The 72,089-nt window shown below is 35.4% G+C and overlaps 2 protein-coding genes and 1 long non-coding RNA gene across 4 annotated transcripts in view; all 3 read left to right on the plus strand.

The window, feature by feature from the left end:
• The first annotated feature begins 4,372 nt into the window (after positions 1-4,372).
• Positions 4,373-35,523, plus strand: LOC127834208 (E3 ubiquitin-protein ligase RNF13-like). 2 transcript variants are annotated; one of them, XM_052359860.1, is made up of 11 exons: positions 4,373-4,516; positions 11,096-11,171; positions 12,102-12,182; positions 14,301-14,429; positions 16,605-16,698; positions 25,476-25,569; positions 28,202-28,310; positions 29,734-29,827; positions 30,708-30,788; positions 32,249-32,461; positions 32,748-35,523. In XM_052359860.1, coding segments are annotated over exons 1-11 (1,431 nt in total). In that variant the 5' UTR covers positions 4,373-4,514; the 3' UTR covers positions 33,206-35,523. The 2 variants fall into 2 exon arrangements, with proteins under 2 accessions (XP_052215820.1, XP_052215823.1); XM_052359863.1 differs by lacking the exon at positions 16,605-16,698 and adding an exon at positions 23,690-23,771.
• A 6,781-nt stretch (positions 35,524-42,304) lies between these two features.
• On the plus strand, positions 42,305-54,562 carry LOC127836233 (uncharacterized). The gene is made up of 10 exons (XM_052362708.1): positions 42,305-42,327; positions 42,592-42,667; positions 44,137-44,274; positions 45,089-45,209; positions 47,975-48,197; positions 48,555-48,705; positions 49,086-49,152; positions 52,227-52,376; positions 53,151-53,302; positions 54,240-54,562. Exons 3-10 carry the CDS (start codon positions 44,176-44,178, stop codon positions 54,348-54,350), a joined length of 1,074 nt encoding a protein of 357 aa, XP_052218668.1. The 5' UTR covers positions 42,305-42,327; positions 42,592-42,667; positions 44,137-44,175; the 3' UTR covers positions 54,351-54,562.
• Positions 54,563-70,357: 15,795 nt separating this feature from the next.
• LOC127835381 (uncharacterized) overlaps positions 70,358-72,089 on the plus strand; it is a 3,351-nt gene continuing 1,619 nt past the window's right edge. Inside the window, exons 1-3 of the long non-coding RNA XR_008028503.1 lie at positions 70,358-70,534; positions 70,890-71,032; positions 71,947-72,013. This is a non-coding gene — a long non-coding RNA (uncharacterized LOC127835381). The remainder of the gene's footprint in view (positions 70,535-70,889; positions 71,033-71,946; positions 72,014-72,089) is intronic.

The following is a 72,089-nucleotide window of genomic DNA, read 5'->3' on the forward strand; positions in this document are numbered from 1 at the left end:
CACCATATCAGACAGGTGGGAATGCCACTGATGAAATATGGATTTCTCCCACATTACAAGACCACATCACAATTTAAAATCTTTAAGTAAGAACTTAAAAGCTGGAAATAGTAGCTAAAATTCAAAGTTCGCCCAAACTTTTGTGAGTTTATTAATAGTATTAGGTGGGAGTGCTGGGGCACATTCTGGGTCCACACATAATGAAGCCTCAGGGGGGGGGGGTGACCTCATAAACTTCGAAAAACATTCTGTTGTAGGCCCTCACGAGGGGGGAGCAATATTGCGATAAGTCGACCTCCAATCAGGCCCTGACTTTTGTGCGGATCAGCTACGTGGACAGCGTCGTCATCGCCACCATCAATACCATATAGGGCATGCTCTGGGAAAACCGGACTTTATGCATCTATACGTAAAGTGTCCTCACATACTTGCCTGCGAATTATACACGGGCTAATAAGGGACAAAACTTGACGCTGTCGTGGACTTTCGTTTAATGGAAGCCTCTTCTAAGCAAAAATCTGTCTGAGCGGAAAGTACACAGGCTAATCTGGGACTACACTTAATACTGATGCTTTGAGTCCCGTTTTCAGAGCTCAACTCAAATACTAAGGAAAGGGGTCACGTGTTCTGATAATTGTTTAAAACCTCTTGTACATGGATGGAGGGGACTGTTAAGAAGATTCAATTAAGAATCAGTGTCAATAACGGGCGGAGGTGGGGAGATTGTATTTCCTCCAAGTTCGTACTCTTCCATTACTTCTTGCAATTCGTAGTATGAATCGTTAATAATTACCGGTTCTTGTTTTAAATTACTATCGTAAACAAAGGATCGTATGTTATCATATTGTGCTAATTGTTCATTATGATTGTATATCAATTCATCAAGCAAGTAGGGACTGTTTAACTCTTGGACTGCTAAAAGTCCAAATAAATATTTGTGTGTTTTCATCAAACTCTCATAAGTGTTAATATTTCCTTAAAATTGTTCATTGTTCTCAACAATCCTGATATAACATTTAAATATTACCTTACAAATTCCATTATTAATTGAGACCCTTTTCACTTTCCTTTTACATCCACCTTATATATGGCATCAAAAAATATGTCTCAACATATGGTGTGTCAATCTAATGAAAAAACACAATATTATTACCGGTATATATTTCAATAAATTTTAGTAAGCACATATGACATATCATACTATAACATACAGTTATCAACATAGTCAATCATTACAATTTCAAAGTTCATAACATCATTCAATTAAAACATGGAAGCTGTTTGTTTTTTACAGTAATAGAACACTATTTACATAGAACATTTTTAACAAAATAGATTAAGGCATACTACATGATATTTCATTCACCACTTAGATTGCGAATAAATCCTGCTATGTTCTTAGAACAACATCAAAACAGCATAATTTTGCACTGCTTTTTACAAGTCGACAGTATCTAGATATATTTATATTTAAGTTAACAATTGAGAATTGACATGACGCCTTATCAGTGATCGCTCCGCCCACTTAATCACGTGGCTCAGCGGGAAGAAAACCTAGACAAGCTAACACCAAAATGGCTTCTTTGCCTATAGACTGCATATAGATTTACGCGATATTCCGGATGATTTTATGGACTTGTTTAACACCATATTACACTTGTAAAGGGGTTGATGACATTTAGTTATTCTGTAAATGCAAAAAATATACGATTAAAGAGAACATCAGCTATTTATAACGGGTAAATCGATACATTCAACACGCTCTGAAACGCTTGCGCGCTTACCGAAATCGAACCCGTTATTACGTGTAATGGTGGTATTTGCAATAAATTAATACTTCACCAGTATTTACACGTGTTATTAACAAAATTATTACCGAAACATTCCCCCTACCCGTGTATTTGACACGAAATAGCGCTTTATTACTGGGAATTCGGTGAAGTTTTATGCGCTTTCTGACGCCGGTTGGGTACCTCAATCCCACATGTTATTGCGTATAAAAGTGATATTAATCATATTAAACATTGCTTATGGGACATTTATCAATCACTATAATTTAAAGCGCAAAAACAACACAGTAAATTTGGACATTGTCTGATATGAAATTAGCGTTGTACGAAATGGAATACGGTCAGGCTATTATAAATTAATAAGGCTACCAATATCAGACGCTCGCGCAGGTACCGACTTCCCCGAAGTTACCGCATTTATGGGTTAACTAATATCAGTAATAATAACTCTATTACAATAGCATTTATCGATACGTCTTTATTAAAATAATAACAAAATGGTTTTCACTTGTTTTTGACACACACATAAACGCAATTTTTAACGGGGATTTCGTAAAGTTACACGAATTGGGTACCAAAATTCTCAATTATTTAACATGCACAAGTAACATAATACATACTTAATAATGCTTAGTTATTGCTTATATGATATTTCAAGTTTGTGAAAAAAATTAAGTGAATTACTATCAGAGTAATAAAACACAGCATGAATTAGGCTTCATGCTGGGTTTTATTTCTCTTCAAGTAATTCAGATGAACCTCGCTTCTGACCTAGTAACTGATAAAACTATTTTTTTTAAGTGAAATATTATGTGATAATCAGATCGATAACATAAACTATTTAAAACTGCTAGTATATCCGATAAAAATATATTATTATTGTCTTTGACAGTGTTGACGTTCAGTTGTTCGTGGTGACGACCGCATGTATTTATACATCTCTTACACCTCTCAAGATCTCTTTTCGGCTTTGGAAACGATATAAATTAAATGTCACCAACTAATCTTTTAGGATATCGATTGTCCGAGTAACATAATCCCCATTGACACCGTTTAACCATTTTAATCGTTTTTTAAAGAGGAAAACAAAAGAAACTCGTTGGAATAAAAGTGAACCTAAACATGTAGCTTGTCCAGAAAATGGCGGACAGGTCGTTGCTAACGAGTGCGCCCGATTAATCGATCCCTGATTGGTGGATCAATTCTAGTGGGCGGAGCGATCATAGATAAGGCGTCATTTCAATACCCGTAGAATTTCCCCAGTTTAACATTCATACAATATCTCAAATCAGTTTTGATAACATTTTGTGAAAAAATTATTGATTAAATTTTAAACTTATTAAGAAACGCACCAAAAAGAAATCTAGAAATTCTCCAGTGCACCATTCAAGACGTTTGCATACAAATGCAGCTGACACTTTCCACAACTTATGCCTGAAACAATTTATATCACTGATTTATCTGTATATGTCCGAAAGGTTTGCAATGTCAGATTGCACTTGTGTCTGCATTTTTGTTTCAACCAAATGGGCCGTGCTTTGTGAAAAGAGGGTTTAATGCATGTTCTTAAAGTGTCGTCCCAGAGTAGCCTGTGTAGTCTGCACTGGCTAATCAGGGACGACAATTTCCGCCCAAACTAGATTTTTGCTAAGAAGAGACTTTATTTAAACAAAAAAAATCATTAAAGCGGAAAGTGTCGTCCCTGATTAGCCTGTGCGGACTGCCATTTTCACTTTGTTTCTAAGTGGGAAAGGTTTAAATGTAATTAATGTAATCAACCCAAAGAATAAGAATACATCTTGGAATACGTCAGAAATCGGTGACAAAATTTCAAGTTGCCTGATGTATAGCCGTGTAAATGAATGCATTTAAAATAAATTTTTGAACAAGAACACATGCGTATAAGATACAGTAATTCTGGTGTATTTTATATTGTCATAAGCAGATTCTGCACCCTGCAGAGAGGATCACTAGTCGACATCTAATGACGTGGCTAGGTCCCCCCCCCCCACACACACACTTTCTCCAGCGTAGGACTGTACAGAAAGAGCAACTCCCATTGTCCTTTCTCGTGGAGGAATTCAAGACAGCCAATGTGCGACTGGTTAAAATCGAAACGATGTTCATTATTTTCGCATTGTTATATACATTTATGCAGTACAGTACACAAAACCTATCAGATAGCCGTCTATCAAACTAAGAGTCAGAATCAGTACATGTTTATATTCAGATACCTAGGTCCCTGATATAATAGATAGCCGTCTATCAAACTAAGAGTCAGAATCAGTACATGTATATATTCAGATACCTAGGTCCCTGATATAATGTAAACTTATGCTCGCCTTCCAGAAAAACAGGGACTTATACAAACAAACTTGTTTTTATATATATGAGATAAATTATTTGTTTTATTATGATATTATTGTGTCCGTTTAAATCGTTATGGCCGTTTAAATTGCGCAAATGGATTCGTTATTATCAAAAAACGTTATTATCGAAAGTTAGGATATTTACTCCATTCAAAAAACGTGGGACCGTTTTAACGAATTTCATGGCCGTTTTAACCATTTCTGTTAGTAATTTTAACCGATATAATATTTTGTTGTCAGAACAGCAAATATGTCACAAGACGGCCATTTATGCAATATTTGTTGACAAACAAACACAAGTTTCTAAATATTTTATTACAAAATGTTGTGAGTACCGTCTCGGTACCATACTTTAATGTAAGTGTTTATCATTTATGTTGTTAAATTGTTGAGAAACGCTGTTAAAATGAAACGTTTTTGATAACAAGGTTTGCAGGTCAGAACGTCAGGGTGTTCCGATTTCAGTTGTGTGACCTACTTTCTATTATGTTGTTATTATTGGTGTTCTTATTCAATACGGATTATATTAACTCCTTACCTCAATTCCTTTTTATGCCGTTAAATTTCCACTTGAACTTACATTCTTTCTTGATTTAGCCCATTTGGGACATCAATAAAATGATCTCCTGCATTATATAAATTTTCAATATCTGTTTTCCATACATTGAGAACTGACGTATTAATTGTTCGTATTTACATCACCGTTTTTTGTAACTGTAAGAAAATTTAATTAACACTACATGTAATGATTTTGATGACATAGCGCGTGTTGGTTTGTAATTAAATATGTTAAATAATTAGCTCTTAATTAAAACTCGCTTAAACGTTTGCGGTGCCATTGTTTATAATGTAAATTATAAGTTCGACTGTAAGACTTCTAATATAAATTTTAGATTGAGCAAATACAAAACTAACTGATCATAATTTCGGCACTTATTGGCTCTTGCTTTCTTGGTTCGAAAAAGTTAGCGATCAACTGATATTTTGGGGCAACAATCAGAATGTCTTTCGACCACTCTTAGACAAGATACAAGAATCTTTAGATACAAGAATCTTTATTTAACGTCGGATGTGAATAACAATAAACATTAGCTCATAGCTTATTTCCAGACAAAACAATTGTATATATATAACAAGTGTATATTGAGCTGAAAGAAAGATTAAGCATATTATATAAGCATTTATACTACAAGGACATATTTAGAGCATATAAAACACTAAATTTAGTAAAAATGTTCATTAAAAGCATAATATATTGTCAGTTACACATAGATATGACAAAGGAAAATATACCTAAGAACTATATTGGGGCTGTTTTTATATAGTTCATAATTAAAAAATATGTTATCAGGGCTTTTCTTAGACCTCAAATCTCCCAATCAGCATCTGAAAAAATCCCAATCAGCGTCCAAATTTTTTCTCAAAACGATCGAAAGTTTCGTAACAAAACCCAACTTTCGGCGAGCGAACAAAGAAAATCGTATAAATGTGTGTAACCACGCGCTCGATTAATATCGGGTTTTATTATTCAGCGCGTTCAATCAATAGAGTCGTTACTGTTTGCGGTTCTTTTGACAGGCAGCCAGCGTACTGTTTGACGTCGGTTTGAAACCTTATCGTAGTTTGAAATCATGAAATGCCCTCCAGCACTGCCTCTGTGGAAAGGTTGTTCAGTCTAATGAACAATCTTTGCACGACCAATCGGAACCGTCTATCACAGGACACATTAACAGCTCTAATGATGCTGTGCAGAGAGGGATGCCAGCAACTGAGTGATGATCAAACATCAAAGATTGTTGAAATTTTCAAAAAAAAGAAAGAGAGAGACATTGCTTTATAAGAGATTAAAACAACTAGTAAATGATTTTGTGTCTTCTATATAATATTTTGTTATTTATATCAACTTTATTACTTTAAGTAATGGTCATTAAGGCATGCCTGCAAATGGTTATTTTAATGGGTATGTTCAATTAAGTTTGAACTGTATGATGTTTTCAATAAGACCCAAACTTCATGACGTGTTTTTCCCAATTTAAGGATTTCAAGACTCTATTTTTCCCAATTTTGAGGTTTTCGCGACTCAATTTTTCCCAATTGGACCGGTACGGGTACTTTTCCCAATTGGACAAGGAAAATCGCTGTACACATATATGCAAGTTTATTTTTATTAACCAGGTTTTCCGAAGGAAAAAACTGGTTATTAGATTGGCAAATGCGGGCTGGCTGGCTGGCGGGCGGGCGGAACAAGCTTGTCCGGGCCATAACTATGTCGTTCATTGTCAGATTTTAAAATCATTTGGCACATTTGTTCACCATCCAGGGTCTTCCCCAGGCCATTTAAGCGCCCCTTGCCGGGGCGCTTGAATTTCGAAATCAGAGTCCCCGGGGCGCTTGAAATTTTCCGATCAGTGTATTCTTCAGTAAAAGAAAGTGGAGATTGTCCAAAAAAAATCAAGGTTTCCCTATCAGTGTATCAATATTCCCTGTTTTAAAAGAGCACTCGGTACCTACTTTCACAAGTAATCGCCATAAACACCACATGTGGTAATGGATAATCCACTGATAAGAGAATAGCATGACGCGCGTATCGATTATTCTAGCCACATTACACGGTCATTTAAATGCTGACAAGGATGTATCTGTTAACTTTCCAGTCGTCAAACTGTGAAGTTCATCGTCCAATCGGTTACACGAATGCTTATGAGGGCGGGGTTAACTATCGACCATTATTTTTGATTGACGTCGGGCATGAAGTAAGAGTTTATCGCAGCTTGATTAGCAAGTAGTTGTACCATTTGAGTAATATAAAACCGGTAATTAGTACAGTACAGAACATTAAAGACGGTTTCGGGCATCATCATCACACCTTTTTACTGTAAACAAGTGTTACCTATGACTCATAATTAATACGAGAAATTAATTGCAAGTGGTAAACAATTAATTATTATAGCGGTTGCAATTATGTGATAACAATTTATTTAATTCCAGTACATGTATATTTCAACATGTCCATTTATAGAACTGATTCACCTCGTTTTTCTGACATTTATTCGACACGTAAAGCGCTTTAACAAATTTTCGTTGAATTAATTACGCACACTTGTAAATGTTTCGTCCGATAATCGATAGTTAGAAGACTGATGATGGCAACCGACCGTGATCCTCGTGGACAACGTGAATTTCATGCATAATTCCGTCAAAACATTTATTCGAGTCGTAAAGTGTGTTAACAAATTATCGTTGAATTTATAACGCAACGGTTAATATTTGTTGAAATGTCAAATGGGAATAATTAAATTTGTAATCCGAAACCCATTACCGTAAGTCGATGTTAACGTGTTTTTAATCCAAAACACACTTCAGAATGTAAATGATACCGCAACGTTAAATATTTTTGCTTCAAATTAGCAGTGCAAATTTATTTTGTGTCGAATCTTTTTCTCAATTAAAAAGAGCGCGAAAATTATGCAGCATGTACAACGTCGCGTCTATTGCATACAAATGGCGTGTATTGAGCGTTTTAACAAGCACACAACAGGTCAGGGGATTGACGCATATTCAGAGGCAATATTTCATCAAATCTATAAATAGTCACTTAAAAAATGGCAAGGTTTGTGTTAAAGAAATAACTGAAAGCTTTTATCGTAAATATTAACCAGAAAGAGATTGATAAAAACGGAATAAACGGGATTATCGGGTTATAAATAGAAACTTGAAAAATAGTAAGTATACAGTAATAGAGTCGGGTTGAAACGGATGTATTGGGGAATCGTTCGAGTCGGGATTTTACTATCTGTGCGGAAAAGTTTTAAAACAATTAAACAATATAAAAAAATATATTTTTAAATGACTGGGGGATTTTTTTGAAGAGTCATAGCGCACCAAATGACGTCTTTTGACGCTGTTTTTCTTTGAGTTATAACGCACCACAGAACGTGAATTGACACGTTAAATTAAAAAAAAATCAACGTAGGGAGGGGACACCCCTCCCGAACCCACCCCGGGGCGCCTGAACAAATTCCTGGGGAAGGCACTGCCATCATTGGACGGTGTGTCGCGCGAAGTTCAAGGTCACACTTTGAGTTCAAAGGTCAAAAATTGCCATAAATGAGCTTGTCCTGGCCATAACTATGTCATTCATTGTGAGATTTTAAAATCATTTGGCATATTTGTTCACCATCATGGGACGGTGTGTTGCACGAAAGAATAACGTCAATATCTCCAATATCAAGGTCGCCACGACTATAAATAGATTTTTTTAAAACAAACTTACAAAGGGGGTTAATTTTGTTTGTTCATTTCAAAAGTTCAGTTTGAGTTTTCTCCCTTTATCAGATTTTTTTTCACAATGAAAACCTGGTTTTGTGACAATTTTGTCCCTTGTTTATTTTTATTTTTATTTTTTTTAAACACACAAGAAACTCATATACACTGTATACAAGGATAATAAACAAGGGGTTAACTGACAGATAAATAAATAATATAAGCAGGACAGCAAAAAAAACAAGCAAGCAACCAAAAAATGTGAGAATCAGGTTACTCACACATGGCGCATTTACATTTTGAACCTGTCCAGGTGCGGATCAGCCGTACAAAGTCTTTTGTATTTGTGGACTGTGCGAATATCCACCTTAGACATTTTTATTTCACATCGTAATATAATCTGAAAGTACAGACGATTTGCACATGCATGGGCAGTGAAGGACGAATTAAGTCAGATTGAAAACGCATGTTTGAAAAATTTGGTCAGACGCTTTATTTAACTGTGAAATCTAGTCCGCACAGCGTTTAAATAGCTTTGACTGTTTTCCTGCTCCGTCATCCAGGCGCTTTCTGAATAAAAGCGTCGCCGCATTACGCTTATAATTCTAAAGAGAAAAAGCATTCTTGATCGAATTTGACAAATTTGCGTATAAAGTCGATTTGGTTGAGTTACCAATTTGCATGATATTGTAAACAATTTAATACTAGGGTGAATGACAAAGATACCCAGCTTATCTGGGGCACTGTGAATTCATTAAAAAGTTTCATGTTATTCTTTAATTGAAAATTTAACTGGTCATCTGATTATTGCAGTACTTACATTTTACAGTTCTTTTTTGATAATGACACTGCGCTTTCAGTACGTGGTTTTTGGCTTTTCTATGTTTTACTACGTACCGTAATTTAGCTCCTAGTTTTAGTTTTTTTTAGACATTTGTTGGTCTTTTCGACACAATTCTATAGCAACCACAGGAAACAATATATATTTGTCTCAAAATTTATTACAAAAGAAGCTTAATTGAATTAGTTTAAAATGGTGTAGATTTGGAGATATTTCGGGAGATTAACTAGTAAGTGGTGTGTAACATTTATTTTATTTAAAGAATTTTTATTGGGAAATTACCTATTGTCACGAGTATAATAATTTGAAACATTAAAAACAAAACAATAGTGCCCAAAAAATGCCCATCACACAAACGTGATGTAAAATTATTTTTATGTAGATTTGGGTTATTCGTGCCGCCACCTATTTTTGGGATTATGAACATCAAACATGTTTTGACTATTGTGTCTATTAATCAATTATCCCTTACTTTCATAGTATTGGCCCTCCCCATAGTATCGTCCCTTTAACAAACAACCTTCAAGAAGTGCTGAAAAGTTAATGTTTTTTCAATTTGTTGAAGTTGTATTTTATTTGACTATTACGACAATCATCCTCATGATTTCGGGTGTTTGTTGGTAAGTAGGTTATGTTTATTCCATGGTCATGTTTATTGCTATGATTTTTTATTACTTATCACAATTATGTTAGTTTGTTAATAGATTATTAGTAGCTTCATCAAATGTTTTATATTCCGCATATTTTTGAATAAAATGTATAAATATTTTAAGAACAACATGAGTAAGAGTTTCATTTTTCCATTCAGTTACTTTTTTTAGAACAAGCACATGCGCAAAGTAACAAATCTTAGCAACTATTCAGAAAGGCCAATACTATGAGAAAATTGTACATGAAACAGTATTTTGTCAAAACATTGCCGATTTAAAGGCAGTTTTCGTTGTTATGTCCAAGAATACACATTTAAATATAGATTAACATATAACACATGCATGTTTTTGTATTTGTTAACTTAACTGAACATTGATGATGTAAGTTTGTTATATATTTTTTGGGTATAATCTAATTATTTGATTGAGAAGTGAAAGTTAACATCCTTGAATGAATGCATAAACTTACTGACAAATGTTTCAGATTGGCCACTGTTTTTTTTTAAACAGTATTTAATTTAAAAAACATTCAATATAACTGTAGTTAAATATTTAATGAAATTGTCAAGGTTATTACTTGAAAACATGTGTATTTTTATCAGTTTACTTTGGCATTCATACCCACATCTGTTCAACCATAAAGGCTTTTGAATTTTTAACAACCTCCTAAGGTGGCATTTAGCAGTCTAACTGTCCGTCTGTACAATGTACGTCCATCTGGCATTCCATTTTCTGGACTTTTTACGTAAGGCTTTAAGATTTTGTTATTATATTTGGTGGGTTAGTCTACCTACATGACTTACAGATGAATTGTGAGTTTTGTTCCAGTCCATTGATTTTTGCAAAGTTTTCGGCATTGGACTTGATACTTTCTATACTAACTGTTTTCCTGATTTTTTTTACGAAAGGCTTTTAGATATTCAGCTGATTTTGGGTTTGTGATTCTATCTGCATGACTTGCACATGAATCGTGAGTTTTTTTCTGGTCCATTGATTTGTGGCGCAATTTTGGGCCATGGACTGTCAACTGTCTCTAAAATAGCTGCTGTGCGGATTCAAAGGTCAGTAAGGGGCATCGGGTTTCACAAATACAGGTCTTGTGTTGTACTAACTTTAAATAATTGAACCATAATAGCTGTCTTGTTTCGCCTTTTTTCTCAATTCCAAAATCTTCTTTTTCAGGACAGGCAAAATGGATTATTACCAGATTGGGGTTCTGTTAAATCTGGTGTTGCTGATCAATGCAGATATCTTCGTAGTAAGTTGTATTATCGCTCTTACCTTTAACCCTTTCAGCGCTGGAACCGAATTTTAAAGGCCTTTGCAAACAGTTTGGATCAAGATGAGATGCCACGTTTTGTGGCGTCTCATCAGGATCCAAACTGTTTGCTATCCTGATAGTATTCTTTGAAAAAAAAATGAAGAAAATGCTAATTTTAGAAATTCAGCAGACAACATTTTAGCAGACGACAAATTTCCCAGCATGCAAGAGGTTAAGCTATCTTTTTACATATTGGCATAATGACTCCTTAATTTTTTAGCAATTCTGTAAAGAAAGTACACATAATTTTTTAACAGACAAATAAAACATTTGGTTCAGAAAAATATAGATTATCCTTTCATTGACCAATCATCAAACAAAATGTGTGTGTATAACGAAATGTAACATAGCAATATACTTAATTTATGCCCGATTGTGGAGGCATGTTAGATTTTGAGCTGGACTCTTTCAAGAATAACACAGGTTGACAGTTTAGAACTTTTGATAAATATACATTGTACATTTAATAAAGTATCATTTGTGTAACTATCAAAATAATATAATTGAACATTTTTCATTTGCCATTGAGTCCACTCCAATTTTTTTTCAGCTACTTAAAAAAGTCAGTAAAGTCCAAAGCAATCAGACCTGATCCCAAACTGAAAAATAAAAAAATCCCAATTTCATTTTATTTTTTTTAGAAAGAAGTGTCTTTTGATTATTATATCTCAATTTTATTTCATTAACATCAAACAAACCATATAACTGTAATTTATATGATTTAGTTCTCCTTATTTGAATTATTGGCCTGATGTGTCAATACTTGATGATAAAGAATCCTAATTTGGTCCATTTTTTCAAGAGAAAAATCCAGAAATTGGCCACTTTATTAATTTAATCACATTTTTATCCCCTCTTTTTTTCTAGAGAAGAGGAAATGACACCATGGAGTCCTATTTCGACATGATGTCTTCCTTTGGACCTGAGATTGGAAGAGAAGGAGTTAAGGTATAGTAGCCATTATTGATGTAATAGTTTCTCAAGAAATGGTATAATTGTTCCACAAGAAATTGTGCATGGCTGTATCATCAATTTTAAAGGTAAGTTATATTTTTTTACTATGCTTGGTGGTAGTTGGCCAAACCATCAAATAGTGAAAGAAATAACTTTGAAAACTAAATTTTGGGATAACGCTAACATGGTGAAACTAATAAAGGGCAATTAACTTTCTTGGGGTGAGTTTCATTTTGAATGAAAACTGCATGAATTCAAAGAAAGTTCAGGAATGGATGTAGAGAGGAATATATTTTACTACTGCTTAACCCTTACAATGCGGGAACCAAATTTTTAAGGCCTTTGCAAACAGTTTGGATCCAGATGAGACGCCACAGAACGTGGCGTCTCATCAGGATCCAAACTGTTTGCTATTCTGATAGTATTCTTTGAAAAAAATCAAAGAAAATGCGAATTTTATAAATTCAGCAGACAACATTTTAGCAGACGACAAATTTCCCAGCATGCAAAGGGTTAAGAATAAAAAAGCCCTGTGTTAAAAACTCTGCTTGATTGTGTCATAAACTAAAGCATACACAGTGATTATCATACTGTCAGTGATTTCAATTGAAGCAGAATCCTGCATTTTGATGCAAGCAAGTTGCAATTTTTTCATTTTTGCCTCCTGCAATAAAGTAGCAGACGCATTTGTTTTCCACAATCCAACTTGAAAAAGGACCACAAATGAACATTTATGGAAATAATAAAGCTTTTGTGAAGATGTTTTATTCATTATTATGATAAATAAGTTATTAAAAAGCCTTAAACATGCAGCAAGGAACATTAAAAGTTTCTTCAGTATTTTGACGATTATCATTTTTAGTTTGACCCCTCATTATTTTGAGACGTTGGGTAATTTTGAATCCTGGCTTTCTTAAGAAAGTTCTTGAGTCAAAACTTTACAGTTGGATACAGTTAGAGGATCTAACCTGGGACTTCCTATTTCCAGATTGGAAAAAAAAATTGTTGTTTTTTTGCTTTAGTTTTTGGAACCAATTTTTTTACTTTGTTTTTAAAATAAAAGCTATTGCTTATATTACAATTAAGTAATTTCAAAAGTTGTCTTTTTATATTCATTAAAATGGCTTTTCCAAAGTCATGGTAGTTGTTAAAACTGCCAATTAATTAACATCTGTCACCAAAATTAGCTGGTAGAACAAGCAAGCCCAAGTTATTATTTCATTATTAACGATCAATATAAATTTACAGCCCCAAATCAATCCAGCCGAAAGTGGGTGTCCGCAAGTTTCAAAATTGACTAGTGCAGTGTTCAGGAGTGTGATTTCTCCTCATTTACTCTTTTTTTTTTCCTACTTTTTAATGTCAAAATAAATCTTTGCTGGAATTATGTACAAATGAAGAGTTTAATTGAAACCTGTAAGGGGATGAGGGCCTTTTCCTCTTCTGAGGTGGTTCTTAACCCTATAGCACTTAGATATGTATTTTCAGGCATTTGTAGTCCCTTAAAAAGTTATATTTAATTGAAGATCTTTCTTACTAGATTCAAGATTTTAAGGCTTCATTTCCAACTCGTAGATATTGATAAGCAGCAAACAGCATAAAACCTGAACAGACTGCGAGTTACTCCCAGGCTGTTCTGGTTTTATGCTGTTTGCACATAGCCATTTTCACTTTGCTGCTATATATGTATGTGGGAAAGGGTTAAACCACACCCCAGAGGGTTTTAGGGATTCTGCTCACAGTGGTTTTTTAAATTTTAAATCAAGTCTGTTATTCAGCCACAATCCCAATTGAAAAAAATTATATATTTTTCTCAAATGGGAACTTAAAATTCTCAATTTAAGGTTTCTATAAAAATATTTTGTTTATCTCACTATTTTGTTCATTTCCCATTCAGCTATAAATTATAAGTTCATCCTTAGTAGATACAATACTGAAAACACTTTAATTCTCAATTTGGAATACTTTTTGCAGAAACAACAACACTTATCAACCAAATTTAGTCAAAATGACGTGCATTTTCCAAATCCAAAGGGACCGGACCCATTCCCAAAATGGCGCAAAAACAACCACTGGCTCATTTAAATCCTTGGACATTTGCTTTCCTTGCAGGGCTATGTTTATGTAGTGAGTCCAGCGGATGCCTGCTCGCCTGTACAGCCACCCCCACCCCTCCCCAACAATCAAACGATGAACTGGATAGCCCTCATCATGAGGGACAACTGCACTTTCGTTGAAAAGGTAAGGACTTTCTAAAGCTGAAGTTACTGTTGACATTATGTTACCACTGCAGTGGTTTTCCTAAGTATGGGAAAGTCTTGTGGCAAAAATGTTGGCTCACATTTTTGAGAATGAGTAAAAAAATTGTTTTACATTTGTGGCTACTTAAAATTGTATTCATAAATTGTAAAACTGAAGAATGAAATAACAGGGGAGAATCAAGTACCGTAAGTTTGTTATGCCCCCTTCAAAGAAGAGGGGGTATATTGCTTTGCTCATGTCGGTCTGTCTGTCGGTCAGTCCGTCCACCAGGTGGTTGTCAGACGATAACTCAAGAACGCTTGGGCCTAGGATCATGAAACTTCATAGGTACATTGATCATGACTCGCAGATGACCCCTATTGATTTTGAGGTCACTAGGTCAAAGGTCAAGGTCACGGTGACCCGAAATAGTAAAATGTTTTTTGAATGATAACTCAAGAACGCATATGCCTAGGATCAAGAAACTTCATGGGTAGATTGATCATGACTTGCAGATGACCCCTATTGATTTTGAGGTCACTAGGTCAAAGGTCAAGTTCACGGTGACCTGAAATAGTAAAATGGTTTCCGGATGATAACTCAAGAACACATACGCCTAGGATCATGAAACTTCATGGGTAGATTGATCATGACTCGCAGATGACCCCTATGGATTTTGAGGTCACTAGGTCAAAGGTCAAGGTCACGGTGACCCGAAATAGTAAAATGATTTTCCGATGATAACTCAAGAACGCTTTTGCCTAGGATCATGACACTTCATAGGTACATTGATCGTGACACGCAGATGACCCCTATTGATTTTCAGGTCACTAGGTCAAAGTTCAAGGTCACAGTGACAAAAATCGTATTCACACAATGGCTGCCACTACAACGGACAGCCCATATGGGGGGCATGCATGTTTTACAAACAGCCCTTGTTATTATTAATATTGATAAGAATGAGCCACTTGCTGACCAATGTGTATGTATTTAAGAAGGAAGTTTAAGGCCTTTTCATTTATGAGGCTTTATTGTGTGATGCCTGGTAGTTTGCTTTTCCTCTGAACTAGATTGCTGGAGATTCAGGGACATATTTATGCCCCCCTTCGAAGAAGAGGGGGTATATTGCTTTGCTCATGTTGGTCTGTCGGTCGGTCTGTCGGTCCGTCCACCAGGTGGTTTTCAGATGATAACTCAAGAACGCTTGGGGTAGGATCATGAAACTTTATAGGTACATTGATCATGACTCGCAGATGACCCCAGATGAGGTCACTAGGTCAAAGGTCCAGGTCACGGTGACCCGAAATAGTAAAATGGTGTCCGGATGATAACTCAAGAACGCTTATGCCTAGGATCAAGAAACTTCATGGGTAGATTGATCATGACTCACAGATGACCCCTATTGATTTTCAGGTCACTAGGTCAAAGGTCAAGGTCACAGTGACCTGAAATAGTAAAATGGTTTCCGGATGATAACTCAAGAACGCTTAGGCCTAGGATCATGAAACTTGATTGGTAGATTGATCATGACTCGCAGATGACCCCTATTGATTTTCAGGTCACTAGGTCAAAGGTCAAGGTCACGGTGACCCGAAATAGTAAAATGGTGTCCGGATGATAACTCAAGAACGCTTATGGCTAGGATCATGAAATTTCATAGGTACATTGATCATGACTGGCAGATGACCCCTATTGATTTTTCAGGTCACTAGGTCAAAGGTCAAGGTCACAGTGACAAAAAACATATTCACACAATGGCTGTCACTACAACGTAGAGCCCATATGGGGGGCATGCATGTTTTACAAACAGCCCTTGTTTTAGATAATGCATGAAATTAAATATTTATTGACAAATTTTCACGTGGTATTCTTCTGCAGGTGAAAATGCATAGTCATAACATTTGTTATTGTAAAGTTTAACTTTTTTGTATCAGTAGTCTCCATTGAAAAGTTGTTTACATGGGAGGGAGGGGGTAGCCGCTAGTTTGCTTATACTTATGAATGGAAAACATCTCAGTAACAGAATAGTTTTAAAGTTTTATTTTTATTTTGCTGCATCTCTTTAACATTAAAGATAATTAGTGAGCCCAGTAAAGTGGTCAGGTTTTTGCCTTCCCTGAAGTAGTTTCACAACCCTGGATAATGATGACCCTAAGAAGGTAGCGGCTTTTGCAGGTGGCGAATGTCCAGAGAGTCGGCTATAGGGTGGCGATTGTCTATAACAACGGGCACGATGCCAACAGGAATGGATTAATATCGATGGGCGGGGGTAGGCGATGCAACGCCCCTCACTTGCCCTTCACCTTCCACACAATTAACCTTGCTCTGGGATAACTTGGTTTAATGCATGTGTGTAAAGTGTCGTCCCAGATTAGCCTGTGCCATTCACACAGGCTTACCACAGATGACACTTTCATCTTTTTTTTTTAAATGTATGTATTTTTTTATACGAAAATCAAGTTTTGTCACTGATTACACTTTTAGTCTGTGATAACACTTCAAGCACATGCATTAAGGCCAGTTTTCTTGGAACATGGCTCACAATACAATTTGAGTGAAACAAATATCTGTCATCCATATTTTGAAAACACAAATAAAGGGAGCTCGAGAGAAGATTTTCAGTCTGTTGTTAGTTTGCTGAACACTAAAAAAATTGTCTATTTGTGTGTTAAATGCAACATTTCATGCAACATTCCAGCATAGTTTTAATACACCAATCACAGGTTTAACTTAGAAGTATTAATATGAAATGAATTTTAATTTATATTTTAGATAATAATTTGTAATACAATGTCACACAAAAAGCATTTTAATACATGTAGTTTTTGTTACTCATTAATCTTAAAACTGTTTATCTTAAATTTACCTAGTGCAATAAAAAACTTCATGGTCAAAAGTAAAAAATGCAATCCAAGGGAAGTAATAAACTTTAAAAGAGAGATAATTTAAACCTGCCGAATGATATATTGAAATTTTATTTCAAAGTGGCGCAATAGGGGGCATTGTGTTTCCGACAAACACATCTCTTGTTTGTATTGTATTTTATTGTTTGTTCTGATTTGAAGTATGAATGACTAAGGCATAACAATCAAAGATATTTACTTTTAGATAATTCAATAGGGACTTGGTATTGGTTCTTGCTTTGTAAAGTGGTCAGTAAACTTTGTCTCAAGTGCTAATTGTTGGCTTGGGTACTATGGAAATGTACCCCAGGTACTCTTATGTATACTTAAATGTACCCCGGGTAAGGTCAAAATACTTAAACGTACGCGACCAACTTAGACTGTACCCGAGTTTTTTTCCTGCCAAAAAAATGTCGTTTAACTCGCCACAGTATACGAGACATAATTCTTTTTTAACAAAACCTGCCTCAACATTCTTTTTTTAGAATGAGTTTCAATTAAACATAAAGGCCATTTTACAAAATATTGACATAAATATGGACATTATACATTAGGGAAAAAGCCGACAACGACAAATTTATCCCTAGAATTCCCAGGTACTTTCTAGTATATTAACCTAACAGGTAAGTATACTTCAGAGTACCCGGGTAAATCTAAGTACATGGTGTACCCGAGCAGATAATTATGGAACGCCATTACTGCCTTCATATGACTGTTGTCGTTGTTTGCAGTACATTTATGATTATTTTCAGTGAAATATACAGTATGCTTTGTGCAATTTTCTTTACGTTCGGTACATTCGTCACTATATCCAGTAGTTAAAGCATTACGTAGAGTAGAAGCAACATTATGTTCTGTCCAAACTTCTTGACATTCTGTACATTCGACATTATGTGAAGAAGTTTTATCATTATGCGCTGTGCAAACGTCTTGACGTTCGGTACTTTCGTCATTACATGCAGCAGTTACATCATTATGTGTAGTAGTTTTATCATTATGCGCTGTGCAAACGTCTTTACGTTTGGTACATTCGTCTTTACATGCAGCAGTTACATCATTATGTGTAGTAGTAACAAAATTACGTGCTGTGCAAACTTCTTTACGTTCGAAACATTTATCATTATGTGCTGTAGTTAAATCATAACGCGTTGTGGTTTTAAAATTTTGTACTGTGCAAATTCCATTGTATTCAGTACTTTCGCCGCTAAGCGTACTGGTTATATCGTTACGTTTGATAGAAACGACTTTATGCTTGGTTGTTACGCCTTTTCGTTCGGTGGATAGGTCTTTCTAGGAACATTTATACGTGTCAACGGATGACGCAATTTTCCCGCAAGTGTGAAACAGAATCTTGGACTATTCACCCTAAGACAATTCACCCCCTGGACAATTCAACCTCAGAATTTGATTTCCTTGGACAATTCACCCCCAATTCATATTTTTATATGAGATTTTAGTGCCATTTGCTTTTGTTATATTTGAAAATTAGTTGTGAGCAGATGTTTTGGGGTTATAATTTTGTCTTTGCAGCACAAGTTTTACGTGAAAATAATAAAATGTTACAGTAGTATGTCAATGAAAGATGACATTGTGATTTTTGTCAAATCCCAACCATGTATTTTTATGCCCCCCTTCGAAGAAGAGGGGGTATATTGCTTTGCTCATGTCTGTCGGTCTGTCGGTCCGTCCACCAGGTGGTTGTCAGACGATAACTCAAGAACGCTTGGGCCTAGGATCATGAAACTTCATTGGTACATTGATCATGACTCGCAGATGACCCCTCTTGATTTTGAGGTCACTAGGTCCAAGGTCAAGGTCACGGTGACCAGAAATAGTAAAATGGTTTCCGGATTATAACTCAAAAACGCATACGCCTAGGATCATGAAACTTTATGGGTAGATTGATCATGACTCGCAGATGACCCCTATTGATTTTGAGGTCACTAGGTCAAAGGTCAAGGTCACGGTGACCCGAAATAGTAAAATGGTTTTCGGATGATAACTCAAGAACGCATACGCCTAGGATCATGAAACTTCATAGGTAGATTGATCATGACTTGCAGATGACCCCTATTGATTTTGAGGTCACAAGGTCAAAGGTCAAGGTCACGGTGACCCGAAATAGTAAAATGATTTTCCGATGATAACTCAAGAACGCTTTTGCCTAGGATCATGACACTTCATTGATCGTGACCCGCAGATGACCCCTATTGATTTTCAGGTCACTTGGTCAAAGGTCAAGGTCACAGTGACAAAAATCGTATTCTCACAATGGCTGCCACTACAACGGACAGCCCATATGGGGGGCATGCATGTTTTACAAACAGCCCTTGTTCTATAAACTGTGTTACAACATATATAATTGAAATAAATAAAGTATTTTTTATAATATTTGTGCATTTGTTTTAAATAATATTATTAGGTTACTATTTTATTATGAGTACATTGTCAAATATTGAAGTCGATTTATTAATTTCATTGAATTGTTATAATTTTACATTATCCCCATTACTTATATGTTCATGTTAGATGGGATAATTAATTTAATAAAATACAATGGTTTAATTGAGAAGGAAACTTTAATTAAAGAAAGGAAATATAATCTGGTTTGATGCGTGCCATTAATGGGTATTACAATCAAGCATTTACACCCCGGATGAGGCTTAATCAAAGTGTCAAAACAGATAAACAAACACTTCAGTTACACACATTGACTAATAATTATGTTGTACTGGGCAATTCTTAAGGTCAAACATGTCAAAGTATTAATATAATATAAAACAAACAACTTTATAAACATTAAATATGACTTTTATTGCAAATGTCTATAATGTCTACGTAATGCTATAACTAAGAACACATAATTATGCTTAATGAATTAAAGAGAGTCACATACAGTACAGGCAACGTGTACTTTGACAAACGCCACTCGTCGCGGTGTTCATTTTACGGTGTTCGCTTACCAAACGACCCCCGCGATGGGTGTTCAGATCAAATATTCGCGGGGGCCGTTTTCAATAAGGTGGACACCGAGAATCACCGCGGACCCATTATATCTACCGCGGTGTTCATCGTGTTCGCTAAAAATAAAATAATTAAATATAAACGTAAATTATTGATCCCTTTCATATAAATTAAAATAAAAGTTAAGAAGAACGTGTCGAAAAATGCGAAATAAGCCAGATATTTAATTCTGAATTTTAAAACGGCTGTACAGCCGAATTCGCTAGCATGTAAACCATACATGTACGATGTGAATCTAAACTTAGTTTAACGGTTTATTTCAATTCCTGCAACGATATCTATTCATACGACACACGAACACTAACTTCGATCCTAATGCAAAGACGAATGCTTCGGTTATTGTAGGAAAATATGTACGTCACAATCGACTCGGGGCGCTAATTTGTGCGATATATTTACTAATTTTGAACTTCTTTCAAAGATCTTAAAGAACGTTATTTCAACAAACGAGTCCAGTGCTGAAATGGAAGAAACCTGAAAGACACAAAATATAATCTGTTAAAATACATGTGTATAATATGAATAGAAAAAACCAACAGTTTACGATTGCAGTCGTTGCAATCGACAGTTGACAATTTCTAAATTTCGTAGCATACTGATGCAGTACGTTATTTCAGACAGTACAGGCAGACGCAAATAAATAAATTATTTAATACTCACTTTCTTTATAACTCGATATGTGTTGTTAAAAAACGGCGATTGAATTGCTTAACACCATACCAGTTAATAGACTTGATGATCTAAGCGCTTTATTTACGTTTCCGACTTTACGTGCTGTCCGAATTTAAAGTGATGGGCATTTTGTTACTGTTGAATTGAGCTGAAAAGAAACGGGTGAAAACAATAAGTTATAATGAATGTGGTATCTGAAATTATCTACAACTCATCTTGTTACCGGTTGTTTATAAAAAATATATATTATTTTCGATATGTTACATGACTCACCCATCCTTCTAAGCTGAAATGATCCGTAAAACCAAATTGTGTCATTGTGTCGTATGAAAGAATCTGCTAGAAACCTACATTTAGACTCGCATCGTACATCAATTCATTTCTGTCGTAAGTTGTCAAAACGAAAGTACGGTTGATATTCAAATGGATTATTTTTCTTTTCGGGATATTGTTTAATTATGTTGATGCTGCATTAACAAATACAAGTGTATATCGAGCGAAAACACAAAAAATAAACAACGGTTACGATACACACCTACATTGTATATTGCAAATACTGTTAGTTGCCCATAATATCACTTTAAGTACGCATAAATTTGCACATACATGAAGTTTATTATGTTCATTTGTACATTGTACATGTACATGTAAATTTAAAACTCTTGAATGACCATCGCAGACAGGTATAACATGTATCAATGGCCGCGCGGCATTGCGGTGATCACGGGTGTTCCAGTTAATGATAGCGTGCAATTGCGGCGATTTCAGGTGTTCGCTGAACACCGTGGTCAGTAGCGTGTCCGCCCCCCGCGAAATGTCACCCATCGGGAAAATTGAACACCGCGGACACGCGTTTTTGTCAAAGTACACGTTGCCTGTACTGTAGCTGTAATGTTTTTATAAAAGCACGCATTGATGTAACTATTGCACATAATGACGAATGTATCGAACGTAAAGAAGTTTGAACAGCACGTAATGTTGTTACTACTGCACATTATGATGTAACTGCTGCACGTAATTACGAATGTACCGAACGTAAAGACGTTTGCACAGCGCATAATGATAAAACTACTACAAATTATGAATGTACCGAACGGAAAGAAGTTTGCACAGCATGTTATGTTGTTACTTCTGCACATAATGATGTAACTGCTTCACATAATGGCGAATGTACCGAACGTAAAGACGTTTGCACAGCGCATAATGATAAAACTACTACACATAATGTCGAATGTACAGAGCGTCAAGAAGTTTGGACAGAACATAATGTTGTTGCTACTTTGCATATATACTTTAACTACTGCATATATTGACGAATGTACCGAACGTAAAGAAAACTGCGCAAAGTATACTGTATATTCCACTGAAAATAATGATTTATGGACTGCAAACAACCACAACAGTCATATGAAGTCAGTAATGGCGTTCCATAGATAATGACCATTCGAGCTGAACTTTGCCCTGAATTTTTTTACTTTTATTTTATGTTATCACTATCTTTGGTTGTTGTTTACAGTTAGAAACAGAAAAAAATGTCTCGACTAAAATGTATTATTTCCTTTTAAGGAAAACATTGGTTTAAATGACATTCATCAGTCACTGTGTTTGTTTCACTTCATTTGTATTGTAGTATTAATACCAATGCATGAATGCAAGTATACATACACAACTTTTGCAGTGGAAGACAGCATATATTTAGTGTATGTTAACCTGTTTAACTGATCTTTCAGTGCTGGAACCGAATTTTTAATGCTTTTGCAAACAGTTTGGATCCAGATGAGACGCCACAGAACGTGGCTTCTCATTAGGATCCAAACTGTTTGCTATTCTGATAGTATTCTTTGAAAAAAATCGAAAAAAATGCTAATTTAAGAAAATCAGCAGACGACATTTTAGCAGACGAAAAATTTCCCAGCATGCAAAGGGTTAAGTGTATGTTAACCTGTTTAACATTTGCAGGATACATGTAAAATCATTCTGCTATATTTCAGGTTAGTTTTTGTCAGCAGATATGGAGCAAAACAAACATTTAGTGCAACAAGAAGGACAAAGTTGGCATTTTATTTTTTGTGTTGTACAATCTTTAAATAGAACGTACCACGAAAATCTTAAATTAGTCTTCAAAATGGATAAATACATTAATACTTAATAAACAACATGTTAACATTTCATAACAAAAGGTCTGGTTTTTAAAGTTCATACAAAAAGTTATTCTGTATAATAATTCATACTAAGTTTGAAGAAAAACGGGGAAAAAAATCTTGCAAAACCACCTGCTCAATTTTTTAAGTGCCAAGGTTGAATAAAGAAATTCGGCCAAGGATTGTTTAAACATTCGCAAATATGGCAGCTGCTTTTGTAGTGTTTTGTTAATTGTAATGAAGAAAGAGGATATTTTGGGCTATATCAGATATTGAACATATATCTTATCCACAAGTTGTTCACAAATTCATTTAAGTCATTCAATATTCTTAAATATTGTTGTGTTGTTCCATGTCTTCTTCCCACCTATACATCCACACCAGGCACAAGATCATGAGCCGAATACCATAAAATCTTATAAGGAAATGTACAGCAGATACAGTAGGCCAGATACTATAGTCTAGCTGGACTCTCAAAATCCTCCCATATATTCTACAACTGCACCATCCCCATTTTCAGGTACGCAATGTCCAGGCCTGGAGTATAGCGGCCATTGTGTCCAACAACCGCAACCATAATCATCTTGAACATATGAGTGGAGGTACAGCTAGTCTGGTTGCTAAGCAGTATTTTACCAACATGTATCTGATTTATTAGCTCGGCTGTTTTCGGAGGTATTGTCATAGCCAGCTCCTTGTGTCGTCTGCTGTCCGCCAGCGTCGTGCTAAAACCTTGACATTTTGCTCTAAAATCTAAATGCTTCCACCTACAACTTTGAAACTTCATATGTAGATGTATATTTTCATTTATTCAAAACTGCATCCGTAGCTGAGCGTTGGCACTCGTTATGAGGTGCTCTTGTAAGATAAATAGCATCGGCAGTTGAGGGGTAAAGTACACAGGGGCTAGGTCACAAGGTGAAATCGTAGAAACACCTCATTACTGCTCTAAGTAACGTTAATCACTCAATCTTGATGAAACTTGTTGTGAATGTTTATGTTTACAATATCTATAGGTTGAGATTTAATCTTGGTTATGTGCGTCAAAGAAATGATCCCCTGGTCAACTTTGAAAAAAGATTTGTTACTACTCTTAAGGTCATATTTATGATTCAGTATTGATTAAACGTGATCAAAATGTTTATTGTCCCCTACCGGTTTCACCGGAGGGGACCTATGGTTTGCGATCTGTGAGTCTGTCACACTTTTCTTGATCCTGCGATAACTTTAAAAGTTCTTCATATTTTTTCATGAAACTTGAAACATGGATAGATGGCAATATGGACATAATGCACGTCATTTCATTTTGTTCCTACGTCAAAAATTATGGTTGCTATGGCAACAAATATACTAGAAATACTGCTGAAAATGGTGGTTTTCTGGATCCTGTGATAACTTTAAAAGTAAAAAATTGTGGTTGCTATGGTAACCAAAAAATAATAATCTGGAAATGGTGGAATTTCTGAAAATGGTGGAGCCGGTAGGGGACGATATTGCTTGACAATAGCCTTGTTTTAATAATATCTATGTTATTTTGTATCTGGGTCACATGCGTCAGCACAGCAAAACTTATAAACCCCTCATTTCCACTCTAGAAATTACATTTATGAGCCAACATTGATTGCTCTTGGTCAGAATGTTTCTCTGAAGAATATTTAGGTAATCATTTAATCTTTGCTGCCTGTTGTTTTGGCAGTTTTCCTTAGTTTATTGTGAAACCTTGTGAATACTAACTGTCCAAAGCAGATGCTTCGGATCTCAGGTGAGCACCATATTGCCATTGGCCCTCTTGTAATTATACCAGAATTAAATTCACTTAAGTTTTGAGTCTACTCAAATGCCATGTTTTTGTTTTACTTTGTTCTTGGATTTTGTGCGTCACTGATGATGTGGCATTGGGATATCATACCTATTATTCTTGCGCGTTCCACTTAACACAAATAAAGAGTGTGCTTCGAGTTATTATCGTTATTTTGTTTAAAATAAATGAAGGTAAATGTATAATAGAAGTTCTTTTTGGTATATAATAACTGTAGGGCTATTGTAGTCATCAATTTTTTTTTCTTAACTCTGTTAAATTGTATTATGCAGTATTAATGTGAAGCATATTTTGTCAGAAGCAATATGTATGCATGCTTCAAGGTGTAAACAAATCACTAAATTAATATTGTCCAAACCAATACACTAGTAATTTGACTGATAAATTATCGTGGAACAATTCACAAGCACAATATTCCGTTTAAATTACTTTGATATTTTTATACAACTTCACTGCTTGACATAACATACATTCTATTGTTTTTAAGATGGCCAGGATATCAAGATCCCCTCCGTGTTCATTGGCTGGGATGATGGAGTCGAAATAAGGGAGCAGTTCTGCTACAACTGTTCGTCATCCATGTGAGTCCATGATATATTTTGTTATGAATCGTTCTTGGAAAAAGGGGCTTAACCCTTTACCACTGAGATACATATTTTGATGCATTTGTTATCCTTTAGAAAGTTCCATTTTATTAAAGACCTTTTTTACTGGATTCAAGTTTTAAAGGCTTCATTTCCAACCCTTAAATACTGATGAGCAGCAAACAGCATTAAACCTGAACAGATTGCGAGTTTTTTACTCGCAGGCTGTTCTGGTTTTATGCTGTTAGCAAAAGCCATTTTCACTGTGCTTTTTATTGGGGGAAAGGGTAATGCATGTTTGTAAAGTGACTTTCTAGAATATTGTTTGAAGTCTGTACAGGCTGCATGTTTGTTAAGTGAATTCCTAGAATATTGTGTGAAGTCTGTACAGACTGCATGTTTGTAAAGTGACTTCCTAGAATATTGTGTAAAGTCTGTACAGGCTGCATGTTTGTAAAGTGACTTCCTAGAATATTGTGTGAAGTCTGTACAGACTGCATGTTTGTAAAGTGACTTCCTAGAATATTGTGTGAAGTCTGTACAGGCTGCATGTTTGTAAAGTGACTTCCTAGAATATTGTGTGAAGTCTGTACAGGCTTATCTGAGATGACACTTTCTGCTTTAACTTGATTTATGCTTAGAAGGGAATTTCTTTAAATTAGAAAATACCATAAAACAGGAAGTGTTGTCACTGATTAGCCGGTGCCTACTGCACAGGCTAAACTGGGACAACACTTTATATACCCGCATTTTCATGGATCGCAGCTTATTTATACTAATTTATTGTTTCCAAAGGTACAGAATGATACCTGTGTGTATGGATAAACATCATAGTCCTTCACAACTGTAGACCGCTGCCAGCACACTTATTTAAATGGCGTCATCTTGTTGTTTGTAACATATATTTTTCATGTTTATGTATATTAATGAATATTGTACAAATCTGTGGGTTACATGGAAAAACATACATTTCATCTGTATGTATGTAAGTACTTCCACCTATGGCTATGTTTATTTCATGTAACGGGTTATGGATGAATTTCATAGAACTACAGATAATTATTTCCCAGACAAGTTGATGTGTTGCATATTTATCGTTGGTCTAGCAAATTGTTATTATACCTGCCAATACTAACAAATCTGGAAAATATTTTGATCTTCAACCTTTGGTATGATGGTTTCTGGGAAGGAAATGTAGACTCCTATTTATATTGAGGTCAAAAAGTTGCAGGCAAATGTCACATGGGCTTGTCACAATATATTGGTCTTGTGCATTTTATGATGATGCAAATTGGTGAAGTGGTTTATTGTGAGAAAGGGAAAATAGCATTTGAATTTAAGGTCTCCAGGTCAAAGGTCAAGGTCACGAGGGCTTGTTACAGAAATTTTTCTGTGGCACATGACATTGACCTACGATCATGCAAATCAGTAAAGTAGTAACATCGGAGGAAAAGAAGACGCATTTTGATTTTGAGGTCACCAGGTCAAAGCTTATATACATGTTTTTGTATCTGCATGATATATATACATGTAGAATAATTTGACCTATGATCATATTAAGTGACATGCGGATTATTTGGAAGGAAAGAATAACACCTATTGATTTTGTAATCAATGATCTCCCTGTTGGAAGGAAAGAATAACACCTATTGATTTTGTGGTCAGTGATCTCTCAGGAGCTTGTAACAGGAAAGAGGTTTCTGCACAATATCTTGAGCATGCTGTAATATACGATCATGAACACTGGTGTAGAGGTTACTTGGGAGCAAAGTAAGATGCCTCATAAGTTGAAAGACGCCAGGTCAAAAGTCATGTTAACAAGGGCTTAAATAATTAAATAGGTTTCAATGCAAGGTAAAAGAACATTTAAATGTATGATCATCTAGATTGCTATGTTGATTTCTTAGGGTAAAGAAACATCCTTATTGATTTTGAGGTCAACTGGGCAAAGGTCAAGTTCTCATTGACTTGTAACATGAAAATTGTATTCACTTAATATCTTAAGTATTATATACTAATAGTAATATTCATTTCATGCAATCTTATACATTAGTATGCAATTTTGTGTAAACGAAGGATGACCCTTAATCAAGAGATAAAAGGTGAAGGTCAATTATACAAATGCTGTTTGTTCCTCTGAATATTTTCCCAGGTGAAAATGTTGGATATGTTAAAGAAATACTACTTTTAAACAGGAAATAATGTGGGTTTTTTTACAATTCTTACGAAACTTGCTCAGAACGTTTGTGCTTTATATGTCTTGGTTGAGTTTGCTAATAGTTCTGGTCTGTGGGGTGTCATACATTTTTTACAAACAACTCTTGTTTTATTTATTGATGACTTGATAATAATGGAAATAAGTATCTCAATCTATTTAACTCTTTCAGTGCTGAAACCGAATTTTGAAGCCCTTTGCAAACAGTTTGGATCCTGATGAGACGCCACACAATGTGGCGTCTCATCAGGATCCAAACTGTTTGCTATTCTAATAGTATTCTTTGAAAAAATAGAAGAAAATGCTAAGTTTAGAAATTCAGCAGACAACATTTTAGCAGAGGACATATTTCCCAGCATGCAATGGGTTGACAGCGCTAATAACACGAGCCTATCTCTATTGTCATGTTTTCAGGTACTACCTGTTCATAGATGATCATGAGCATGACAACTATACCTCATACATGCTGTGGCCGTTTGCAGTGGTCGTGGGAGTCTGCTTTGTGCTGATGCTTACCTTCTTGGTAGGGATTTGGTGTTATCAGATCAGTAGAAATATCAAATGAGCCTCGCCTAGGGAAACAGGGCTTAATGCATGAGCGTAAAGTGTAGTCCCAGATTAGCCTGTGCAGTCCGCAAAGGAATTGCTTTTGAGCTTAGTGAACATGGACCCTGGTTCCTGGCTCAACCAAGCTTGTTTGAGTACTTTTAGAAACAAATGAAAATGTACTTATAAAAAGACAAAATGAATTAGTATGTTTATTAAAAAAAAGGCAGCACAAGGGATACCAATCATATGAATACATTTGAGCCCTGTTCTGGGAAAACTGGGCTTAATGCATGTTCGTAAAGTGTCGTCCCAGAGGACACTTTTATAAACTATATTTTCGCTAAAAAGAGATTTCCTTCTAACGAAAAATACAATACAAGCGGGCAGTTTTGTCTTTGCTTTGCCTGTGCAGTATTCGTATGCATCAACCCCCATCTCCCAGATCACGACTCAATTACATTTCAGCGGAACTCTGCTATTTTTGCTATTGCAAATGCCCATTAATATAAAATAATGTCTGCATTAGTGCATACATATTAAAATCTTCTCCCTTTCTTATTATGTCGGATTGATATATCAACTTCTAAATAGTCAGGCTAGCAGAAATGTCATCAGTGTAATGACTTCACTGTAATTATACACTTATTTTGGCAATTAATGTGCCGACTACATTGTTACAGCTTACCAAGTGGTGTCGCAATTCTTAATGCATGTATTACAAGTTTCCTAACAGATGAACCTGTGCTGTCTACACAGGTTAATCAGGGGCAACACTTTCCATCTATACTGGGTATTGGCCCAGAAGAGACTTCATTTAAATAATAAATATACAATTAAAGCAGAAAGCTAAGTCCCTAATTAACCTGTGCGGCCTTTAGCCGGGTTGGCATTTTATGCACATGCATTAAAGGGGCCTTTTTACATTTTGGTTAATTGACAAAATAAAAATAAATGTTTAAGATTTGCAAATCTTCGTAGTAGTTATCATATTTGTGAGGAAACAGTAATACTGAACATTTACCGATGTCTTAAATATCCATTATATGCATCTTTTGATGATTTGAAAACCTGAAAATTGCAACGCAAAACAATTGAATAATTTGGGGAGACTTTTACCCCAGAGGTCAGTTGTTCGAGCCCAGTTGAGGGTTATATATTTTTCTTTCTTTACTTTTGTTCTTGTTGTTTTACTGCAGCTTTTAAGATCCAATGTTTACATCTACATGTATATAAAGCATTTAATGACAAACTTCAATACATGCCAAAATTTGTGAAAAGGGAAATTAATTGACATATCTCTTATGAAATAAGTAACAGTAAGGAACCTGATTTGTTCATATTATTGTATCAATCTAATACAGACTTTGGCTATAAATGTGTCGACTTCATTGTTACAGCTGGTCAAGTGGTGTCGTGATGCGAGACGCAGGAAACGCTCTCGGCTTCCATCCAAACATCTGAAGAAGATACCAACAAAGAAGTTCAAAAAGGGTAAGTGATGTTATCTGTTGTGTTTGTAAATGTTCTTTTGGTATTTGTTAATGATCCTTTGGTGTTTTTATGCCCCCCTTCAAAGAAGAAGGGGTATATTGCTTTGCTCATGTCGGTCTGTCCGTCCACCAGGTGGTTGTCAGACGATAACTCAAAAACGCTTGGGCCTAGGATCATGAAACTTTATAGGTACATTGATCATGACTCGCAGATGACCCCTATTGATTTTGAGGTCACTAGGTCAAAGGTCAAGGTCACGGTGACCCGAAATAGTAAAATGGTTTTTGAATAATAACTCAAGAACGCATACGCCTAGGATCATGAAACTTCATGGGTAGATTGATCATGACTCACAGATGAACCTTATTGATTTTGAGGTCACAAGGTCAAAGGTCAAGGTCACGGTGACCCGAAATAGTAAAACGATTTTCGGATGATAACTCAAGAACGCTTTTGCCTAGTTTTTATCAGGTTTTCAACAAAGGTTTTTGGACAGCGTCAAACAAGTTGTTTCTGGTCAATAACTTTAGTTTGGATTGACTCTTTGGTTTACATACATAATTGCAACCAATGTACAGGAAATCAACCCTGTTTTGCTAACACCCTTGCAAAAATCTAAAGGAACTCAACAATTAGCCATGGTTGCGTTCATGCACATTCGTTAATGTGGCATAAGTAAACATGGTTGATTTACGGTACATTTGTAAGTAAACCATGCTTGCTTTACTGTTAATTTACTAAACATTTGTTGCAAAAGTGAAAAATAGACCATGGTTGATTTCCTCTACATTTCTTGCCTGGGGTTAATAACCATGGATGATTTCCTGTACATGTGATGCAAGGATGGAAGTAAACCAAAGAGTGATCCCTTTTCTTGCAGGTGATGAGTACGATGTATGTGCCATCTGCCTGGATGATTATGAGGAGGGAGACAAGCTGCGTCTGTTGCCTTGTAGCCACGGTAAGCTGTGTATTGGACTTCTTTAACCCCTTCCCCCATAAGAAGCAAAGAGAAAATGGCTTTTGCAACCAGCATAAAACCAGAACAGCCTGCAAGTTACTCGCAGGCTGTTCTGGTTTTATGCTGGTTGCAAAAGCCGTGTTCACTTGGCTTCTTATGGGGGAAAGGGGTTAACAACAATACATGACAACTAAAAAGATGTGCTGTTCCATTTAACACGCAGGTCAATCAAGTCACCTGACCTCAGTTTGGCCTTGAACTGCCTTTATTTTGAACTAGGGCTTCTTCAAATGGGCCAATGTATGGATACTTACAAGGGTTCCAACTGAGGCATCACCACTTATTGAACTCAGCATCTTGTTTCACTGAGATAACTGTTGGAATTTGTGCGTGGGTTTTAGCTCACTTGAGTATTAATTTATTACCTTTTGATTACCTGTTCAGGTACCTCATGTGTTGTTTACCGTTTCACCATCCATCTCTGGACGCCATATTTTTAGCCATCAACCTATCTTTGGCTCGCGTTGTAATGTGTTGTGGGGCGTGCAGTAACATTTTTTTATAAATCAATCTAAATGAAACTTGGGCGGAATGCTGATCTTGTTCAATATCTTAGTGGCAATGTGTGCGTCAAAAACTAGGTAAGAACCTTGTCACCACTCTACAGGTCACATTTATGAATCAATTTTGATCACAATAGCTCCAAATATTGATGGTGACAATAGCTAGATTCAGTTCAAATATGGGCAGTGCATGTCCAAAGACTAGTTGACAAAATTAAATCAAAGAAGTTCATGTAACCTTTCTGTTAGCCACCTTAATGTCTCAACATTTATGGGACTTGGTAAGAAAAACTTTATCTTGGCAATTTTAACCCTTTCCGTGCGGGAACCGAATTTTGAAGGCCTTTGCAAGCAGTTTGGATCCAGATGACAGCCACAGAACGTGGCGTCTCATCAGGATCCAAATTGTTTGCTATTCTGATAGTATTCTTTGAAAAAAATCGAAGAAAATGCTAATTTTAAAAATTCTGCAGACAACATTTTAGCATACGACAAATTTCCCAGCATGCAAAGGGTTAAGGCCATGTTTGAATCTTGTTCAAGGTGGGTCAAAATATGAGTGTCGACAATTGGTGTACTAGATTAAGATTTTGTTGGATTTGCTGATAATTTAAAATCCTACTAGCATAATTTGCAAAGTTTCAATCGACCCTGCGAATAAAGACCACCTGTGAATAAAGACCACAACGGCCAAATCCCTTAAGTGGTCTTTATTGACAGGTTAGACTGTAATAAGCTTTAAATGGAGTTAATTATCTGTACCTGCCAACTGATAAAAAATCAATCAATCAATCAAAGCGGCGCAGTAGGGGGCGTTGTGTTTCTGACAAATACATCTCTTGTTATATATATATATATTATTTTATTATTCACATTGCGACATCTTTAACCCTACAGTCTACCACACCAAGTGCATTGATCCTTGGCTAACTAAGAACAAACGGAGCTGCCCTATCTGTAAGCGCAAGGTGATCCCGGGAAACGATCCTGACGACTCCAGTGACTCTTCGGACGAGGAGTCTGGAAACACGGAAAGAACCCCGTTGCTTAGTAATGCATCATTGGGTCAGAACTCACCTGGTAACAGGAGGTCAACATTTGATAATTCAGGTACTGGGGATATTATCTGATTTTGCCATTCCACCTGTACATTTAGGGTCCTATAAGAATAGTTAATTCTTCTATTATATTTTCAATGACTTCTGGCAATACATTGAAAGTCTATTGTTTTGAATAAAAAAACACACTTCAAATGACCTTTTACACATCGTTTGTAAATATCATTAGTATCCTGTATATAATTAATCTCTGAAGGATATTTTCTTTAGTTATAGGCTATTCTTTATTCAAGAATCTAACGAATGGGTGAACATGGGTTTGTGTTCTCTCTTTCCAGGTTTGCCTACTCCAGTGCGTGTAGGGGTTGTAAACGAGGCCCACACTTCAAGTTCCCATGAGTCTGAAGACTCGGAGTCAGAGATGGGGGCAGTAGGCGGAATCAGACATTTAAAGCTCGGCAAGGAGAATCCTCTCCTTTCATTGGGCAAGTCTCCTGCTGACGAATTCAAACCGACTAATGAGAGGAGCCCTGCCAAGTCCACAGCCAATCAGAAGAGAGCTGATAAAGAGCTGAATGAGTCTGGCGGGAGTGGCCAGTCAGGGAAGGCAGTGGCTTCGGATGACTTGATTGACATTCATGATGATGATGGGGAGAGATTTGATAGTGAGAGGGTGGAGTCGGAAAGTTATAGGGAGGAGTCAGAGAGTGAAGGGGAGGAGTTTGCGTGTCATGACACAGAGGTGATTGTCAGAGATGGTGGGAAAGAGGTGAGGCATGGCAATGGAGTCGTTTAAGGAATTCGAGAGATTTTATCATGCAAAAATTGAGATTTCTGCGTACTGGTATTTCCCTTTGTAATATTCTTTTTAGAAAATTATGTAATTTTTTTTTTTCTTAATAATTTTGTGCTATTTTGTAAGTTTATTTGGTAATTTGGATATGGCGATCAAGGATATTATTTTCTTCTTGTTTTAAATACACATTTATATTTTTTATACAATTAAAAAAACAACTGATTTTAAGATAAAAATTGAGTTAGTAACAAATAGGGAACTTTTTTCGAGAACACAACAAAATCTAGATTGAGTCTTGTTGCTAAGGGTTTCTATTTAAAGACTAACATTGCATATTGTTTGTGTAATATTGTTCAAGTACACTGGGCTATCAAAGTAAATTTACAATTTGTTATTCTTCACTGGCCAATATACATCTGTTATTTTTTTTTATTCTGCTGCACAGGAATTTATACCGTAGCATTTGCTTGAGCCATCAGAACTAAACTTTTGTTTTCAGAATCAAAATCTTCATTAATGCTTTAAATCAATTAAAATAACACTGGCAAGTAATGATAGTTAGGATAATCAATGGTAATTATTCTGAATGTTAGGATTATTAATGGTAATTATTCATACCAAATGAGGGTCGTTATGTTGAATTTTTTTCTTTGTTGTTTACATTTCATACATGCTTTGTAATTGTACCCTATCTAACCATATAGTACTAATATACCCAGGTTGAAAGATGTTTTAAGAAAGGTGTGTAATAAATTTTATGTTGAGCAGTGTCAGTGATAAACCCCTTGTTGTGTTAATTTTGTTATTTAAATATGTTTTTTTTTACTGATGTGTAATCAGACCTCTATTACTGACATGATATGTGCTGTTGTATTTATAACTTATAGTGCACAAATACGTTTTTTTAATGCACTAAGTATAAGACAAGTACACTATTATTTTTCTATTATTCTTCTTTTATTTAGGACTTTGTTTAATGTTATATAGGTGGCTGAAATTGTAAGAATTCGCTCGTATAAAATTGGTAAAAACGTCCAATCCTTAAATTAATAATTTCAAAAATATCTTTTATTGGGAAGTCACCTTATCTGCCACAACACCGCATAGGGTTATATATGATAAAGGCAACTCAAGTGTAGTAAGTTGATTACAGCAATGAAAAATTGATGATTTAATAATGCTCATTAATAAACTAAATAAATAACATTCCTAGTTTAGCGAAAACAGTCAAGCAACAATGTATGAATGATGTATGAATGATGTGTGATGTATGAATTATGTGCGATGTATGAATGATGTGTGATGTATGAATGATGTGTGATGTATGAATTATGTGCGATGTATGAATGATGTGTGATGTATGAATTATGTGCGATGTATGAATGATGTGTGTGAACAGTCAGCAACAATGTATGAATTATGTGTGATGTATGAATGATGTGTGATGTATGAATTATGTGTGATGTATGAATGATGTGTGATGTATGAATTATGTGCGATGTATGAATGATGTGTGATGTATGAATTATGTGCGATGTATGAATGATGTGTGTGAACAGTCAGCAACAATGTATGAATTATGTGTGATGTATGAATGATGTGTGATGTATGAATTATGTGTGATGTATGAATGATGTGTGATGTATGAATTATGTGCGATGTATGAATGATGTGTGATGTATGAATTATGTGCGATGTATGAATGATGTGTGTGAACAGTCAGCAACAATGTATGAATTATGTGCGATGTATGAATGATGTGTGTGAACAGTCAGCAACAATGTATGAATTATGTGCGATGTATGAATGATGTGTGTGTCGCCATTTCACTTTTTCTTACTGAACTACATGTATATAAAAAAGGACTTATATTTTTACATTTTATGGAGGCTGTTTAATTGAGAAAAAATTTATAATGAAGCATTGAAATTCCTTGATAGTTTTCACTTAAATGTTTGACTGTTGAAAAACAGTGAATCACTTGAATTACCTTTTAACCACATAAAAACATCCAATGTCTAAGAATAATTCAGCTATTAAGCAGTGGATTTTGATATCAAACAAGACATGTATAAAACATATTTGTTGAGTTTGGTTCATTTAGTGAGTAGCCTTTTTCCATATGACTTGTGCTTGTATTATTACTATATTTTCTAGATCGTTATTTGTATTTAAATTTTAATAAATTACTTGTTATGGTAGCATGGAAATTTTCATGTACTTTTTCATGTGTTATTTAAACTTTTTTTATAATAATAAATAAAATTGTTGATTCTGAAAGTTTGCATTGTGCAATAAACCTTATATTAGACCGGTTAGGTGTGCCACTGTTTTTGTTTTCCCAATATTTAAAAGAAAAAAAACAACAACCATAACTACAACAATAAAAGCGTTTGAACGTTTAATTTGAAGTTAAATTCTATATCTGATCATGTTTTCATTCTCACTCATAGACTGCGGCAGATTTATATCAGACAGACAGACAGATGGACAGACAGACGGGCAGACAGGCAGGCAGACAGACAGTTTATTCAGACTTGTACAGAAGTACATAGTCTTCATAATAAAGTATACATGTTATGTTTTGTCGCGTGCCTAGGTATCACAAAATAACTACATAACTTTAAACGGACATTTAATAATACACATACTAATAAACTATTAAAGCTACAATGCAATTATTGAACAGTATTATTTAGATTCGCATTTGTTATAACAAGAGCTTCTTTGGCATATTTACATACATTATAAATTAACTGATTTGTCACATGAAACTAATATCTTGTTGAATTTATATACAGATTGGTTTATATACAATTTACGGCTTATAAATTTTTTCCTCATATCCGTGTAACGCTGGCAAAAACATATGTGTCTTGTTCTGAGAAAACGGGGCATAAAGCATGTACATAATGTGTCGTCCAAAATTTGTCGTCACTGATTAGCCTGTGCAGACTGCACAGGCTAATCGGGGACGACACTTTACGCACATTTATTATGCATGCCCAGTTTTCTCAGAACGCGACACATATAAAAACAGTATCATCAGCACTGGTCATTAGTTGGGTTATGTCGGATAGGGTGGGACGACTCTGATTCGTTAAGTGCTTGGTGTGAAGAAACTTTTACACACAATCATACATCGGCTATCTCCGGACTCCTCCGTTAGATAGGTAAATTTAAAAAATAAATTGTCTGCTGATCGAGAGTGCTAGTAGGCAATTCAATGCCTCTCGCTTAAACCTCTCGTGCCAACTACGAGTTCGTAGATACTGGTAACAAAGCAGCTCGAATCTGCGACCGCCAGGGAACCGCTCTCACTTCTTGCCACTCATCAACACCTAATTGATGGCGTATTAATGTAACAATAGACCGTTCCAGAATTTTGTAATTACCCAATTATCTCCCCTGAATACTTATCTCCCCTGAATACTCCCTGCGTCCGCCATTACACTGCTGGTCATAATACACCAAATAGTTTTCCTATATAATTCAATGTAAAAGCGACAACTTTGAGCGAAAATAAGTGCAACATTTTGCACATAGAGACCCCCATTACCATACCTTTTCTTAAAGGCCATTCTAAGCGGAATCGATTTATGCAATAAAAAAGATATGTCATGTACAATGCAAGAAAGAACTTGACACAAATCAAAATCGACTGTTTTTGCAATTTTTTTTTTGGCCGTTTCTTAGTGGAATGTAACCTTTTCTAGTGCAATGGTTTACTATAGTCTTCAAGTGTATCATATTTCAGGGATTCAGTAGTGAACACCTATTCATGCCCTACCATTATCTCCGCAAGATAACACCCGAATAATGGTAAAAAGTGTAAAACATGCCTTCCTGTCTACTATGATATTTTTTTAGAGAGTACAGCCCTACATGAAGCGATCATTTAGTGTATTGTAACCTGCTGCCTACCAGGTTACAATAAACTAAATATTTTTGGAGTGCTTTTGCCCATATTAAAATCCAATATGGCGGCGATTGCCCCTGACAAAATTATGTCAATGTCAACAAACATGTACATGTAGATTTACACACAGAGTCGTTCTAAGCATGAATTATCAAAAAAAAACTATACTCGCCTATTTTTTTAATGGACGCTGCAGATTGTGATGGCGTCTAGATCTAGCCTTCACATCATGAAGTTTGTGGCCCAAACACAAGATAATCCTTAATAACTATATTAAGCTTTGAAACACTTCTTGCAAACGGGTTATTCTTACTGAATAAACTTTCTATGATAAAGCAACAAAGACAAAGTTTATTCCTCAAAGAAAATACCCTTACATTTACTTACATCTAAAAGCAAAACAATTCGAATATACTACTGAACCAAAATACACACCCATCAGTATATTCTACACACACAATTTCACATCAAAATAGGCACGCACAAATTCGAAAAAAACAATAGCACGAATAAGCTTGATCTATATGTAGATCTAAAGCCTTCGTCTCACCGGTTCCATCCGAGGTAAGAAGTCAAAAGAATGTGCACTTTTTCATAATTAATTAACATCCAGGATACATTTTGATTTTCACGTCTTCAATGTTTTATTCCCAGACATCACATACTAGTTTCGTGTACACCATAAAATGACATCACATATTTTTGGAAAATGACGCAATAAGTATATCATTTAATGAAGCCATCAATCAGTTGATTCATTATACGGATGGTGAACAATTACGTCCCTTGACTAGATCTAAAGGTTGAAGGTCGTATAATGTTAAAGCTAAAGTTTTCTCGACTCTAGAGATTTCTTATGAAAAATAATTCAGTGGAAGAAGCAAAAGTAGTCCGTGCACGCGACAGGTATATTCAACAAGGTGAGATACCGGTTAGTTTATTCCATGGGGGTGTTATACCTTCAATGTCGGTATCAAAATGGGATTAAAATATATGTAATGGTTATATTACGTGGGAAACAGGGTATGACATGTGATAAATTGCATTATCACTTTAATGAATATTCATGTTAAAGTATGGAAAACCGGTTCGGTAGTACATTTGAGTGAAGGAACACAATAGGATGATATGTAGTATGTCTACCCGTAGTATCAGCCCTCAAAATTAATGAATACATATGAATTTTGGAAGTGAACAAATACAAAAACACGCATGTGTTACATGTACATGTAAATCTATAGTTTGATGTGTATTATTGGACAAAACAACGAACATTGCATTAAAATCGGCGTTGTTTTGACCAAAATACTGGCTAGACTTTGCTCCATGTTGTAATCTGTATCATGTACCATGTGTCTCATAATATCGACCCCTCATTTTGGTTGCTAAGATGTGTAACTACGCGCCTGTGCTTGTTCGAAAAAATAGAAACTTAATGGAAAAACCAAAGTCTTGCTCGTGTTGTTCTTAAAATATTTTAACATTTTATACAACATTTGATAAAGCTACTATTAATCCATTAACAAACAAACATAATTGTTGTTACGGTATTTAAAAAATCATAGCATCACCCAGGCATAAACATGACCTACTTTGCAATAAAACCCGGGAATCATTGGACTGATCGCCATTGTAGTCATTTATAACCATCAAATAAATTACAACTTCTAAAATTGAAAAAAAACACACAACTTTCCAACACTTTTTGAGAGGTTATCCTTAAAGTCACGATACTATTAGGAGGGCCGATACTATGTGATTGAGGGGATAATTAAATGTCAACCACAACACACGGGAGAGAGAAAATGTTTCAATACACCTAGCCCGAGACAATTTTACAAAACCTCATGGGACATAATAAAATGACATCTCGCGGTGAGCGAACAATTAAACAAAGGACAAACCAGGAAATATTCAAAATTACCGAAGATCATTATATCCCCTGTTTTGTATATCGCAAGGAAAATGTGAAATTCAATTTAAAATAGTAAAGAAGCCGTCTGTTTTCATTTCACGTTAATCGTGCTGACCAGGAAAACGAGTTGGTTTCGAAATCTCAGAAAATTTTAGACACTGCTTAATTAACATGTATTGGACGTCTTTAACAAAAAACTAAGACGACTCGTTGACAATGATCTGCAACGATTCAAAACCAGTGCACATAAAAATGGCGCTTCTGTATTTTGAATAACCTACACATCTATCGCGTTATGTGTTGATTATTCATAATATAGCAGCACTTTCTAAATCGTTTCTGCAAGATACGTTTTGTTTATAATTATGCGACATAGTTAATTTGTGCCTCCTGATTTAAACCAACGCGGTTTAGAACTACAGACTGATCACACTATATCTTGTTAATAGAGCATGTCTAGAAATAGCTGTACATGTCATGCCAGGTATGCACACGTATCATTTAGTGGTCTACTACACAAGTGCGTTCAAAGCACGGTCGGGTTAAAGCTTACAGTGCACATGTTTAATATAAACATAAGCAAATAACTTTTAGATCTACAATCTTTTGTAGGTGTCATCAGATTGTGGTGGGCTACAAAGGTCGTTCAAATTACGTCCCTTGGGTAAAAAACTGGCCACGAGTCAAGTGTAACAGTTCCTTAAAGCATTGCTATATGTATATGCTCACTAAAATCAAACCCAATGGCACTTTCAAGAACTTTCAAATCAGTATCTTCAACGACTTGTATATCCATACTAATCCATATTATTTTGGCCGGAATCTCATTTTGTACGGCACGGAAGGATATATGCCATGGTCATGACATCATATATGCCGTGGTCATGACATCATATATGCCGTGGTCATGACATCATATATGCCGTGGTCATGACATCATATATGCCGTGGTCATGACATCATATATGCCGTGGTCATGACATCATATATGCCGTGGTCATGACATCATATATGCCGTGGTCATGACATCATATATGCCGTGGTCATGACATCATATATGCCGTGGTCATGACATCATATATGCCGTGGTCATGACATCATGCTATTGATAGGATAATCGCAATTATGCACACTGTCTTGGGCAAGAATCAGGCCAATCTGATCACATTAAAGAATGTGCGCGCTAGGTAAAATCTTACGAATTTGTCTGGACGGTAGTTTCTGTTCAGCACAGATAAATATTTAAATGGTTTGCAATAGTCAGACACAATGTGAGACGTTTGTTTTAGATCCTAAGTCCATATCGCTTTTCAAAACGAAATTATTTAAAAATGTGACTGTATATTGATTTGTTTAATATAAATATGTTAATATATTGTACAATTTCACAGAAAATAGCGAAGAGCTCCATGAGACATTGTGAATCAAAGAACCACATTCGAACGTTCATTGTCATGATTGAAGGTCCAATATTTGTGAAGGGGAACATTTTTTCATACATTGAGATAATTGAGAACGGTCTTTCTAAACACAATCAGCATTGAAATAATATTCTTTTCACTTATGTCATATATTAAAATAAATTATCATCAATTGTTGGTAAAGCCTCTTATCGGATTTTCGATTTTTGCTTCTTATTAACGAAACGTATCGAACGCTAGATACTTACGTCAGAAATGGCAGGGTTGTGGTGGTTAGATCATGCTCCAAGAGACTTAGTGCATAGGCGGATTTAGAGGGGTACAGAAATAGAGTACTCACCTTTAATGTGTCAAGTTTAAACATATTAAAATCACGCTTTATTTATTTCACTTAAAAGTCAGTGATGTTATTGAGTTGTGAAAGTTATAAGGAAGCTTTTTTTCTTAAAAAAACAACAACAATAAACCTGAATTTATCATTTGCGTTCAGATAAGGACTTTTTCCGGCGGTAAAACATAATATAGTAGTGATGATAATAATATTAGTAAAAATAAAAATAACAGCACAAATAATAAAAATTAATAAATATATAAATGTTTTAATAAACAATACTAATAAAAGTAATAGAAATAGTAATAATAGTAATATTAATAGTAATAAAACTCGAAATGTATTTTTGAATTTGCTTGACGTATTTATTGAAAGACTGTGCTTGAAGAATCGTCACATACTAATACCTAACTGCTGCTGGTCGGATATATACAGTACATATTTTATCTGCTTTTTTAGTTGCAAATAACAGATTATGGCGACATAATTTAATCAAGTTACTTTAAATCCTCAGGAAAAAGCAAGCGTCGCCGAATAGACCGGCACTATAAATATGGCGCGTTTTATCTGGTGATTTGTGTAACAGGTTTATCGACGTAATGAAATGTAAACACCGGACATATTTTTTGTAACATGCACGAGGATTTCATGCGCATCAAATTTTATCAGGCCAGGTATATTTTTTGCGAGTGATTCTGCTTATTGTTTAGACAACTACCGAGTTGCCCAGTATAGACTGATCAAGATGACACATTTTGGTATTACCAAAATGTCCAAACAAAAAGCAGAATGATAATTTAGTTTATAGAAGTATATATAGATAGCTTCATACCATAATACCTGAGCTAAGTTTATGAAATATTCAGAACTTATAGGGATACCGTAGTTTATAATATTCATAGTAAGCGTTGTTTTAGTACCATTACATATATATATATGCACAAACGGCAATGTGAATGTATTGCATATCAAATTTCACACGCCTTAACTCCTAGCAAAGTCAACGGTTTACATAAAATAAGAAAGATAAATATAACCAAGAGAAATAATTTCAGACTTTATTTTATGAACCTAAACTGCGAGATGAAATTCTATTTTTTATTTCGCAATTAACACTTTTGATTTTTTTATTTGTGAACGCTACAATTATACTAAATAACTCGTTTTTAAAATCTCATATGTGTTTTGTTCTGAGAAAATTGGGCTTAATTCATGTGCGTAAAGTGTCGTCCCAGATTAGCCTGTGCAGTCCGCTTTAATGGTATTTTTCGTTTAAAGCAAGTCCCTTTTTACCGAAAATCTAGTTTAAGCGGAAAGTGTCGTCCCTGATTAGCATGTGAGAACTGCACAGGCTAATCTGGGACGACACTTTACGCAAATGAATTATGCCCAGTTTTCTCAGAACACGACTCATATGATCAGATGGTCGGAGAAAGCAGGCAACATTAACTCATGGCCTTACAGTCAATTGGTGACTATAAATGCTGCTTTTTTGCCGCGCATCCTTCATATATCGTGCGAGGTTCTCAATAATTGGTAGTCGTGAAATAGTTCACATTTATTTGTTTTCGGTGTGTTGACGAGTAAATGCCATTGCTCACATTGGATACATTTATTTGTTTATTTAACTAAGCAAATTTTCTCAAAATTCAGTAATTATATAGTTATAAGCATTATAACACTTAAAATAACAACTCTTTTTGTGGTTTTGACAATTAAGCATATTTGCTAAGCATTGGAATGTAGCTCAGCAAGTTATACTATTACTTAAGTTGCTATTTTTTTTATTTTATTAAATAGCGTCCTGATTGCCGTGCTCGTCAATGTACTCGAGCTGGGAAGTTGCAGACGGTGGCCGATCTTTAAGAAAATTAAGGTCAGATCTTTGATTGTTGTATTTTTCTCGGTGTGTGTTTCTTAATTGACGCAATAGCCAAGCTGTCGTTTGACTCACTCGAAAAACTGTGTTTTCCTTTTCCCACACAATTATAATGCTCTGTGATTTATCTTTTGATTACAACAAAAGCTCCCATGATTTATCTTTTGATTACATCAACAGCTCCCATGATTTATATTTTGATTCACTGACAAAGCTCTATACTTATCTTTAGGCTTAGTATTAACGTTTTGTGATTATTTGTTGACGAACTTACCAAGTTCTTTAGCTCTTTGCTTATTTTTTTCTAGTTTTAATCGATTTCCATCATCAGTTTACTACATGTAAAGGTCATGGTCACTTCACGGTTTTGAAAAAACTTTTTTTTCAGAACAGTTTTTACATTGTATATTTCATTAAAGGTTTAAACGATTGATTGTTATACTGAAGGGGTTTGAATTCGTTGCGTAACATGGTAATTTAACAGCAGAGTTATTTATGCTACCCGACATAAAATTTCGGCTGAGCATATAGTTACCAGTTTGTCCTTACTTACTTCCTTCCGTCCCACTTTTGCTACCGTTTCTTATAGCGCCTTCAATACTTTACCAATGGCTTTCATATTTGGCATGTAGGTACTTGCATGGACCCCTACCTTGTGATGAGGTTTGAGGTCACTGGGGTCAAGGTCAAGGTCACCGAGGCTAATAATAGACTTCCTTCCGTCAAACATTTGCTACCGTTTCTCATAGCGCCTGCAATACTTCAACCGAAGTGTTTGTAATGTATTTTCGTGGTAATAAGATCGATTCTATGAAATGTTGTTGCAAGTTCGTTTTTTGATGACTGCTTACGGTAGACTCGTGCGAACATGCATCGATTTATTCATTTAGAATGAAGTCTTCTGCGTTGTTTGATACCAGAATTGTGCAAATCGGTTGAAAATTGAGTAGTGAGCTTCGAAAATTGGCTGGTATGCCGAAATCAGCAATTCAAGTGTCTAAGTCACATACCTTGTTATATATATAAGTAAAAACATAAAAATTTTCGACGAACTTTTTTTGTCATGGGAGGTAGTAGCTAATGCCGAATGCCTGTGCCCAATGTCACCGAGGCTAATAATAGACTTCCTTCCGTCCCACTTTTACTACCTTTTTCATAGGGCCTTCAATACTTTACCAATGGCTTTCATATTTGGCATGTAGGTACCTTGCATGGATCCCTTCCTTTTTGATGAGGCCTGAGGTCACTGGGGTCAAGGTCACCAAGGATAATAATAGATTGTTTTAGGTGGTTATTTACACACAGATTGACAAAGCGCATCATCGAGCATCCATCAGTTTTACTAATATTCTTGTTTATACTCGCGAACCGTCGTAACGGTTTTGCATTAATTGTTTTATGTTTGCTATTCATCGATTGAAATCAGGCTTTGACGATGCCAATTTTGCATTAATTGTCCTCTGTAGGCTTTGACGTTCAACACGGGGTTGATCGGTGTGGTGGAAATGAAGAACCCGGGCCACGAGACTAGTCGAGCCGATAGGCGGGCGGCAATCATTGACGCCATTCGGGTTGAGGAGGCCGACATCGTATGCTTGCAGGAGGTGGGGGCATTAGGCCTTGGAATTTTGACTTTGGTTTATCGTCCTCGCGTTAAAAAGTATTATTGAATGTCAAAACGCCTAGTAATTAACACTTTAGTTTTACCATTTTCATTAGGACGAATATACAATTTTCGGATTTGTTTTTTTTTTGTAAGAAATATATGCAATTTTATCTGATCAATTCACACAGTTATTTTATGAGGAGGTTTCATATGTCTGAAAATGAAATACTCCATGATTGCATGGGAGTTTGGTGCTAAATATGATATGAAAGAAGAAGGCTGGTTGCATTTAACAATATGAAATATAAGTTTTAGATTTAGCAAATTTTCTTAATGCTTTATCATATATTTTGATTGACAATAAAAACATTTTTTTCCATCGATTTGTCAAAGAATGTCACCTTTTCAGTTCAGTTCCGCGCTGCCTCCGTTTCTAAATGTGATCAACTGTTATATTAAACAGGACTTTTATGTATACTTTATCCGAAATATTATGTTCAGTTGAAACTATGAACAAAATTGTACCAATCATTAATTATAATGTACATTAAGTAAAGTTATACGCACTCATATTAGAGCTTTAAATTATGTGATTTCAGAACACACTTGCTTAAATCTCTTTGGTAACACGAGTCAAACATATTTAACCAGTGAATTTTTTTTTTAACGATTTAGTCAATATAACATGTTATTCTATGAGTGAAAACAATAAATACGCCTGGTTTTTTTTTTCAATTTATAAAAGAGAAAATCGATAGGCTATCCCTTTGAAATCGTACACATAATTACTACATTTATGTTTGTATTTTCAGGTCATGATTGGAAAAGATGTCGAGGCGATTGTGACTGGTCTACTGGACATCTACCCGCATTCTCACAGTAGCCTGCATCTCTTCGACGGCACACTTCCGTCACAGAAGGCGACGCCTATCGGTAGGTGGCGCTGTATATTGCCGTTTTATCACATGACATACATGTGATTTTTGGTTATTTGAAACAAACGAAGTTTTTATGCCCCCCCCCCCTCCCCCCCCCCCCCCCAAGGAGGGAATATAGTGATCGCACTCTCCGTCTGTCTGTCTTTCCGTCACACTTTTGCGTTTATGTATCGAAAAAAAATGCTCATAACTTCTACGTCGCTTCAGATGTAACCTTCATAGTTGGTATGCATGTGTATATGGACAAGGCCTTTCCATACGCACACACATTTTGACCCCTTTGACCTTGAACTTAGGGTCCACATTAAGGTTTCTAAATCTGCGTTTAGGTTTCGAAAAAAGCGTTTATCGGGGGCATATGTCTTCCGATGGTGACAGCTATTGTTTTATATATCTTAAACTAGTGTAATATAGCCTGTTAAGAGTTGTTATGGGCTTCATGTTATACATCAAACATGTTTTGAGTCAGACTAACGTCAGACTAACGTCAGACTAACGTTTGCGTGTAACTACTCAAACATATAAGTGTTCATATATAGTCAAGGTCTTATTGAACAGTCCCTGACCACAACCTCCTAATGCAATGAGCTTATTACATAATATGACATATTTTAAACTTGTGAAAACTCACTTTAACGTTGTTCTGCAAGATTAAATTCAAGGGGCCTTTTCACGCTTTTATAAATTGACAACATTTTAAAAAGTTGTTTCAGATTCGCAAATTTTCGATTTAGTAATGATATTTGTGAGGAAACAGTAATATTAAACATTTACCATGCTCTAAAATAGTCTTTTTATGCATCTTTTGACGATTTAAAAACCTGAAAATTATAAAGCGTTGCAACACGAAACGATCGAATAATTTGGAGAGTTCTGTTGTTGTCGTTACATTTTGTGAAACTACGAGGATCGCTTATATGAAGTATAAAATTCTTCCTTAAATGCGTAAGGAAGGATGGCCGAGTGATTAAATGCTTAGATTTTGTACTCCAGGACTTCAGGGGTCAGTGGTTCGAGTCCTGATGTTGGTTACCGTTTTTCTATATTTTTAATGTTAGCCTTGATTTTTACTGGAGCTTTTTAAATCCAATGTTTACATTTATGAATATAAAGCATTTAATGACAAACTTCAAAGCATGCTAAAATCTGCGAAAAGGCCCCTTTTAGGCAAAATTTAAAAGTTAAAAGGTACAAGTACAGGCATTTAGTCGAAACTTTACGAATGTATGTTAGATAATATGAGGGACTTTTCCATGGCAGCTCTGACTTGCAATTAAACAGAATTACACCCTTTTTACTCTTGAATTGTCAGATTAACGTTAAAAGGCAACAGCCGAAGTTGGGTCAATATCAGTATTGCTTTAAATAGATTAAGGGTTCCTTCTTAACACTCATGTTTGCATGAACTATTTTGATAACATTGTGTGTGTAGGAAGCTTACATGCTGATAGTGAGTTGGATTGCCTATATGGGGCCAGTCGAATCAACCCATTTATGCCTAGTGGACACTACCATCCTTGTAAATTGGATCAATTTATTTCCAAAATTAGGAATGACTAGTATACTTATTTCTATATTTAGAGTATTTCTTACAGAAATACCTTTCAGCAAACAGAGCAGACCCAGATGAGACGCCGCATCATGCGGCGTCTCATCTGGGTCTACGCTGTTTGCCAATGCCTTTTTTCTAGACGCTAGGCATACATGGGTTAAAGTAATGTTTACTTGGAAAAACTTTTTTTCAATACCTTTAGTTTGGATTTAGGTATTTTCAGTAGTTAGGTGTGAATGTAGTATACAAGCAGACCTAGCCGGGAATTGCATCTCGGGCAGGTCGGGACAAGGTTTCATGTTTGTAAATTTAGATACATATTTGCACTAAATAGTATTACTTCGATAGTGGGATATTGCTGAACTTTGTATTGTTTAAAGCGAGATTATACAATTTTGTCAAATATTTATGCATTTATATAAAATGTGTAAAAAACTTATTATACATATATTTAAATATAATTTAAAATAAAAGTTAAGAAGAACATGTGTCGAAAAATGCGAAATAAGCCAGATATTTAATTTTGAAATCGGAAAAGGCTGTACAGTCGAATTCGCCAGCATGTATATCATGCATGTACGATGTGAATCTAAATTGAGTTGAACGTTTTTTTAATGTCTGCAACGATATCTATTCATACGACACACGGACTCTATATCCGATTCTAATAAAAAGACGAATTCTTCGGTTATTGTAGGAAAATATGTACGAAATATCTTCGTCACAATCGGCTCGGAGTGCTAATTTGACTTTGCTGCATTTTATGAAATTTGTCTTCAATGTATACTTTGTCTTGCCTATGTTGTGTTATTGTAACATATTTTATTAATATATTACAATTATACACATATAAAAATCGTATAATCTCGCTTTAATGAAATGAATATAAACATCGTATAATGGATTGGCCGATTCGGGCCTAATAGTAATTATTATATTTCAGTGATTTGGTTATTTTAACAAAACGCCGTTGGCCTGTCTGTTCATCCACTCCTTTGTTGTCATACGGAAACTGCACAATATGGACTGGTATGCGATCACCGCGCTTATATGTTCACTGATGTTTGTTTTCAGTTAAAAACTATGTGTTTTAGCTGCATAACATTGAGAGAAAATGCTATTGTGAAAGTCTACAGTAAGACACAATATTAAGTAAACCACTTCGTCATCTTTTGGTTTCTCTAGCTCACGTCTGCTTTATTTTCAAGTCCCACCATGCCCAAACCAGCAAACAACCGCTTTACTCGACTGCGTTATAGCCAAGGGCTGTATTGGAAATCTAACGGGCGCCTTCGGGGAGTTCGAGGGACTAATGGATTGCGTGTTCGCTGGATGCCTCTCGATTTTCCAGGCGGTCGCGTTGATTGGTGGTGAGAAGTGCGTGGGCTGCATATTCATCCAGATACAGGACCCCAGCAACATCGTACCAAAGTACCGTTTACACTATGCTGTCCTTAAAAGTCAGCTTACGTACAACTTAAGCTCTAGTGTATTTCTTGGGATATTTGGCAGCAAGCCTTATATGGAGACAATTAACTGCTAATTTTACTTTCGCTTGATCATGAAACAAGATACAGAGTTTAGCATATTAAAAGTAATACAAGTATGAATGTGATTCTGAGAAAACGTCCGTATTCCATTCCCCTAAATCGGGAAAGTAAATTTGGCAATATTATTTTTGATGACATAACCGTTTCAAACGGGAAACATCAACAAAAGCATTGTTTACAATCTATAATATAACAACCGTGAGAAGGCAGGTAAACTTTATTTTGCCTTTACCTATAGATGCGCCCCCTCGACACTTACAAGTCCACTCGGAACCATGAACACCAACGGACTGCTGATGTTGTCAAAACATAGGTTTACCACCAGACGGACCATTGACTTCTACCCGAACACAATGGAGCTGTTTGTTCGCGGGTATTTAGAAGCAAAGGTAAAAAAGCATGTATATACATTATACCATTATTTTGTGTTTTTCTTCCATTGGTTATTTTGGTTTCTATGGTTACCTCTATTTTACCTCTATGTATTCTACTCTTGATAAAAAGGACCTCATGATCTAAATATTACAGTATAGCAATATGTTTTACCAGTAATGGATAACCCAAGCGGGAACCATAGGTCGATCAAGCATCCTCTTTTCCATTGCCAAAACATGTATAAATGATCTTTACACATACACCATGTTATTTTATGTCGCCACAGAAAGGACTGTTGAATAAGCTCGGATGAACAACTGTTCATGATAATTAATCATATTTTTTATCATTCATGTTTGATTATTTTTACACAAGTTTCATATGTTTGTTTAAGGTTGAAGACCAAGTCACAGCCGTGTGCACACACCCAACTCCTTACGTCCCCGGAACCAATCCCGAACGTAAGAAACTTCGATGTTGACGGATCCACTATCTGTGTATTAATCCGCAAGGCCACACTAAATTGATGATGTGTTCTATGGATTTAAGCCAATCAATAATGGAGCAAGCGAAATAAAAATAAATTTATTTTTATTCCATTTTAGCTCATCTATTTTTTGAAAACAAATTATGAGCTATTGTCATCACCTTGGCGTCGGCGTCGGCGTTGGCGTCCGGTTAAGTTTTGCGTTTAGGTCCACTTTTCTCAGAAAGTATCAATGCTATTGCATTCAAACTTGGTACACTTACTTACTATCATGAGGGGACTGGGCAGGCAAAGTTAGATAACTCTGGCGTGCATTTTGACAGAATTATGTGCCCTTTTTATACTTAGAAAATTGAAAATTTTGGTTTAGTTTTGTGTTTAGGTCCATTTTATTCCTTAAGTATCAAAGCTATTGCTTTCATACTTGCAACACTTACTAACTATCATAAGGGGACTGTGCAGGCAAAGTTATGTAACTCTGACTGGCATTTTGACAGAATTATGTGCCCTTTTTATACTTAGAAAATTGAAAATTTGGTTAAGTTTTGTGTTTAGGTCCACTTTATTCCTACAGTATCAAAGCTATTGCTTTCATACTTGCAACACTTACCAACTATCATAAGGGGACTGTGCAGGCAAAGTTATGTAACTCTGACTGGCATTTGGACGGAATTATGGGCCCTTTATACTTAGAAAATTGAACATTTGGTTAAGTTTTGTGTTTTGGTCCACTTTACCCTAAAGTATCATAGATATTGCTTTCATACTTGGAACACTCGCAAACTATCATAAGGGTACAGTAAAAGGACAAGTTGCATAACTGTGGTTGTCATTTTTACGGAATTATGGATCTTTTTTGACTTAGTAACTTTGAATATATGGTTAAATTTTGTGTTTCGATCCACTTTACTTCTTAAGTATCAAGGCTATTGCTTTCAAACTTCAAATACTTTCAAGCTATCATGAGGTTACTGTACCTGGCAAGTTGAATTTTACCTTGACCTTTGAATGACCTTGACTCTCAAGGTCAAATTATTAAATTTTGCTAAAATTGCCATAACTTCTTTATTTATGATTAGATTTGATTGATACTTTGACAAAACTACTCTTACCTGACATACCACAATAGACTCCACCCAAACCATCCCCCGTGCCCTCCCCCTCCCCCCTATTTTTTTTTTTAAGATCATCTCACAAATGACCACCACACCCTCACACTTTATCCCCCCCCCCCCCACCACACCCCCCAATTTTTTTGAAACGGTTAAAAAACACAAATATTTATTTTTATTATTTTATTTTTGAAATACCGTCCAACCATCGCACGCAAGAATCCCCTCCCCCCCCCACCCCCCCCAACCCACCCCCCAAAAATTTTATTTTTGCATTTTTTTCCCATAGTTTTGGAAGATAATGTAATAAGTGTCCACACACCCACACTATACACCCCTCTTCACTCCACCACTCCCTCCTTTGAGATTGAAATTGAGAGTCCCTTCACCTTTAAAAAGAAAATAGATGAGCGGTCTGCACCCGCAAGGCGGTGCTCTTGTTTAAAAAGAGTAATATCAAAGCAATAAGTCCAGAATATCTTCCCCTAGAATATGAGAAAATTTTGAAATCCCGCTTGTTAACGCAATTAATTCCACAGTTTTCATCCAATTATTTCAAAATTTGCACACTATCTTTATATCAACGAGGACTTGATTCCTATTGAATATGAGCAGTATCGTAATTGAACTGCTATTTTGAATTGATGAAAATGACAGTGTTCTCCGGAAGCACGGGCGGCCGGCGACTTCGCCGGTTACTAGCAATCTAGGCGCCGGTTACTTTTCCCCAAAAATTATACATTCACAACACCACAAAAACGGCTGTGTTTATACAAATTTTGACGCGATACATTCGCTTTTGTGTTTCAACAAACTAGCTGGAAGTTACTATTCTAATGCGCATTATTTCCGCGTAGAGACAAGCCCGCATAAACGATCGATAGTTCGTATCTTTACGTAACAGTTTTTCACCCGCTTTATTGCATGCTCGTTAATGACGGAGATTTACGAATACTGAGGTATTTTTAGCTAACTACGGTAAGTTTACGGCTGGCTAATTTAACCTTCGATCGTTCATAGTCCAATTAACGCGCTGTAATTAAAGCGATTGTTTGAAATAGTTGTTTAGAAGCAGACGTCACGATGCCTCCACCTAAAAAAAGACTTACACAGTGCCAAGAAGACACAAGTCAAAGAACCCTCACCGGTTTTTTGTAGGCGAATTCAAGGTAGAATGAACAATCCATAAATAGACCCGTTATATACGATCAAAACTTATTAGTTCATCTGAGAAATCGTTTATAACTCAGAACCTTGCATGTAACCGGTAGACTTTGTAGATGTTCTTTTGCATTTATTAACGGCTGGTACGTGGAGTTGCTTTGTTTATACCAGTACAAAATCGGTCATATTTATAAAGATGTTTGTATGAGATAGGTGTGTCGGACACGTTTGATATATACATGTGTTGTTTTTTTTCAAATCAATACTGTGTATTAGCAATGGATAATTTTACACGCCTTTGTTTACAAAATAGTTCTGTATTTGAATATAAGCGTGCACTCCAAGCCCTTGACCTAGCGCATGAATCTGACTCTAACTCTGATTCAGATTGTTGAAATAAAAAAAATGCAATTAAAATGCCTTTTTTTCAAATTTTAGAGATTTCAAATAAATATTTCATTTTCTATAACAAATGCTTTATTACTTTAATCCGAAAAAAACATCCCTTATATGCGCCAGATTGCACCATTTCACTCCTTAAATTCATTTTTTTTCTGGGGGAGGCCCCCCCATACCCTCCTGCACGGCGGGGATACCCCTCCCGAACCTACCCCGCTCGCCACTTCGCGGCTTGTGAACACGGCATGCCGTGTGCATTATCGCCGGCTACTCTGTTACTATCGCTGGCTGCACCCACCGTTTTTTACGGAAAACACTTTGACATAAACAAACATGTACATGTAAACTGTTTTGGAATGGTCTTGTTTATCAGCGGTTATGCGGAATTTCTTCAACACATCCATCGAGCAAAATGCCTACGAGATCTTTCAGCTCATCACGCAGTTCCGCGACGTCAAGCCGGCGATATTGATGGGGGATTTCAACGTTCACGGTCGCCCAACACCGGAAGGCAGCGGTTATGGTACTCTTGTTTTGATTTATAAAACAACTCGTTCAAGCAATGCCCGAGCATTTTATGTATATATTGGAGTATCAATAACTCAACGTTACTAAGGACTAATATAACGTGTATATTAACCCATTTATGCCTAGCGTCTAGAAAAAAGGCCTTGGCAAACAGCGTAGATTCAGATGAGACGCCGCATAGGTCTGCACTGTTTGCTTAAAGGAATTTCTTTAAGAAATATTCTTAATATAGAAAGAATATACTAGACATCCCTAATTTTGGTAATAAATTGATCCAATTTAGCAGTACGGGAGAGTCAACTAGGCATAACTGGGCGGGTTAAGAGTTACCTGTCATTCAGTTGGGGGCTCATGAACAAGTATTAGCGAACATTGTGAAACGCCATAAAATAGATCAACATTTATGCTGCCATTTTTCGGATTGTCATGTACATGTATAGGTTTTAGGTGCAATATTTTAGATGGTCTCGTATTGAGCTTTAAATTAGAGAAATAACATGCTTTTGAACGTTTTCTTAATTTGGTTTGGTTTTGTTCACATCATACTACATACATGTCGGAGTGATATCGCGGCAATCAACACAACTGTTATTCATTTAAACCTCCAGTGTTTGAGTGACCTTTAACCTATGCGGGACAGTGTCTGATATTGGTTAATATTGGTGCCATAATATGCTAGAATCGGTCATGCATAACTCAAGCAATTACATGCACCGGAATAAATAATTAATAGTTCAAATAATAATCTTGTATATCTTTTTACTTAAAGACCAGTTCCTTCGAATCACCTCTGTGTTTAACACTGATGTTTCGGACGAATGCTCCTACTGTGGGTCTTCTGGTAATGTCTACAACGGCAATTCGTCCGACAAGGTCATTGATTTTGTGTTCGGAAATGGGTTGTGGATCTTCAACACTAAGGTAGTGTGCATTTTGTTTAAACTATAAAATCCTTTTTTGCAGGGAATCATGTTTGGCTCAATGATTTGCTGAGAAGGATTTGCCTTATTTTTATTTTACCTAAGGGTTATTTATATCTGCCTAGACCGCAGTATGGGAGACGACTGTAAACAGTTTCATTTTTGAGTCTACTCTTCATAGTGATATTTGTTGGATTCCATGGAATATCGATTTTATTTCACGAGTGAAATTTTTTATTTTTTATGATCACGATTGAAATAAAATCGATATTCCATAGAATCCAACACATTTTCTTTTTATTTTATGTTTGTTTTTTATCGTTTATTAACATTGTAAAATAGTTTAACTGGATAATTTCGCTGTATTTATGACGTCATTTCGTCGGAAAAATGACGTCATTTCACAGTAAAACGGTAAAAAATATAGATATTTTTCAATATTTTTCGCTGTTATTTTCACTGTGAAATACCAGTTTTATTTCACTGATATTTCTCTATAAACCACCGGAAAGCATTAAATAAATTCATTTCTTCGGGAGATTCATTTCGCGCAGTGCAAAATATAGGCGCAATGTTTAAAGAACCAATAATTAAAACCACCTCTTCAAATGATCTCTTTAGATGGATTTAGCTCTGCACAAAGCTGTATAGTATACCACTGTGATTGATTTGATTTTAAAGCCAACTCCTCATATCTAACTGCCCCTTAGGCAAAGAATAAACGTTTGAATTTAGTCTCACCATACAGACACAAGTAATGTCTCCTCTTATATGAAAACTGTACAGCGGCATTCAGAAGCAAATCAGCTAGAATGCCTTATTCTTTTATTAAGACCAACAATGTACACATGCATGGTACGAAAAAACGTATTAACTAGATGGGAGTAACTCTGAGATGCATTATGACTAACGAGTCGTCCTTTACATTTCTATTTCAGCGCGTTTTCAACCCCGACAGAGTATCCATAACGCACAAAGGTCAGGATGTACCACTCAGCGATCACTATGGAATCACTGGGGAATTATTTGTCTTGCCGAGCGGGTTTTAACTGGTCATTAAAGAAACCTGTCAGTATAGTTATAAAATATGTTTTCATAACACGGATTCTCATGGATGTAATACACCGGATTAAAATTAAAAGAAAAAAAAACGATTTTTTCCATTTGAATCGTGTATGCGCGAAAGCTCTTCAGGCAATCGGCGATCATTTGTGTATGTATTCCGTTTTGCGACGTAATAAAAACATTGAATGCAAAAGAATCCGTTTTCAGTAAAATGTTTTATTTTCATCTCGTATGATTAATTGAAATAAAAATGAACTGGATTGTACGCTGCGGGTGTTGGTTTCAAATGAACAACATCAGGTTATTTTCAGGTTATTTTTCCCAACGACATGAGTATATTTATTATAAAGAAAACTGCAAAACCGGAACTTGTTTCTGGACAAATACACTGACAAATTAATCCTCAAATGGGGTAAAATAAAGATTTAATAACAGCATGTTAAGAGGCTTAACTAAGATCCGAACACGCGTCATATACAAATTGCCGACTGGAATAAAACGCAGTTTAGTTATACAAAAATAGATGCACATTTACATGCACACCCATGTTCATCAATGAACGACAACGGTAATATCTTTTATAGGTGAGCCCTTTCTTTTCAGCAATAACAATAGTTAAATTCATTGACTTTTTGTTGTACCTGTATTATATTGAAAACGCTTGGCACCAGCACGTTAAGGATAAATATTATTGTACACATCCGTAATGATCCGGTCATGAATTTAAGAAAAGTGTGTTTTATTTTGTGTTTGTTTAGTTTGTCAGACATAACGGCCAGAAGATAACAAACTAATACCTTTCCTGGGTTGGTGAGCTAGCCAGTGCTAATAGTTCACTTAATCACGTCAGTTACAGACAACTTTCCTACCTTATTCAAGAGGTATGGGAAGAATGATCTTTAAGAGTTTTTCATGTCCAGTAAAACGTTTAATGGATTATCAGAAGTAAAACAGAATTAAACCTCCCAGAAGTATATGCTATTAAAATATTGTTCAGGAATAACGATGTAAATCCACCGATTTTTATAAACATTGGTTTAATGCAAGCTTGTGAATAACCGCGGCGAACCACACTTTATCATAATGTTCATACGCTTAAGAAGTTAAATGCCTTAACACATTGAACATTCTGCTCTTATTGTTACCATTATTTGAGTATCAACAACGACTGTAAGAGAATAACCATTTCCTTAGGTATAGCTTACACATTAATATTAAAGGTTAAATATATAGTGCATGAAATCGAAACACTTTGTCCGGAATGATGTATTGGGTTTTCGAATGACTTACTAGTAACTGAATGAACATTATAAGACGGTAGACGATACGATTTGCCTTATTAAATTGAACGACGTCAATTTTATAATTTAATGACATAAAACAGAACTTTACTTTTCTTTTTTCCGGTTTTGTTGATTATGTAGGTAAAGTGTGCAAAAAGGTGATACAATATGATAACTTAAAATACACATTATCACTTGTATTAGTACAGGCGTTTTGGTGGTTTTAGTATGTTCTCTAACAAAGGTTGTTTAAATGTTTTACATGGGATAAGGTATTGCTTTTTCTCATGCGTCACCGGTTTAGAAAAGACATAAACATGGAAAAATAGTCTTGTCTTGAAACGAAAATGCACCGACTTTAATATTTGGTATGTAGCATCATCTAGATTGACTCTAAAAGATTTGTGAAAATACATCGAGATCAAAAGTTACATCATCCCGCTGATACTAGTTTTACGCTGACCTATATTGTGAACAACTTTTAAACATGTTATTGACGGATACCACAGAGCCCAAGGATTTCATATATGGTATGTAAAATCAAGAAGAAGTCCAAACAGTTTGTTCAAATCATTTCACGAAGGCTAAAGCTGACCACGCACATATTTAATATGGATCTCCATATACATGGCCCAGATAATTAACTTATATTAATATCATTAGATAGTGGTTTGACTGAGTTTGTTCAAATGATATTCCATAGGTATACACATTTCTAAAAAGCATTGACATCTTTTGCTTTGCACCCGAACCAAGCACAAGGCCAAATCATTTAAAAAGAAGACTAACGTGTATTACAATTATACAAAAACAATGGTCCATACAACGATTGTTCAAACTGGAAGTCATTAGGCAAAAACGGGCAACACCTCATGTGTCACATTTCTAAAACAAAGATACATTAAATGTGAACACAAATAACGCCCTATGCCAAGATATACTAGTATTTGAAATTAACAACTTCAGCTTCTACAAAATGAATCCATGTGACTTTGGCCGGAGTATCTTTTTGTGCGGCACGAAATAATATAAGATGTGGTTGTCATTTCATGCGTCATGATAACGATATGATAAATGAGGCGGAATGTCTAGAGCAAAAATTTACCTTTGTGATCCATTAAAGAATGTACGCCATGTTAAAACTTACAAATTTATCTGGGGGCCGTTTCATCAAAGATCGTACGACAATCTTAATTTACTACCTGTGCGGACTGCATAGGCTAATCTGGGACGACACTTTACGCACATGCATTATGTCCAGTTTTCTCAGAACGCGACTCATATGTATTTGCATATAAACCTGTTACGATTGACGACCACTCAAATGTGTTGATCGGGATTATTTTGAATTCGGGAGCTGTAAATTATTCAATAATTAACCAGAAACACTAAATGAAATTAAAGAAAATATTCAACCATACCCATCCAAGTACCGTGGAACTCAGAAAGAGGATACAATGAAGAAAAAACAACTTTGGGATAAGGAAGCTTACGAAGAATGCACCCGATTGTGAAATGGATAGGTAAGAGAAACAACCAATATCACTCATTTGGACTTTTGTGCAGCACTTACTTTTCTTCTGGATAACTTGTTTGCTTATTTAATGGTAAAATATTTAAACAAATTATCGGTGTACCAATGGGTACTAATTGTGCGCCACCTATAGCTGATCTATTTTTATATTGTTATGAAAGCGATTTTATTTCAGAATTATCGAAAACAAAACAATTAGATTTGATTCAACGTTTTAACATTACTAGTAGGTACATTGATGACATACTAAACTTAGATTATCCATACTTTGAACAATATATTGACAAAATCTATCCTTAAGAACTAGTCGTAAATAGATCGTGTCAATCCAATACAGATGCTGCATATTTAGACTTACATCTAACTAATAATAATAATATGATTAAGACAAGTTTATACGACAGACGGGACGACTTTAACATTGGGATTGCGACTTCCGTTCCTAAATGGTAACATCTCTAAAGGTCCATCCTATGGTATTTACATTTCGCAGTTGATACGATACGCCAGATCATATTCATGTGTTAAAGATTTTAATGATCGTAACCGTATTTTAACGAAGAAAGTGCTGAAACAATGGTTTCTGTATCATAACCTATGAGGTAAATTGGCTAAATTTCACTTGAAGTATTGTGATATAATTTCAAAATATATTAATTCTTTAAAAATGGCATTTAACTTATGGAATTTCCCATCCATCATTTTATGGAGATGTCTTGAAGCGTGTTCGCAAATTTAAAGATGTTAAAGCAAATTTTTATATTAAACTTTTCCCTATAATATTTGACTTAGTTACTGGTGACGTCATCGTGTCATCGCTTCTTAATTACGCCGTCTACTTGAAATCACTGTCTCGGCTACATGCATAAGTCATCGGGTTTATATCGTTAAACTTTATTAATATTTCCCCTTTGATGGGCGTTTTTTGATTGATTTATATTTAAGCAATAACATAAACCACCAAGCTATGCAATATGGATCTTTTACACTCAATATTGATATGTTTTTTCTTGTATTTGCACGATGATGATCTGGAATATTAACTATATGTATGATGCTATTCATATATTCTTAAATCTTTTTTTGTAAAAAGAAGGGATGTAGTTGACACTTGTTCGTAATTAAATTGTATCGTTCCTCAAAAAAATTGTAACTCATTTGCTCTGGTCTCCTTCCTACCATTGGGTAGCTCTAATTAAATGGTTATTGAATTGAATGCGTTTTCCTTTTATTGTTGTTCAATTTGAGTTGCAATGCTATGTGGTCAAATTTTATTTACACTCATATATATCATGAATATTGCTGGGCTAAGTGTGAGGTTTAGCGCTCTTAAACCGGTTTAAACCCAGAATGATTTGCATTGACCGTTCCTAGGCGGTGACCACAGCTTTATTCTTCTATGTGTGTATGGTGTTTCGTATTGTGTTGTTTTGGACTGTTTTGACAATTGGTCGCTAGCCTTAAATAAAGGACCACGAAATTGTATATAATAAGAATGCTCGAGAAGCTGGCTAAACGTATTGAGTACGCTGCTACTTTATAGTTGGCTGCAGAGTCAAGAACATGTATTAATATTTATATAGCTAAATATGTTTTATTACTTTTTTAGCAAAAGTACGAAACAAAGATTTAAAAAATGATAATGCTGCTGATGCTGATTGATGATGATAATGATGATGATTGATGCTGATGCTGTTGTTGCTGCTGCTGCTTATGATGATGGTGATGATAACGACGACGCCGATGCTGCTGCTGATGATGATAATAAAGAAGATCATGATGATGAGGATGATGATGAAGAGGATGATGATGGTGGTGGTGATTATGATGATTATGATGATGAGGATGACGACAACTACGACGACAACGACGACGACGATGATGCCGACGATGATGCCGACGATGATGATGATGATGATGATGATGATGATGATGATGATGATGATGATGATGATGATGATGATGATGATGATGATGATGTTGATGATAAGGAGGAGGAGGAGGACGAAGATGAAAATAATAATATCAATTAGAAAATCTTGAACATTTATTTTATGCATTATTCAGCATCTTATAATCATAGACCTCAGCTGTCGCCATCCGACCAATCAGAAACAATAAAAAGTAAGATAAACAAATCATCAATGACCAATGGCCTTTTAGTGGATCCTTGGCTAAATATGATTTATTCTACTTCGCCTCCGTCGAATATCTACGTGGCTTCCAGTATAAGTACACGAAAAGTGGTTGAAATGTATTTGTTTTTTGTGTGCGATAAAACGTTTGCCATAACAAGTTTATAGTTATAAATTGATAAATTGTTTCCAAATTCAGTCATCATTAAAATATCAGCGGTATCACACTGAAAAAGCTTAGTTGTAGTTTTATACCTTTAATGTACTTGCTTTTCAAAAGGAATCATGCCTAGCGAATGGTAAAAGGATTCATGTAACTATTTTTTTTTCTTTAACTATATAGCGTAGAATAAAATGAGGTATTTCCAACTCTTCGTCTTTCTTGCTGTGCTCGTCGATGTTCACGGACTGGGATGTTGCAGACGATTTTATCGGAAAATGAAGGTCAGACTTATGATTCTTTTATTGCTTCCATTTTGCAATGTAAACGTTTTGTGATTTCTGTGTCGACCCCATTGCAAAGCTGTCTGATTAATTTTAAGATCACTGTGATTTTGCCTTTTACGCAATTACAATGCTCTCTGATTTATATAGTTGCTTACAACCTTAAGTTTTGTGTGATAGCTCTTCCGATTCACAACAAAAGCTCCATGATAACGTTTTTTGTGTAACACAGTTTTTGGATTAATGTTGTTTTTTTTTAAGTTGTTAAGGGGATGCATTTATTCTTTCAGTGATTGGTTTAATTACACTGTTGTATTAAATGGTTGATATGTATTCTTATGTATGATATGATTTCTTATAAAGTTGTCATTAAATATAATGTTTTGAAGAACTTTCATTCATGTTAAATGGCAAAATGGTTATATACAATATTCTACTGACAGGATTTATATTCATCGGTTTAATGAAAAGTTTTGTCATTTTTGTATGTTTTATTGAAGATCTGAACATGAATTGCTATACATTGGGGTTTTGTGTGGCACATAATTTTAGGTATTTTTGTTATTAAGTATCAGAGCTTTAAAGGGGCCTTTTCACAGATTTTGGCATTTTTTTAACTTATTCATTAAATGCTTTATATTGATAAATGTAAACTTTGGATCGTAAAAGCTCCAGTAAAAAATCAAGAAAAAAACTAAAAAAAGGAAAAGAACATTGCCCGGAGCAGGTTTCGAACCAGTGACCCCTGGAGTCCTGCCAGAGTCCTGAAGTAAAAACGCTTTAGCCTACTGAGCTATTCCGCCGAGTACACATTCATGGCGTATTTTATACCTTATATAAGCAATGTTCGTAGTTTCACAAAATTTAACGACAAAAACAGAACTCTCCAAATTATTCAATCGTTTCGCGTTGCAACGCTTTATAATTTTTAGGTTTTAAAATCGTCAAAAGATGCATATAATGGCTATATTAGAGCATGGTTAATGTTAAGTATTACTGTTTCCTCACAAATATCATAACTAAAACGAAAACTTACGAATCTGAAACAACTTTTTTCAATTTTGTCAATTTACCAAAGCGTGAAAAGATCCCTTTAAGCCTATTTAAATGTCTGAAGGGGTTTGAATTCATTCTTTTTATTGACATCTATTCATTGTCTTGAATCAGTTTTTGAGGACACTCCAGTCAAATTGACTGAATAGCATTGCATTCATTGTATGCCTTGACGTTTAACACAGGGCTGACAGGCATAGTGGAGATCAAGAACCCGGGTCATCAGACGAGTCGAGATGACAGGAGGACGGCAATTATAAATGCCATTCGGGGCGAGGATGCCGACATCGTATGCTTGCAGGAGGTGGGAACATTTGGCATTGCCATGTTGACTTAAGGTTTATCGTCATTGAGCTCGTATTTATGTTTGAGCGCAAAATCAATACTAACACACCATTTTGATTATTAAACACTTCTAATTGGGAAGAGAAATAAATTGAAAATGCAAAAGCAGTAGAGAAATTCTCGTTCTTAAAGTATTTGCAAGAAATATCTGAATCTTCAGCTAGTCGATTCACTCAGTCAAATGTTTTTGAAGGTTATCTCTATGAAAACGGATTGCAGTAGTATTGCAAATTTATATGTACAACTGCAATTATAAATGTATAATTTTTTATCGAGTCGTTGTTCTGACTAAATGATAGAGTTTGAACGAAAAGTCATAGGCTCGCCTAGTATATAGGAACGAAAATTGGTTGCACATTCTGAGTCGAAAGACGTTTGACTGCAAATTCGTTCTGCTATGAGGAAGTTTGGTCTCGATTTCGGGTATAAATTCATTTTTCGAATCTGTTATGAACGAAAAAGGTTGTTAGTACATTATTGTGTACAGGAAGAATTGGTTTTTGCTGATTCTGTTACAAACGAAGACATGTGGTACCAAAGTCGTGTATGAACAAAGAATGCTATTTGCAAATGTTAGCAAATAATGGCTATTACAAAGAAGTTTGGTTATGAATTCTGAAGTTCGAACGAATTTTGTTCAAAAGCTGTGAACGATGAGGGTTGTTTTTTTTTGCGTGCGCATGAGATAAGTCAGTATAAGTAATTTAGAAGACGTGAGTTAGAATATCACTGGATGGGCGTATTTCGACAGTGTTTGTATTTGTCCTCAACAATGTATTCCATATTGCATCGGTATACTTTGAGTGAACAGTTTTCAGTTGTGTCTTGACCTTATTTTGTGGAAATACCATTAAGATATCCTTTCATACATGTATATTTTGTTTTGAGATCATGACTGGACAAGACATTGAGGCGTTCGTGAATGGTCTACAGGATGTCTACCCGCACTCTCATTGCAGTCTGCACCGCACCGACGGCATGCTTCCATCACAATCAGGGTCGATAGATAGGTGACGCTAGATATAATTTATGAATATAATAAAGTTTGCATATATCACTTGCTTCATCTCCCATTTATTAAAACCATATTGAACATTTTTTGTCATAAACATGTGAAATATAGAATCTGGAGCTTTGTTTATTGTAGCTTATTGTATTAAGTTGCCCAATCGCGGTACGTTATTTTGCTAAAATGACATTGAAACGTCAAGTGACGTCACACAATTTACACACATTTCAGGTATTTATTTTAACATGAACCTAAATGTTTAATTATCATCGCTAATTCAAATGTATGTGATAACAAATCCGAACTCGTTGTCATTTTAAACGAGAATAATTAGCCGCGTTCAGGAAATGTGTTATACAAGTTGCAAATGGCTTGCTTTGTATCGCTTTTCCTGACCTCGTTTCATGAAATAGGGTATGAAATGACAACAAGTATGGGGTTCTCAAATTGCTTTGTCTCTGATTCATAGTTGAACATGCAGTGCTAATAATAGCAAAATCAAACCAAATATATCGTGATCACCACCCGAACTTGAGCTGTTTACACTATTCGGTTAGCATCGTTGCAAAATGAGGTCCTGAATACTTCTCATTTTACCTGCTGTTGATAAAAGTCAAACCAAGGTTAGACAGATGCGTCGAAAAATGCAAATGGCAAAGCTTTCATATTATCAGCTGTTGATAAAGGTGAATCCTAGGTCGGGCACATACGTCGAAAAATGCAAATGCCACATCTGTGACACAGTGCGTCAGCCTCTGTTGCTTTTTGGCGACCCGTCGTGGAAGCTGTAGCGTTTTCTTTCTAATGTATGAAAATAAAATTGCAATCTAAATGAAATCATCTCCAGTATGCCGCTCTTATATTATCCACTTAAAGCGACACATGCAGGGGAGCGTTGGGACTTAATTTTAAAGCGATGTTCAGCCATTGTGACTAATGGTGTCATCACTAGCTTGGTATTGTCGCCATTGATGCTCGTGCGAATCGAACATTGATGTTAACAAAGTATACCATTGTCAGAAGCGCCATCATTGTAAAACTAGTATTGTTCAATTTAGAGGCATCCACAAGTGTGGCCAAGGCTAATCCGCAAATTTGGGTCGTGGGACCATGTCGTTTATGGCAAAGCCTCACAGTCTAACAGGGGGGGGGGGGAGCAGTGACGTTACCACCATGTATAGAACGTCCTTTCCAGAAAGCAGTACCTTTGAAATACGAACTTTTGAATTAACTTTTTACTATACATGGATCTTAGATTTTTTTAACATTCAAATGTAAAGATACAAATTAAGCGATGTTTAGCACAACTGAAATAAGTTCTATATAATTTAATGTAAATCCTTCAAGTTAAGAAAACATATCAAGTAAACATTTTGCTCGTATGTACCCCCTAGTTATACATTTTCCTACAAAAGCATTCTATGTTGAAAGCATTTAAACCAGGTATATCATATGATATGTTGGAAAGAAACTGACACGTATCAAAGTTTACTATTTTGTCATCCTTTTTTCAGACTGTCATTTAGGTAACAGTTCCCCGCCTTTGCTCAAGTTGTTATATGCAGTCTGCAATCTAAAAAATTGAGTTCTTAGTTAATATCAATACTTGCTCTTCAGCACATAATAACATAACGTTTGTAATTAACTAAAAACGTGTATTCTAGTTAATCAAGACGATTTTTTTGTTAAAAATATACTCTTTCAAATCAAAATATTTTAGTATACTATAGCCTTAATATACGAAGATTATCGTTTTAATTCAAGCTAGAAACTCGGGTTAGTTTCGAAATAATTTCCGTTGAAGAATTTTGCAAAAACATATAGCCTTGGGCGTATTTCCATAGCGCACGAAACTCGTTCACTTGTTCGAGAACACGTTTAAAATAAATATAGACTGTAAAATGATACAGGGACCTTCACAGTTTGTATATGTTTCTAAATGGTAGTATTGAAATCCGAACATATAATACAAATAAGTCAGCAGAGTGTTAAGCAGTAAACAATAATGTTACACTTTTAGACACTGACTTTGTATTTAATGTGACGTTGAGTGTCAATTAATTCCCCGAAAAACAATTCCTTGCGCTTTGCAAAGTTTCGATTTTTTGTGTGAGCTAAATATCTTATTTCCATTTTTTGAAATGAATTGTTGCGCGTATATAACATTGTTTTCGTTTGCTTATTACATGAAATCCACTGACTTCGATAATATGTCTACACATAATATATTTTTTTAAATACCAATTAGCAATTAAGCAAAATATCTTTGTTTTGCACATTTTCTATCCGGTTGTATTGCATTCTAAAACCAATCTCCATAAAGTCACAAGGGTCAGCATTGCTACAATCTAAAACCAATGCCCAGCTTCGTTATAAAGTCACAAGGGTCAGCATTGCTACAGAGATCCCAGATGTCGCCCAGCAGATACTGAAAGTTAACTAAAAGACATGGTTTTCAAATTTATCGACATATGTTGTTTAACGAACAGAACGATGATTTTACTTTATTTTTCATAAAATGTCGCAAATACAAATGTATGTGAAACATGTGTCGTTTCATGTGACCACAGTCAATATAGTTTCCTGACTAGTTAATTTTACTTCAATAAAGTATCACATTTTAGATTTTAGTTTTAAAATACAAAATTTAACGCTAACCATATTAAAAAGTGTAAACTTAAATCCACTGCTCTCTTAAATTCATATCCATCAACATAATTTTGTAAACATGCTATTTATAAACTCGATTGAATTGCACTCGATATTTTTTACTGAGAACATCGTTAAATTACTATAGAAGTGATTGTAATACGGATCTGAAAAATATGAACTTTGTTTATGTCATTTTAAGTTTATCAAATAATATGACTATATGGATTTAACCCTTTCCCACTCAGAAGCAATGTGAAAATGGCTATGTGCAAACAGCATAAAACCAGAACAGCCTGTGAGTAACTCGCAGTCTGTTCAGGTTTTATGTTGTTTGCTGCTCATCAGCATCTACGGGTTGGCAATGAAGCCTTTAACACTTGAATCGAGTAAGAAAGGTCTTAAATTAAATTTACCTTTCTATTAGACTACAAACGCGTTCAAATACGTATCTAACAAATAAAAGGTTAATTTACAAAAGGTTACACTTTTTGTCTATATAAAACTATATACCATGAAGGCGTATATCATTATGTTGATTTTGAGAGTAGAGTGTGGAATTGTTGTTGTATCCGCTCAACCTTTCCATAGTAACGCACGAAAGCACTTTTCGGTTAGCATCGTTACAAAACTAGATCCTGCGTCCCTCTAATTTTCCATTTTGCAAATTCTCAACAGGATTTTATTTAGTTGCGACTATTGGTTCGAAATGAATAATTGTACCAACTGTTGATAAAGATCAACCCTAGGTTGGACAGATACGTCGAAAATTGCAAATGTCAAATTTCTAATTTTCTCAGCTGATGATAAAGGCCAACCCTAGGTTGGACAGATACGTCGAAACACGCAAATGGAAAATTTCTCATTTCATCAGCTGTTGATAAAGGTCAACCCTAGGTTGGATAGATACGTCGAAAAATGTAAACGTCTGTGTCACAGTTCGTTAGCCACTGTTTCTGTTTGTAAACCGGAAATGGAAGCTGTTGTGCTTTTTCATATGGCTACACATTGAAATCTCATTGAAATTATGTCAAGTCTGACGCTTCTGTCACTTACAGCGACAAGTAAATCAGTAAACGTTAGAATTTCATTTTAATGAGATTTCCATCCATTGCGATTAATAGTATTTTTAAAATAGTTTGACTCTTTCGTCAACAATGCTCGTGGGTAGAAAACAATGCTGTTGACAGTGTCTAACATTATCAGAGGGGCCATACTTGGAAACTGTTTTAAAGCATTATTTTTTCACTTAAGAGGCCATCTCAGCTGTAACAAATGGTATGACCGCCAGTCTCGGGTCGTGGGACCATCGCATTCATGGAAAACTATCTTAGGCTAACAAGGGGCAGTACCTTCATTTATGGGAGGGTCTTTCCAGAAATACACGTGCCTATGGCATACGTACTTCAGAATTAATTTTGTACTCTTCATCGATCTATGATTTTAACGATCGAGTTTAAATATACACAATTAAATTAAGAGATATACTGTTAAACTAAAATATATATTATCCTTATAGAAATTTAAGTAAAAACTTTAAGATAAGTTAGTTTATAATTTATACATTTTGCACAAACGTTGTATTTAATGCTTCGGTCCGGTAGAATGTTCTTAAAAATGCAATGGGTTTTGCGAATTTTGATTTTTTGTGTGCATAAAATATCTTATTTCCATCGTTGGTAATGTCATGATGCGCGTATATTCTGTTGTTTTTTTGTTGCATTCTACAAGAAATTCGCTGATTCGGATACTATATCTACACATATAAAAATACTTTTGAATATCAAGTTGTCATTTAGCAAAAACAGCTCATTTTACCACTACTGTTCGGCCGTATTTAATTGTAAAACCAATCCCTTACTTAAGTTAAAAAGTGGCATCCTTGCTATAAAGGTTCAAGATGTTGCCCAGCAGAAGAGAAACCTTAACTGATAGATCTTATAATATGGTTTTAAAGTGTATCGACAGATGTTGTGTTTCGAACAGAAGGGTTATTTTTTAATCGCATATTCATACAATATCACATATATGTGACATATGTTGTTCATTTTGCCGATCACCATTCAGTTTACTTAGCAAATAAATTTGACTTGAAAAAAGATATCATATTTTATTTTCAGCTTTAAAATAAATCATTGTACACTTATTCCATATATTAAATGCAGTCTACTGATCTCTGAAATTACTATGTAGCTACAATACATTTGTACACATGCTATTTCTAGACTCGATTGTCTATTGGTTGGACATATATCTTTGATGACTTCATAAACTTAGTAAGGTAGTGCTGCTGGAGTTTCACTTCTTTATATTGTTATACGGATCGGAAAAAAGTATCAACACAAACAAGTTATTTATTTCATTTAAAGTTTCATCATTTTTTAATTGATGAATAAAAATGTATCGATAAATATCTATGTATTATATACAGTGATATAATACATTGTATTCAGGTACACATTTACTCCACAAACTCGTTACCTATTGTTTCAGAAGATTGTACAATCGAACTTTGGTTTGAGTCAAGAATCTCCCATTTTGTTACATATAACCATTATATGTTGATATGTTGAAGGAGAAAGGGCGTCGTGACTCAGTATGTCAATATGTATTCATTATTTGACATGGCCTTTCAATCCATTTGGTTACATGCGTGGTTTTGATTCACACAACAAAGTCAAGTGCTTTCACTCCGTATATAGTTTTACTATCCTTCCATCGTAACCCATGTCAAATGTATTCTGAATCGATACCTGTATTAGAGAATCCCGGTGCATTCAATACACATCTACTACACACGCTTTGTGAGATCTTGAATGGAAAAGATTTTTGAGGCGTTCGTGAATAACCTACAGGATGTCTACCTGCGCTCTCATAGCAGTCTACACCTTCCCGACGGCACGTTTCCGTCACAGTCACTGCATCGGTTGTTTTAATTACAGCTGCTAGTATTCTCTCGTGAATTCCGATTTAATTTCATTATAGTCAGTATGCCTTATGCATTGAACGTATTGCAGTGCGAATGCAGAATTCGACTCAAAGCGATTTGAAATAAAAAGTAGAGAATAGAAAACAAACCTTACAATTGAAATTTGAACTGTATACGGCTCTATAAATGACACCCCGACACATAATCGCGTGCCTTATTTAGCAAGTTGGTGTCTGGATTTTATATTTTGTTTTTTTGATGGCCGCAAACGTGACAACACACTAGAACGACTAAACGCACTGATACAAGTAATATTTTTGTAATTCTTTCGTAGTATTTTGCGATTATTTGAGTCTTCTGCAAATCATGCAGCAACGCCAGATAACGCCACATAACGTTATCTTAATTTAAGCATATTTGTCCGTTTTTGGATTCGCTTTCGCTATGTCACCCTACCACCTCTCTACAATCGGCGGCGCCTGTATGTAGGTGATGCCAGAAATGGGATCGGATGAAAATTATATAAGCTTTCATTTGTATTGTTTTCAACTCGACTATTCACCGAACAGTCCTAGCTATTCCACTGACCCAAATATCGGCGGCAGCGTTCGTTCAATGCTTTGGATGTTTGTGCAACATCCCCATATTTCACTGTTTCTACTACTGGTATTCATTTGAAACTGAGTTAGTGGGTTATAGGTCATGTTTAATATCTCTGACCCGAAAATTAGCAGTATTTTGCCCCCTTGTTGTACTTAAACATGTAAAAAAACAAGATGTCTTAAGGCAAACGTGCAAAATCCCCATGTCACGGTTTCTGCAATAAGTATTCAATCGCAATTACACACATATGTTAGGGGTCATTGTGTGAGGTCACTGATCATATTCCATAACTCTTACATGCAATGTATTAGAATTACGCCTCTTTTTTTTACTTTGTAAAATCAGGATAACATTTGCGTGCAACTTCTTCATATCTCTGTGTCTACTAGCTCTTCAGCCATTAACATAAAAAATGCTTTGTGTTCAGAGCCTTTAATAACATTTTCTGGCCAAAGAACATAACTACGACCATCATTTTAACATGGTTATTTCCCCTGCTGTACTCATACACGTGCATTTATGGTTTGCGTACAAGTCGGGATCATCATATGTGGTCACTACCTAAGGCCCTGAACTCTGACCTGCAATTTTACAGAACTATGCGCCGTCTTATACTTGACAAAAAGGTTAATGTTTGTGGAAGCAACTGATTATCCCTATATATTAAAAATATTTTCAATTTATGTATAGAGGACATTATATGCAGTCAATGACCAAATTTCAAACACCGACCTGCATTTAAGCCTAACAATGCATCATTTATTCTTAAAAACAATAAGGCAAAGTAGGTTAAGGTTGTAGATTTCAAATAAGTAACTTGAGTTGGCATTTGCAAGCCTTTATGTAGCTTTAGATATAGCATTCCTGCATGGAGACCCTGTATATTGACAAGATTGATCAGGGTCACTGTTACTATAAATAGATTTTAGAGTTTCGTTTGATTGACTTTAGTTAGGATGGAAATATATTGATGACGCGTTTTATGTAGCTTATAAAGCTAGAATGCATGTGGGTCAGTAATGTCAATGTCACTATTACCAAAAACAGTAACGAATTCCCCCCCCCCCCATCGGTTAAGTTTTAATATAGGTGTTTTGCTGTGATTGTGTTTGAATGAAGTTTAGAAGCAGATCTAGCCGAAGTGCATTTGGAACGAGTGGGGCCAATATAAGTGTAACTGAAACATAAAAAATGTGTAAACAGTAATTATATTAGGGTTTTTTTTGTAACCTTTTTTTCTGATGAAAGAATAATGAATTATGAATACGGGCCCACTAATGTTGTGTCAGCAATTTTGATCTAACGCCGTACTCCGGTCTGTCCACTGTCGGTTCTTCGATTATTTTGTTGTGATATGAAAATAGTATAACGCGGCAAGTCAGAGCCTTAACTATTTGTGCTCGTGTTAATTGTTAAATATCTGCAATTGTGTTGGCGTTTAGTTCAAACCTTTGCTTTACCTCGATTGCATCATTGTGTACACACCGGTCTTAGTGACAATAACGTAGTGACGTCATCATCTACCTATAGAATGCGATTGTATAAAATAATCCCAATGCATATTGTGCAACTCTATAGTCATTTTCCTAATAATTTTCTTAATTAAAACCAGTACTTGGAGTCTTTTTGGAAGATCTTGAGAATGCTCTAAGAGTAAGAAGTGTACGTGATCGTCATTATAGCTAAGCGTACTTACTAAACCAACGCAACCTATGTTGCGATTAACCCAGTTATGCTTAGTGGACTCTCCCATCATTCTTAATTGGATCAATTTATTTCCAAAATTAGATATGTCTAGTAGGTTTATTTCTATATTTAGAATATTTCTTATAGAAATTCCTTTAAGCAAACAGCGCAGACCCTGATGAGACACCGCATCATGCGGCGTCTCATCTGGGTCTACGCTGTTTGCCAATGCCTTTTTTTCTAGACGCTAGGCATAAACGGGTTAAGCTTTCGACTGCTTTATTTTTAAGCCCCGCCATGCTCAACTCAGACGACGGGCGCCTTACTTAATTGCATCATCACCAAGCCCTGTGTTTTTGCGGGTAACGTCGCGAGCTTCAGGGACTGCGTGACCACTAACTGCGCTTCGCAATTCCAGGCGGTCGTCTCGAATGGTGGAGAGAAATGTATGGCCTGCATTCAGAACCAGATACTGGACCCCCGCACAATCATCACGAAGTACCGTATACACTAAAGTGTTTTGGAATTTAAACTCCCTTGCAATTTTATATCAGATTTACTTTCTATGAACTTATACAGTAATTGATTGTTGGGATAACTATCGCTTGATCATGCAACAAAACACTGTGTAGTAAATATAAAAACTTGCATAAATGGGTATTCAAATGGATTACAATATCCGTATTTTCACACATCACCTTCATCAGGACAGAAATTAGGGAGGCGGGTACTATGGGAATACACAACCATTCAAAACACGAAACAACAACACCATCACGAAAAGTATAGGATTATTGTTTAATATTAACCGCTGTGAGAGGGTTAGTAAACTTAATTTTCCCTTCGTCTGTAGTTGCGCCCTATCAAGTCCACTGGGGACCATGAACACAAACGGACTGCTGATGCTCTCGAAACGACAGTTCACCTCTAGACAGATGATCGACTACCACCCAAACATTCCGGAAATTGTTCGTTCGCGGGTATTTGGAAGCAAAGGTGAATAATCGAAATCTATAGCAGATACGATTAGAGGGTTTCGTATTTTTTCCGTAAGTTGTATTGGTTTCTATGGTTGCCTCAAGTCTTCCACCTCCCGCTAAAAATGACTTTCTTACAATCTAAATAGTGTAGTAAATACAGGTCACAATACATTTCTAACTCTTCCGCGAATTATACGTCAAAAATGCATGCTTGTGTTCGTAGTCCGGAAATTGAGCTTAAAGGGGCCGTTTAACACAGATTTTGGCATGTATTGAAGCATGTCATTAATTGCTTAATATTTATAAATTTAAACATTTGACCTAAAAATCTCCAGTAAAAAGACAAGAATACAATTTAAAAAAAAGAAAAAAAGTAACCCTCAATAGAGCTCGAACCACTGACCCCTGGAGTCCTGGAGTAAAGTCTCCCGCCTATACCACTTGACCATCCATGCTCATGCTAAGAGCAGATGTATTTTTTTACCTGTATAAGCAATCCTAGTAGTTTCCCAAAATATAACTACAACAACAGAACTTTCCACATTATTCAATCGTTTCGCGACGCACGACGCTTGATAATTTTCAGGTTTTCAAATCGTCAAAAGATGCATATAATGGATATTTAAGAGCAATGGTAAATGGTCAGTATTACTATTTCATCAAAAATACCATAACAAAAACGAAATTTGCGAATCTGAAACTTCTTTTTTAATTTTGTCAATTTACCAAAACGTTAAACGGCCCCTTTAAAATATATGTACAACAAAAACTATAAAGGACATTTTACGCCAATTTAGTCTATTTTTTTATTATTTATATCGTAATTGCAAAAATAGCTTACCATACAAGTGCTTTCTTCTTACAAAAGCACATTTTTATCAATATTGGATCTGATTATTTTGTAAACAATAGTCCATTAATGTGTTTAAGATTGAAGACACAATCACTGCCGTGTGTACGCACCTTATCCCGTACGGCCCCGGTACCAACCCCGAACGTAAGTAACTTCAATTCGTGAAACATCGCCTATATTATGAATACACCGTATGATAGATTTAGACAATTATAAATCG

The sequence above is a fragment of the Dreissena polymorpha genome, chromosome 6 (assembly GCF_020536995.1).
Source record: "Dreissena polymorpha isolate Duluth1 chromosome 6, UMN_Dpol_1.0, whole genome shotgun sequence".
Lineage (NCBI taxonomy): Eukaryota > Metazoa > Mollusca > Bivalvia > Myida > Dreissenidae > Dreissena > Dreissena polymorpha.

Bases quoted from the DNA above. Each gene is read 5' to 3' on its own strand.
- LOC127834208 (XM_052359860.1), top strand. The intron at 30,789-32,248 runs GTAAGCTGTGTA...TTAACCCTACAG, and splicing joins TCTGTTGCCTTGTAGCCACG to TCTACCACACCAAGTGCATT. The intron at 32,462-32,747 runs GTACTGGGGATA...CTCTCTTTCCAG, and splicing joins GTCAACATTTGATAATTCAG to GTTTGCCTACTCCAGTGCGT.
- LOC127836233 (XM_052362708.1), top strand. From the start codon at position 44,176: ATGAAGAACCCGGGCCACGAGACTAGTCGAGCCGATAGGCGGGCGGCA. The intron at 45,210-47,974 runs GTAGGTGGCGCT...TTTATTTTCAAG, and splicing joins ACAGAAGGCGACGCCTATCG to TCCCACCATGCCCAAACCAG. The intron at 52,377-53,150 runs GTACTCTTGTTT...TTTTACTTAAAG, and splicing joins ACCGGAAGGCAGCGGTTATG to ACCAGTTCCTTCGAATCACC.